General features: G+C 36.9%; 1 protein-coding gene across 2 annotated transcripts; it reads right to left on the minus strand.

Annotated features, from left to right (window-relative positions):
• Nucleotides 1-10,196: 10,196 nt before the first annotated feature.
• On the minus strand, nucleotides 10,197-40,333 carry EREG (epiregulin). 2 transcript variants are annotated; one of them, XM_072624260.1, is made up of 5 exons: nucleotides 39,582-40,333; nucleotides 21,539-21,625; nucleotides 14,178-14,301; nucleotides 12,684-12,833; nucleotides 10,197-10,981 (listed from the first exon to the last, which is right to left on the minus strand). In XM_072624260.1, exons 1-5 carry the CDS (start codon nucleotides 39,625-39,627, stop codon nucleotides 10,891-10,893), a joined length of 498 nt encoding a protein of 165 aa, XP_072480361.1. In that variant the 5' UTR covers nucleotides 39,628-40,333; the 3' UTR covers nucleotides 10,197-10,890. The 2 variants fall into 2 exon arrangements, with proteins under 2 accessions (XP_072480361.1, XP_072480362.1); XM_072624261.1 differs by having other exon boundaries at nucleotides 10,763-10,981; nucleotides 12,687-12,833; nucleotides 39,582-40,289.
• Nucleotides 40,334-60,948: the final 20,615 nt, after the last annotated feature.

Raw genomic sequence — 60,948 nt, forward strand, 5'->3', positions numbered from 1 at the left:
GGTCTGAAGGCCACGTGTGGCCTCTAAATCCTCAAGGATGGCCCTTTGACTGAATCCAAACATCAAAGGGTCACCCTTGAGGGCCTAGAGAGCCACATGTAGCCTCGAAGTCATAGGTTCCCCACCCCTGACTAGATACTACTGTGTGCTTTTCAGAGTTCTCCCAAAAATTATTAGAGAAATGGAAGACCACATCTAAGAAAGAAAAAAATAAAAATCTGAAGAGCTTGCCAAAGGTGACAAAGCTCAATATGAACTGAGGATGAAAATTTATATTCCTCCCAAAGGTGATAAAGAAGAAAAGGAATCCAAATACCCCTAAAATAATCATCACCTGCATTCTTCCTCTTTTACATTAAACATTGTCCAAATATCAAAAGTGAAAATCCAGATGGGTCTATTAGAGATACTTCCAACTGAGTCAATGATAAAGTCTAAACAGATGAACAAAGACAAGCAAAAATAACTAAACAAGAGGAAAAATATGAAAGGAATACAGCTTGCTCCTCACATCACAAGTTTCTAACCAATAATGTTGGTCCCTTCATCTACGTTACCAGTTGCATTGGTCTCAACCCATGATGTCACCTACTCATTTCTGTTGTTTATTTTATGTCCCTCAAAACCTATAAAAGGGGCACTAACCTTTTGCTTGAGGTCTTTGACTAGAACGTGAGGCAACCATTGTCCCCTTTGTTAATAAGTGTGGTGGGAAGGTAAGATTGTGTGGAAATAATGAGAAACAACCATGACAGCTAATCAGATTGAGAAGTAAAGGTAGGGACTAATGCTTTTTTAGACAAGCAATTTAAATATCAATGAGTTCACAATTATCTCTTGTGATGGATAAAATTGTTGAGGTCTGAAGATTTCTGAGAAACCATATTTACATTCCTGGGATTGAATGATGATAGCTAGCATTTACATTGCACTTCAGGTTTTACAAAGTGCTTTAAAAATATTAACTCATTTTACCTTTACAGGAATCCTTTGAGGTAGGTACTATTACTGTATCCATTTTATAGATGAGGAAACTGAGGCAGAGTTTAAGTGGCCTGCCTAGGCTCACACTACTAGTAAGCATTCAAAGCCAGATTTTTAATTCAAGTTTCTTGACTCCATGTCCAGTGCTTTCTGTTCCCTTGTACCGAGATCAAAAAGAAATCAAGAAACTCATATCTCTTAGTTTGAATAAAGATTGAGGTCATATGTCTCAAATGTTTCTGGCTAACATGTAACAAGGCAGCTGTGAACATTTTGTGATGTGTAACAACTTCTCAGAGTTTATTTGCATGGGGCTTCCTTGGTTGAAACTGACTATTCAATACTTCACACTTGTGTAAGGGTAGCAGTTGGTGAGAATTTGAGAGAAGAAAGATTCTGGTTTTATGACTTCCAACTTCAAGAAAGGAGATACATTATTACAGACTATCTTCAAGTTCCTGAAGGCAGGAAAGACTTTAGAAAGAAGTCAACATGTAGAGGAGCTGGTCTTCTCCATCTTGACACTGTCCTTCATTTAATACTTACTACTTCTCCTGTAATGTGTGTCCCCCTGCAGAAGCTATTACAGAGATGCATATGAACTATGCTCGGACTTGTCTATTATGGAGGTTTCAATTTCAAGTTGGTGTAAGTTTCTCAAGTTTCAGATTAAGGAAAGTCAAGTCAACAAATGATGAATGACAATGAAAAATCAACTGTTTGATATTTGCAAACTTCAAAGTTGTGGATTTTTAAAAAAATGTACATACTTACTTTGCAGTTATATGATGCCTGAGCCAGGAACTAGGGTGGAGAAGAGATGGCATTCTCGATACGGCTCTTGAATGACTTCTCCAGTTCAGAATTCTGTTCCCTAGTCCAATTAGTATTTTATTGAATGTCCCAGCCTACTGATAAGGCATCTATTTACATTGTCATGCCAGTTTTTCCCCACTTTAATCTCTACTTCATCTAAAACAAGCACATAATTCACATTCTCTTGAAACTCAGATTGAGAGCAAGCTCTGTTATCTGTCCTAATAAAGATGATATAGAACTACAGATTTTGGCCTAGAAGAGGATCTTTCCTCATTTGGTAGATGTGAAACTAAGGTCCAAAAAAGTTAATTGATTGTCCAAAGTTACATAGGATATGATGGGGGCAGAACTCGGGTCTTCTGACTTCAAATCAATTAATCAATCAATTAATTTATACTTGAATTTTCACTATTCACTATTATAATTTTTTAAATATTGTAATTGATTTGAAACCAATGGAAATATGTGTTAAAACTTTGAATAATGTGACCAGTTATTAGAACTAGTCTCAATTTAGTTGTATATCTCTAGATGCTGAAGGAATTGGGAGACATAACTGCTGAGCCATGGTGAGAGAAATTGGAAAAATCATGGAAAGTGGTAGAAGAGGAATTTTCTTTGTAATTAAAAACAAACAAAAACAGGAGATCAATGACAGCCATCTGTTCTGAGGATAAATGCTTCCTATCAGAGTGAGGTTGAAGCATGCATGTTCTTTAGTACATAGCATGCTTATTGGATACCTTGGTTATGAGTGTAATACATATATGATGAATAGCCATCTAAGAAGCAGTAATAGTACTTCTCTTGAAGAATGGGCATCTTGTGATGTCCATAGTTTCATGCACTATACCCTAGGAGAGGAATTTATGAATCAAAAGTTCAGTGAACTTCTAAGGATATTTGATTTCCCAGAAAGTCATAGGATGGGACCACTAGCAAGGAGGTTACTTAATGCTTCCAGAAGAGATCTCATCCTTATGAGTGTCTGTTGATTCAAGTTCTTCCTGTGTCCTCATTCTAATGAGGTTCAGAAATGGCAAATTATTTGTATAAAACCCAGACTTTCTCCCTATAAATCGAACATTCTTTCTGTTACATTGATTTGAGTACACCTAATCATTTTACATAATTATGATTGCTTAGGAAATAAAAAAAATATTTCAAGTTTTATAAGGCTTATTTTTACAACAAAATTCTATCAATTCTTTTATTATCTAAAGACATTAATAAAGGCAGGAAGTAGATTTTTATTTATTAAACCAACATGAAGTGTAGGCTTAGTGTCATTTTTAAATTTGCCAAACAGTTATCCTGGATTCAGATTTTCATTGTAACATCAGCATGAATGATTTTTGGTTGTTTGTTTTAGAATCAAGAAAAGTACTTTCTTATGGAAGTTTAGCCAGTTGTATTCATTTCAATGGTGTTAGTCTCAAACTTGTGTCCCCCCAAATCTTTTCTTCCCCATTGATTTTTGTTACTCTTCCTGGTGTTCCATATTCTCTTCCCTCCCTCCCCCACAACAAACGTGTATAGTTCTGCATGTTGTCTCACACATATCATCACACAACCAAATAAAAGACTTGGGCCCTGCAACTTCTGCTAACACTGCAGTGACAAGGGACTCATGGTCCATGGAGAATATCCCAATCATGCACTACATAGTTGGCCCCAAAACTACAAACAAGAATTAAAAAATTCAATTACATTTAACTGAATTTTGTTCTTTTTGTTTTACAATTTTGAGTTCCAAATTCTCTTTCACTCTACCTCCCCTCCCCTATTACTGAGAAGACGAGTAACTTGATAAAGAGTATACACATGTCCAGTCATGCAAAACATATCTATATTATTCACATTGTGAAAGGAAACAGACAAAAAAACCCAAGAAAAATGAAGGAAGTGAAATAACAATATGTTTTGATCTGCATTCAGATTCCATCAGTGCTTTCTCTTGAGGGGGAGAGCATATTTCATCACAGGTCCTTCAGAATTGTCTTGGATCTTTGTATTGCTGGGAATAGCTAAGTCATTCACAGTTCATCATTGTACAGTATTGCTCTTACTACGTATAATGTTCTCCTGGTTCTGTTCACTTCACTTTGCATCAGTTTGTGTAAATCTTTCCAGGCTTTTCTGAAAGTATCTTGTTCATCATTTCTTACAGCACCATAACATTCAATCACAATCACATATCACAACTTGTTCAGCTATTCCCCAATTGATGGGCATTCTAAACTTCCTTCAATTCTTTTCACCATAAAAAAAGAGCTACTATAAATATTTTTGTACATATAGGTCCTTCTTCTTTTTTAAAATCTCTTTGAGATACAGACCTATTAGTGTTATTGCTGAGTCAAAGTGCATTGGTCAAAGGAAGGGGTGGGGAACCTTCGACCTCAAGGCCACATGGGGTCTTCTAGGTCCTCAAGTGCAGCCATTTGACCAAATCCAGACTTCTGTGAAAGTTTCCTATCCCAGAAAGTTTTTATGACCCTTTGGACATAGTTCCAAATTGCTTTCCAGAATGGTTGCATTAGTTCACAATTCCACCAACGGTGTATTAGCATCCCAGTTTTTGCACACCCCCTCCAACATTTGCCGTCTTCCTTTTCTGCCATATTAGCCAATCTGACAGGTGTGAGGTGGTGCCTCAGAATTATTTTAATTTGCATTTTTCTAATTCATAGTGATTTAGAGCATTTTTCATGTAACCATAGATAGTTTTGATTACTTCATCTGAAAACTGCCTGTTCATATTCTTTGACCATTTATCAACTGGGAAATGAGTTGTATTATTATAAATTTGATTCATTTGTCTATATATTTGAGAGATGAGGCCTTTATCAGAGATATTTAATATAAATTGCACATACAGAATCCCAACTTTCTGCTTTTCTTCTAATCTTGACTGCACTCGTTTTGTTTAATTTAATTTTGTTTAAATTTAATATAATCAACTTTATCCATTTTATATCTTGAAATGTTCTCTATCTCTTGTTTAGTGATAGATTCCTCTTTTATCCATAAATCTGACAGGTAAGCTATTCATGCTGCCCTAATTTGCTTATGATATCACCCTACAAACAACAAATTGAAATGATGGCTGAAGTTCTTATGATTCCCTTCAAGTGCCCCTACCCTCTTCCCTCCGGATCTTGGACTGATCCAGCAGCCCATTTGAAAAATATTGACTTAAATGAGTAAGTTTTAATGCTCTGAGAGCAGAAGTCAAAACAACACCATCATTCCTGAAAAAGATGTGTCCATTTTCTTCTTTCTGACAAAAATACCTTTCCCTGGCCACCCATTCCGTTATATATGTTGTCTTCCTTTATGAGAATGTAGGCTCCTTGAAGTCAAAGTCTGTGTTATTTGCTTATATTTTTAACACTAGTGCTTATAGTCTTTGGCCCATATGCATTTTATTAATACTCGTTCATTCATTCATTTATTCAGTAAGTTGACTTCCATCCCTGGGTAAATTCTAGAAAGAATGATTGAAGACATGGTTAGCATACATTTAGAAAAGGAAGCAATGATTTAAAAGAACCCAGGTTGGGCTTCACCAAAATTTACCCAGTCAAAACACTTTCCTTTATTAACAAAGTTACTAAGAGAAGAGGAGAATGCTGTAGACTTGGTTTAGCAAGATTTTAGCAGAGGCTTTGACAAAATATATCATATTATTCTTGCGGAGAAAGATGGCAAAAGATGGACTAGACAATAAAGCAACCACATGCATTCAGAAGTGAAAGGATGGTTGAATTCTAAGAATAGTAATTCAAGGTTCATTGTCAACCTGGCAGGATATTTCCAGGGGAATTCCTCCAGGGATTTATGCATAACCTGTGTCCTTTACCATAACCTGGATGGCATGCACATCAGATTTGCAGGTGGCCCAAAGATAACTCATGAAATGACAGATTCAGAAGCTAAGAAGATCTTGAAACCCAAGAGTAGTGAGACAATTATAATCAGATGAAAAGCAATAAGGTTAAGCCCTACACGTGAGTTCAGAAAATGAACTCCAAAAATTCAAGATGGCAGAGGCATGGTTTATCTTAATAAATGGAGTGTGTGTGTGTGTGTGTGTGTGTGTGTGTGTGTGTGTGTGTGTGTGTGTGTGTGTACTCTACATTCAGGAAGCTGAGACATCTTGCCATCTACACCGCTAATGTCTCCCTTCATTGATTTGGAATTGAAACTTAAGAAACTGATCTCTGGAGACACTTCCTGGTTCTCTGAGGGAGTTAATTAACTCAGTTTTAGAAATCCAACCCAAGGCTGGGCTCTCTTAATTCTGAATGAATATCAGTCCAAACTCAACTAACCCACCATATCACTTTGTGTTTTTCTCCCTTTTCCCTTCTAATGTACGCATGCACATACACACACACACACACACACACATACACACACCACACACACACACACACATACATTTCTTGTCTTTATCTGTCCTGGTCAGCTTTGGCTCATTTTGACTTAACAGTTCTGACTGACCTTATCATTCTTTTGTATCTATTCTCTAGCTTCACTCTTCTCTACAAACAATTCAGTTTGATTGCTGAGTTCCATGGGTATAAACATCATTCAACTTGACACCTTCTTTTTCTCATTAGAATTGTTAGTACATATTTTTGTCTTTCTTTCTATGAAACCTCTAAAATCTATGTCCAAAACTAGAGTGCATGTCAGACTATGCTCAGTTTTTCTCTTTCACAAATTCTAAGATGAAATGGTTACTTCCCCAAGAGGTTTCCCTCCTTTCCAATTCAACAACTACTTCTTTCTTGCTGGTGAGATCAGATTCAGAATAGATATTCTCGTTATTGGTTCCTGGACCTTTTGAATTGGGAAACTATCAAGACAAGTCCAATTTTTATTAGCTGACCTTCTTTTGACCTCTTCAGAGAGAAGCAATATATATGGCAGACACACATATAATTGAAATCCACCATCACTACCATTTCATACCTTCACCATAAACTTGGGACTGATTTCCTGAACCATTTCTACTTTCTGTCTTGGTGCTCCTATCCTCCTATGAGATTGCTTCTACTGCTGCCCACATTGATTTTTATCACTATTTCCTCTATCCAGCTTTTCCCCTTCTAGTTCATGGGTTTCCTCACCTGGGGATAGTTTCTTAATACACAATACTGATTAACCTGTGTTGCCTCACACTTATTCCTCAAGATTCCACTTTAAAATATCCAAATATGCCTTTGAGCTTTCTTCCCTCTTTCTCATCTTTTTCTTCCCCCCACCACACTACAAATGTGTCATGTATCAACACAGACTCACCTGAATGAGCCTTAAATTGCAACCCCCAATGACCCACTGTCAAAGGAATATCTGATTACACTTTTGTCATCCAGGTGGTAATTTGCAACTGTAGACTCCTGTAATAACCCATCTTCCCAGTTTCTGTCTTCCCTTAAGGTTCTTCCTACCTGGGGATATATCTCAATATTTCAATGCCCCAACATCTGGAGACCCATCAAAATCAGTGGGAAAATGCATTCAATGTTCCAAACAACCAACTTATAAACACAAAGGACAAAATGATATGTAGAACAAAGACCATATATCAATATTGACTTCAGGTAATATGTTTAATTATTTTTCTCCCAAAAGATATGTTTAAAATGTGCCATAGTACGTAGTCTTCACATTCTCCTTCAATATGTTAAGGTACATTACTATCAAAGCTGATACTGTTCATAAACAACAAATTGATACAATTCAGTAGACTCTTACTGTTCAGATTCATAAGCAACAAATTGCATATAACACAATTTTATGTTTAACAAGATTTTAAATATAAACTATATCCTAGAATATTTTACAGAATTAAAAACATGCAATTTTAGTGTTTTCAAGCAAGGTGAGAAAAATATAGAATCTTATATACAACATATAACACTTGAAAGTCAGATACTACTCATGGATTTTTTTTGACGAAAACATGAAGACATGCTGCAAAGACATGATTGGCCCAAATCTTATCTTCTCCCTCAATATCACTGAAATTGAGAAAAATCAGTAGATGTTTAGGACATTTTGGTACTCTAACAAAATAAACCTTAAAATAATAGTGAAAAGGTGGGTCAAATTTAGATACCCTTCCCAAAGTGAACAGAATTCTTTGAACTAAAGAGATATTAGATATTGGCACTGTAGCCACTGCAGAAAATATGATTTAGTGACATACAGCAAACAACTGGAATGAAGTTATCATCCTTAAGACCATAAGTGGTTACTAAATGTGTCATGTGGGGAGATAACATTACTCTTTCATATCTTCTTGTATCCAAAGAATGACACTACTTAAGCATATAGTAATAGATTCTATTAAATTAGGATTTAGTGAAAAGTAAATGTTATGAATTTGCAGCAAGGACTTTTAATGCAATTCCAGACCTTTGTATGTTGGTTATTTTTAGGATTGTTTTTTCCCCTTCTTTAGTGTTAGAGTGTACAGTGGATTGCTCACTCAAAGTGAGAATGTGAGAAGACCTTAGCCTGAGAGGGCCAAGGTCTCACCTTGCATCCTGGGCCATCTCCAGTCATCCTGATGAATATCAGACCAGTAGACACAGATGGCTCAGGAGAAGAAAGCAAGCTTGTTGACCTTGCACAGCCCTCCCTCACTCAAATCAGTCAACTACTAGTCATGGCATCATCTTGATGTGTCATGGTCCTCTTTGAGAACAAAGGGCAAACATAACAGCAACAATAGTGGATTATATTACAGCTTTCTGGGAAATCTTGAGTTTAGTATCAAGCTTTATAAACTTGTCAACATTCACATACCCATGTCTTTGACATATGTACCCCCTTTTAAAGTTTTATCTCTGACACTCAGCCTTTAAAAACAACACAGGAAGCAAGGGTGAGGAAAAACAGTGAACAGTGTAACTATTGAAAGCACATAGAAGATACTTTATGGACATCTTAAATGTGGGATACTGTATGGGAAATGTGAAAACAACACTGCCCTGTGTGGCTATTGAGTGACAAGTGAGCTATGTTGATTTATTTTCTATCCTAATACCAGTTCCAGTTGGTATTTCTTTCTTTCATGTGCTTTCTCAAGGAAAGATCCAGCTGCTTATGGAGGTTAGTTAAATGAATTTTAAAGCTGGAGTGGGGGTGGGGTAGGGAAGAAGTGGGAAGTGGTAGAATCAAAACCTGATTTTTTACTTCATTCTGGATTGCCTTTCCTATAGTGAATTCAATATAGATCATGTCTATAAATTAAATGAATGGATTGTCATTGAACAATTATTTCAGTGAGATGATGGATTAGAAATAGCCAAGGTGAAAGCGTGATGACCTTGACTGAAAACATGATGCTCAGTGTTCACATAGGTGATGTTCAAATTTGTTGAATGCATGAAATGTCTAAAGAATTTAGAGCACGATTTAATTTGTGCCACCAAATACAGCTATGACACTTGGAATGTCATTGATTTTTATTACCCTACCTTTATTTAATTTCCCTTTTGTATCTTTTAAATAAATTTCTAAGATTTTTAAAAACAGAAACTTAATCAAAACTCAAGTCTTGATGCATAAGTCCACAAGAAATAGGTACTATGTCCAAGCTGTCTGCTTTTGTACAAATATGATGGTACAATTTATGACTATCAAAGGTAGAAGGTTCTGAAGTTTCTGGAGTCAAGAACTATTGTCCCTAGCGTGTGGTCCTGGAGCTTATACCTCAGAACAGAAGGCAAAAAAAATGGTACTCACTTGACGTATAATCCAGAGTAGCCCTACTCTAAATTTGAATGATTCTTGACATTTCGAGACTTGTCGAGGGGGTCATGTTGCTAAAAGTGGTTCTCAGGAACTGACTTGAGGTTCCTGTAGATTTAGTCAGATCCAAAAGAAAAGTGCTATCTATTTCTTTACATGCATCCCTTTGTGACTAGCAATCTTCATAGGAAGATGTCGTAAGAACTCATGACTTACAAACTCTAAGACTATGAAATTGCTTCAAGCAATGTTCATCTGGCAGATAAACCACTTTGAGAAAATGGATAACTTGGCTATATGTTTGCCTTATCTCACTGATGGTTTTTACCTGTGCAGCTATCAAGGTTTTTAAGCAGGAAAATGCTACATATCATCAGATGACTGATATCTAATACTCATTTGGCCTCTAGCACATTGGGTGGACCCTTTATGATAGATTGATGGGAAAAAGGACAAGAGCTACATAGGATGGGGTATGGTTTGCATCTCTGGAGGACGTCTGCAAGACGATGACATTCCAGTTCCATTAGCATCTTGGAGTATCAAAGCCTTGAAGCCTTGAAGAATCTCACGATGCTGCACAAAGCAGTAGGGCATTTTGTAGAAAAGAAAACCAAAGGTATGTATATACATTAATGATTTAATATCTCATGATTACTCTAGTTCACTGCTGGTGGGAAATAATTTTGGACTAACTTTGTTTACCTACAATTAATAAGTCTTAAATGGAATGCTGTACATAGCCACTTAAATAAACATTCAGTTCTTGCTGGGGAGTGGAGAAGAAAACTCTTTTCCCAGACCATTCCCATTGTCCATATTTGTCATTTGTGAATGTTTTCTTTGTCATAGGACTTCAAGGCAAATTATATCTTCACTTTCCAGTCCTTTCCTTTGACGTCAATTTTCACGATGTTTTCCAACAAATTGCTATGTAAGAGATGCATTGCTGTTATTTGTCAACATTTACTTGAGTATCCTGGATGCATTACAGGAGATGGCCTTGAATTGAATTCCTGTACAAGCTTGCAAGTTTTGTTGCTTTCAATAAAGCACTTAGTCCAGGACTAGGAACTTCTTATAAAATTGATTTTATGTATAAAATACTGTATGCACTTTATACACTAACAAACATTCCGTCATACAAAAAATAATAAAATAAAAAATAAAAATAAAATCTCCATGAACATCTTTTAAAAGAAAAATATATGGTTTGACCTTTTTTAACATAAATATTATTAATAAAACAAAATTATTAACACTAAGAAATTGTCACCAGGCAGATAGTAGGGCATGTGCCACTTGCTTCTTCTTTTAGACTTGTAGCAATGCTGAATTATTTTCATCATTTGAAGTCACCTTTTCATATTCCTTGTTTGAGTCTTTGCTTTTTCGGTTTTTATACCTGGAAACATGCAAAAATGAAAAAAAAAATATCCATTAATACTTCAGCAGAGTAAAGCATGTCTGCCCTGTTTAGCAAGAAAAATAATTGTATGGACTCAAAGGCTGCATGAGCCGCCATCTTATATAATCAGGGCTACCAGACCTCTATGGCAGACTTTGAACAGATGGTTTTGATCAAGTTCAAGTTAAATACATAAGACTCTGCTATTTGGTGATCATCATCAACCATGAGTACATGATAATCTTTCGTGCTCTTGCTGTTAACTTTATATGATCAAAAACAGAACTACACTAGGAAACAAAAAAAGATAAATGCCCATCAGACCTTACTTCAAGAATATGAAAATTCATAGGACATATGTCATGAATTTTTAATGACACATCATTGTTAACTATGGAATTTTTGGTCTGCAATTGGAAGGAACCTTAGAAGCCATCTAGTCCAGTCTCCTCATTTTACAGATGAGGAAACTGAGACCAAAGATATACATATATATACAGAGAGAGAGAGAAAGAGAGAGAGAGAGAGAGAGAGAGAGAGAGAGAGAGAGAGAGAGAGAGAGAGAGAGAGAGAGAGAGAGGGAGAGAGAGGGAGAGAGAGGGAGAGAGAGGGAGAGCCTAGTGTCCCATTATATCTTTTTCAGCCTTCAGTTCTATGTTCCCTTGAACAGATACACTTTGAATCTCAGAAAACATGGTCCTTTTCCAACGAAGAGCTGCAGATATGTTTATGTACAGTACTTACTCCCTCCTCACTACTAGGTATCACTCTTTTCATCTCAAACACTCATGTGTATCTGTGGTTTCAATAATTAGATGTTTCATCCAGTTACACTGATGATAACCCATTGATGTTTACCCATCTTTTCCATGAGGTTAGTTCAGGAGACCATTCAATATCCTTGGGACCTTCCTTATTTTCTCTTGGGATTGCAAGGTCACACAACCCTTAGCAAGTTATCTGATGTCTCATGGATGCCACATGACAACATGTAGGAATCTAAGTTGTAGATTGTAGAGAAAGTGCCCACCGACATTGAAAGAGGGGCTTACCTCACCTGGGAGTTCCTAATACCAATAAAATCATAAGCTCAGGACCTAATCCCCTGCCTTCATGACAACCTGTGTGAGTTGGATAATTAGAGCTAGCAGTCACAGAGCATGAATTCTTAATGAAACATGTTTTATTCTTAACAAAAACATGCTTTTCTCAATATTAAATCTGTGTACACTACTATTGCTGTTGACTTACCTAAAGTCACACAGCAGATAAGTTATACAGGAAAGATCTGAGCTTAATTCTCTGAACTCCAAGTCCCATTGTTTCTCTATCACAAATCATTTCCAGTTTATAAATGAAGAGACAAGCTCAGGGATTCACTCACATGCCTATTAGGTCTCCATGAAAGTTTTGTCTGGACTGTCACCCTACTACTACTACTACTACTACTACTACTACTACTACTACTACTACTACTACTACTACTACTATTACTACTACTGCTGCTGCTGCTACTACTACTACTCCTATTCCTACTCCTACTACTACTGTTACTACTACTGCTACTACTACTACTACTGCTACTACTATTGCTACTGCTGCTGCTGCTGCTGCTACTGCTATTACTACTACTGTTACTGTTACTCTTCCTATATGAGCAATAAGAAAAGAAAAAAAGTGTAAATAAATTGTATCTTACCACCTGAGGAAGTAATATGTGGAGCCACCAATGACAATCAGGAACAGAAGGATAAGGATGACCGTCAGTACCACGTATTCTTTGCTCAAGGGTTTTTGAACAGTTAGCAAAAAATGCTCGCATCGACTGCCAGTGTAACCCACATCACACCTAGGTAAAAAATAGAAACGATAGGCATAGTTATTTATAATACATATTCTATATTACACACACACATACATATACATATATGTGGACATATACACACATATACATATACATATGTGTGTGTGACATTACGGCAGAAGCTGTGATCTCGTAACCTTGTGGACATGCTGCTCTCCACTCTCCAGTAGAATATAAGCTTCCTGAAAGCAGGGTTTTATTTATTTATTTTGGTTTTGGTTTTGTGTTTCTAGTACTTGGTAGATAATAGTCCCTTAATCATTTTTTAAATTAAAAGAATACAAAACATTAAACAGTGGAAGAAACAAAGTCATTTCTCATGCATGTGAATGTTTATAAAAGAAGTCATTATTGGATATCAAAAATTGAGTGTTATATTTCATATAAATAGCGTCAGCGGCAACTGAGTGGCACAGAGGTTAGAGCGCTGGACCTAGATTCAAGAAGACCTGAGTTCCAATCTGCCTTCAACCACTTACTGGCTGTGTAACCTTGGGCAGGCAAATCACTTTACTGCTGTCTGCCTCAATTGTCTCATCTGTAAAATGGGCATAATAATAGCCTCGACCTCACAAGGTTGTTGTGAAGCTTAAATGAGATAATATTTGTACAAAGCTTTGCAGATATTAAAGTTCTGTGTGAATGCTGCCCATCTATAAAGGAACAAATACTGTGGGGATTTTAAAGCCTCTCAGTTGCTATTTTGATATCCGAAGTAAACTGTGATTTTATATAAGTGGCATCATCCAACAGAGAAATTAACTGAGTACTCTAGAATACGGCAGCTAAATGACAAAGTAGATAGAGTGCTGGCTCTGGAGTTATGAGAACATGAGTTCAAATCCATCTTCAGACACTTGCTACCTATGTAACCCAACTACTTCTACTTAACCTTGTTTGTCTCAGTTTCCTCATTTGTAAAATGAGCTAGAGAAGGAAATGGTAAACTCCTCCAGAATCAGAAAACCCCAAATGAGGTCATAGAAGGTCAGTCATGACTGAAATAATTTAATTACAACTCTAGAAAATATTTGCGTCCATTTTCTCTTTTTATGTTGCCTGAAATTTTCTTAAAATCCATACAAGGCACATACAAAATACATACTAATTTTATTCAACCCAATACGCATATGTTACATGCCTATTATGTGCCAGGCACTATGAGCCCTGGAGAATGCGGAGCAGGGGAGGAGCATGATCAGATTTAGGAAGCCTTGGGAAGAATACGTTGGCAGATCTTTGAAGAATGAATTGGGAAGGACAGAGTCCAGAAGCAGGTAAAATAATTAAAAGGAAATTATCCGACAAGAGGCAATGATGGTCACTTACCTACAGGAGTTTTGACTCATATCCACCACGTAAATGCATTGCCCATGTAAACAGAAGTCTTCCATGTCCTCTCCACATTTTGTAATTGCCACTTGAGCCACCCGAGGATTATTTTCTATTTGAACTGTGGAAAGAATGGAAAACAGATGAATTATTTTGCTTCAGTCTTTTAAAAACTGTGTCAACTTTTCTTATAATGATACATGTCATCAAGCTACCATTGCAAGCAGGTGACACAGTTTCCCAAGAAGCCAGCCCAGGCCTCTTGGAGTTTATTTTAATGGAATTTCTGAATTTAATAGAACTTCTGAATTTAATAGAATTTCTTAAAATAGTAGAATTCTAATAGAATTTTAGTAGGATTTTAATAGAATTTAATAGAATAAAATAATTTTAATAGAATTTTTAGAATACAATTTAATAGAATTTTTAAATAGAATTTTAATAAAATTTAATAGAATTTATGGAGGATTTCAGAAGTGAGGAAATGGAGGTGCTTAACCATGGAGTCCCAAAGGAGGGACATATACAAAGCAAGCATCAGCTGATCCAAGCATGCCATGGCCATGGGATGGGAAAGCACCATCTTATATTAGCCAATGAAGGTCTTATTCAAGGGTCTCCACTCCAACCTGTTCCTGAGCAAGGACTCTCATTGATACATTCCTCCCTGATGAGTCATCCTCCAGCCACTGACCAAAGAGCAGCATTGAGGTGGATTAAAAGGGCACCTAACAAGGTAGCATCCTCCTCCTTTGGTCCATCTCACTTTTTAGGAAGTTTTTCTTGATATTAAATGAGATAGCTAGATGGCACAGTAGACAGCCAAGTGGGTTTAGAATCAAGAAGACTCCTCTTCATGAGTTCAAATCTGGCCTCAGATACTTACTAGCTATTTGACCCTGGTCAAGTCACTTAACCCTTTTTGCTTCAGTTTCCTCATCTGTAAAATGAGCTGGAGAAGGAAATGGCAAACCACTGCACTATCTCTGCCAAGAAAACCCCAAATGGGGTCACAAAGAATTGGATAGACTGAAACAACGCAACAATAATTTGATGTTAAGCCGACTCTGTTTCTGTGCAATATCTACTCCTTACTCTTAGCTTAACAATAGTGGAATTAATAGGATGCTTGATACAACTTTTACCTATTTCTTTTAGTTCAATGATGATGATGATGGTGGAATTGAAATACTTTGTATAACTTTGACCCATTACTTCTAATTTAATAATAAGAATAAACAGCATTTCTGTATCATTCTTCTACCTATTACTCTTAGTTTAATAATAATAATAGGATACAAATCATATTATAAAATTTCTACCTATTACTCTTAGTTTAAAAATAATAATAATATTTATGTATCACTTTAAGGTTCACAAAGCCCTTAATAAAAATTATTTAATTTATACTCACAGCAGCCCTGGGAAGTAGGTGTTACTTTTATCCCCATTTTACAGATATTATCCCCATTTACAGATAAGGCAAACTGAGTTTAAGCAAAGAGTCACCAGCAGTGTCTGAGGGGGGATTTACTGCCAGATCTTCTTCACTTTGGGTCTCTCAGATACTTGAACACAACAACCATGTTTCTCTCAAGTCACCAGGTTGACCATCCCTCAGTTCTTTGAACTTATCCTCTTAAGACATCACATTCCGAGCCTGCCTCTAACAGGTACAGCCACAGGGCACAAAGCACGGGGCCCAGACTTGAGAAGATCCAAGTAAAGTCTACCCTCAGAAACTCACTACCTATATGACGCTGGGCAAGTCACTTAACTTCTATCTACCTCAGTTTCCTCAAACTGTAAAATAGAGATCATAATTGCATTGACCTCCTGGGGTTTTTGTAGGAATCAAATGAGAAAATAATACTTGTAATTCACTTAGTACAGTGCCTAATATACTGTAGGCATATAATAAATGCTTATCCCTTTCCTCTTTCCCCTTCAGACACTTTCTATCCCTGTGATCCTGGGCAAGTTAACTTAAGCTCTGTTTGCCTCAGTTTCCTAATCTGTAAAGTAGAAAAAATAATATTATCTACCTCCCAAGGTTGTGGTGAGGACTCCATTTGGGAGTATTTGCAAAGAGTTCTGAAAGTCTTCTTGCTATCATTATTATTAATTACATGAGTTGAGCTGTTGTTAAGCCTAACCTACCTGTTTGTCTTTATAATACTCCCCCCCCCACACACATCTTTTTTGTCTTTCTTTGTAACAGTGCCTAGCACGGTAAGGTTTAATGAATGCTTGACTGACTTGGGCTATTATAATTCAATATCATAGAAAATATAATAGAAATTCCAATTTTCCAAATTCTAGATTAATGTTCAATTGCTCTCTGGACATCCACTCTTCATGGGACTCTTGTGTCAAATAGTATAATGGATAAAAAGTTATCACCTCCTCCTCCTTTTAATTGGACCTGTGATTTCATCAGTGTAAAGAGCTCCCAGGGAAAAATCCCCTATACCAGTGCCAATCAACAACTGTTTTGCAACTTAGAGTCTTAGAAAATTTGCCTGGTGCACCGAGAGGTTGGGACTTGCCCAAGGTCACACAACTATCACATGTTGGATATGAGATTTGGTTCCAGGCCTTCCTGACTCAGAGGCCAGCTTCCCAATAGCACTATATTACTCTCCCTCCATAATATGCATGAAGACCCTTTGAAGAAGAAGAAAACCTGATAGAAATATGAGTTATTGGTATGACTGGTAACATCTGGATTCTGCCAAATGCCCACTCCCCATGGCCTGTGGGGAGGATACAGGAGGGATGGGCTCAAGGTACAGAATGAGAAACATTTCAGAGTAAGGCCAACCTGGAAATTAATTGTGTTCCTGGGACTTGTTTTTTCTCTTTTTTCAGTAAGAGGAAGAGAGAATCAATGCTTTTTAATTAAAGCAAAAGTTAATTTTAAAAAAGAGAATGTAGGTCCCTCCCTCTCTCCCCACACCTGTAAACCTTAACTTTGGACAGTGTGGCCATTCCTGCCACAGCACTCACCAAAGTCATCCCCAATGAAGAGATCCTACGAGCAGCTCCCATGTACTGAGCCCTGGGTGTAGCCTGGTATGAAGCAGAACAGGAATGACCTGATTCTGCAATTCAGCACCTAGGCTGTTGCAGGCTAGTACTTAGATGCTGGGGTGGGGGGAGGAGGAGGAGGAGAGGAAGGGAACATGTCCGGCTGACACTGACTTGAAGACCTTGCATGGACTTCTTTTGCCATGGTCGTTGGCATTGTGAGGTATTCCAACAAGTGTACCAGTATCCCAAATCAAGGGAACACATGTTGGAGCCCACCTGCCAACTGTCCTTAAGGTGTCAGTTTGGGATAGCACCTTGAGGATGATTGAAGGGTCCCAAGGTCTGAAGGAATTTTGGCAGATCCAAAGCAAGGGCCACAGAGATGCGGGGAAATGGGAGCTCTGAAGTCTCAATTTCCAGTACCAATTTCCTCTGATAGAGCTGTAAAAGTGTGTGGTGGGGGGAGAAAGGGGAACTGACTTTTGGACAAATCTTGTTTTCTCTATGACCTATGTGAATGTCCTCAAGTTGTTTTCCTTCTTTGAGACTCAATTTTCTCCATTGTAAAATGGGGATAGAAATATTGAAACTAACCATTTATTGAGAAGCAAGTGCTTTGTAAATTAAAAAGTATCTTTTCATAAAAGATCTTAGATCTAAAGTTGTAAGGCACCCTTGGAGATAGTGATGGTGATGATAAAAATAGCAAAAATTTATTTAAAGCTTTAAGATTTGCAAAGAAATTTACAAATGTCTGATTTAATCCTTACAACAAGCATTTATTAAATGCCTACTATATGCCAGAGGGGCAACTAGATGGATAGAGCGCTGGGTCGGGAATTAGCATTATCTTTCTGAGTTTAAATCTAGCCTAAACCACTCATTAGCTGTGTGACCCTAGGTAAGTCACTTAATCTTATTTGACTCAGTTTCCTCACATGTAAATGAACTGGAGAAGGAAATGGCAAACCACTCCACTATCTTTGCCAACAAAACCCAAAATAGGCTCACAAAGAGTCAGACACAACTGAACAACAACTATAAAACTGTCCCAAGGACTGCGCTAAGGTCTGGTGAGATAAAAAAAGGCCAAAAAAACCAGTCTGTGCTCTCAAAGATGGAGACAAACTTATTTATGAAGTTCCTACTGTGTTCCAGGAACTGAGTTAAGTATTTTACAAATTTATTTCATTCGATCCTTATAACTATACAAGCAGATAAACGTTATTATAGTCTCCACTTTACAGTTGAAGAAATTGAATCAGAGGAAAGTTAGTTGGCTTGCCCATGGTTACACAACTAGGAAATATCTGAGTTTCAATTTAATTCAAGTTTTTCTGACTCCAGGCTAGCTCTCTATGTACTATGGAACCATCAGGCTGCCTTCTTTTTCCAGGAGAACATTATCCATTGAGGTAGATCATATACAAATATGATATAAACAGGATAAATTAGAGATAATAATTGAAGATAATAACTGGGAAAGAGATGCTATTATTATCCTCATTTTACAACTGAGGCGCAGAAACGGAAACTGCAAATAAAGTGGGAAAAGTATTGGCTCTCCATTCAGGGCACATGGGCTTGAACTCTTCTCTCTCACATTTTCCCATTGTAAAATGCAGGTGTTAGACCAGAATACTTCTGAGGTCACTCCTGTTCCCATATCCTATGATCCCATGAAATTTAACGACAGGCAGGAAGACATGATTATTACTATATATCCCACTTTCTTTGTGTGAGAACCTGGCTTGCCATTCTCAGTCTCTCTTCTTGGACCTGATCCCTGGCCTTATAAAATTGGACTCCCTTCTCCTGCCTTGATTTGACTTCCCGGCTCCCGATTTGCCAAACTCCAAGCTCTTGCTACTGACAGTTAGGGTGCCCCCTGTGTCTGTAAGGATCACCTCTCCCCTCATTATCAGCTTCATGGCTCATTAATCCTTCAATTTTCTGGCACTTCAGATTATGACAAGCTTTTTGAAATTTGAGAGCCCCAAAGGTGGTAAAGGTTGAAAACAAAAATGGAATTGAGAAAGACTAATCTCTCTCTCTCTCTGTCCCTTTCCCTCTCCTTTCTCTCTCCCTTCATCTCTTTCTCTCTCTCTCTCTCTCTCTCTCTCTCTCTCTCTCTCTCTCTCTCTCTCTCTCTCTCTCTCTCTCTCTCTCTCTCTCTCTTTCACACACACACACACGCACACACAAAAGTGCCAAGTGCTTAGCATGTGCAGACTTCTCCTTACCCAGTTTCAATGATGACTTCTAGAAGAATGCTTCCTAAAAGGAGTCCCATAGCAGAGCTCTGGTATATGATATTATAGAATTGAATTCTTCTGAGGTCCTTCTAAGGTCCTATTCCCTTGCTGAGCCCGGGCAGTGCCCAATTCCTACTTTTCCACTTTCTTTCCCATCTTCCTAAATATCTTCCCCCCTCAAAAAAATGTCATTTTGTTTGGTGGAAATTGAGAATTTTACTTTTTCATTTCACACGCTCAACTCCCACTTCTGAAAAATTCTGGCTGTGTGACCTTGGATACCTAACTTGTCAGTACCCCCAAGAAGCTCTTTAGGATTCTAAGTTAAAAAGAAAATGATAATCTGCTTTAGCAGAAGGAGTTTCCTCCTTCAAGAATTCCCTACACTTGAAATCACAGGGTCAGTTCTTATCTAATCCCTACAGAACCACAAAAATGATTCTATGACCAGATTTGGGGCAGATAGGTGATGACCAGATAGAGCTCCAGCCCTGGAGTCAGAAGGACCTGAGTTCAAATCCAACCTCAGACACTTTCTAGTTGTGTGACCCTGGGCAAGTCATGTAATCTTGTTTGCCTCAGTTTACCCATCTGTAAAAATGAACTAGAGAAGAAAATGGCAAGCTATCTCCAGGATCTTTGTCAAGAAAACCCCCAATGGGGTCACAAAAAGTTGGACATGACTGCAACAATATGATCAAATTTAACATCTGTCATAGAGCACACCTTAGAGCTAGAAGGGGCTCAGAGGCCATTAAATCCAATCCCTTTATTTTACAGGTGAGAAAATGGAGACTAAGAGAATTTAGATTATTTACTCAAGCAATTTATTTATTTGGAAATTTATTAGAAATCATTTATTAGAAAATGATCAAGGTTTTGACTCCAGGTCCTATAACTGCACCCACCTTCTTCTGTCTCTACCTGTCTGTCTCTCTCCCTCTCTGTCTCTGTGTAAGTATATATGTGTATATATACATATATGTGGGTATGTGTGTATATAAAATGTGTATATGTATTAACACACATAGTCTTTTTGAGCTTTTGTTGTTATGCAAAATGTTTAATTCTTAGGGACAACATTACTGGAAATGAACACACTTATACACTTGTTGGTAAGGCTGCAATACTATTTCTTTTTTTGTTGTAATCGTTCAGTTTTTTTCAGTCACCTTCTGACTCTCCATGACCCCTTTTGGGGTTTTCTTGACAGATACTGGAGTGGTTTGTCATTTTCTTCTCCAGACCATTTTACAGATGAAAAAACTGAGGCAAATAGGGTTAATCAATTTGCCTAGGGTCACACAACTAGTAAGGGTCTGAGGCTAGATTTGACCACATGAAGATAAGTTCTTGATTTCTGATTCCAAACCCAGTGCTCTCTTTACCTGGCTATCGCACGTAGGTACACTATTGGTCAAACAGTGAATTGATCCAGCCATTTTGGAAAGCAATTTGGAACTATGCTCAAAAATGTGCTACACTGTTCTCTTTTTCCAAGTTATATTACTTGGTCTATACTCGAAAGAGACCATAGAAAGAAAACACACACACACACACACACACACACACACATTTATAGAGGTTCTTTTTTTGTAAGAAACTCATATTGAAGAATGGCTAAATAGATTATAACATGTGAACATAAATGTAATAATATTGTGCTATAAAACACAGAAGAATTTCAGAGGAAACTGAACTGATGCAGAGCTCAGTAGAACTAAGATAGCAATTTACACGGTTACCACAAAGTTGTAAAAAAAAAAGTAACTATGAGAGCATTTAGGACTCTGGTCAATGCAATGGTAAACTGTTATGCCAGAGGTCTAAAGATGGAACATGCCACTTACCTCCTGACACTTACCCCCTGAATTTAAAATGGAGAGAGATGTACATTTTCAGGGATAGACAATGTGGGAATTTACTTTGCAGGACTATTTATGCTTATGATGAGGATTTTTTTTAGAGGGAGAGGGTTGTTTTGGTTCCATAAGGGAAGGGCAGTGAGACAAAAAGATTATAAATGCATGTAGAAATATCTTTTTTTTTTTTTTTTAAAAAAGACCATACCTAATGCGGTGCAGTTGTCATCTGATTCTCCCGGGATACACGGTGGAATCTCTGTTGTATTATGAACATCTTGCAAAAGGCACACATCTATTTCCAAAGAAGAGATGATAAAAGATTTCAATTAATGCTTCAAATAAAAGTCTGAATAGTCTTTTAAATAATTACAATTTTCATAGAGACTTTTCAAGCATTTCTTGGGCATAGATATCATCTCACGATCAATAAAATAAATGAAGAGAAGCATTCAATCCATTAGTATAACCATATAATTCATTATACGTCAGTAGTTTCACATATTCTTTTGTTAACTAGCATGTCATAAGTAGCCTTTCCAAAGAGAAAGTTAAGACAGAGGAGTCAAGTTAAATAAATTTAGAACCATAAACTGAAGAAAGCATCAGTGAGGGTGGGGAGGGGGACAGAGAAAGATCGAATTCATAAACTGTAAGCTCAACTCCAGAAACTCTATTAATTCTACCCTAAGATGAATACCTGGGACAGCTCTGTGGTACAGTAATACAGTACTAGCCCTGGAGTCAGGAATGCTCATCTTTGCGAGTTCAGATCTGGCTTCAGACATTTATTATCTGTGTGACCTGGACAAGTCACTTAACCCTGTTTGCCTCAGTTTCCTCATCTGTAAAATAGGCTGGAGAAAGAAATGGTAAACCACTCCCATTATCTTTGCCAAGAAAGCCACAATGGGTTTACAGTCAGACATGAATGAAAACAACAATAATGAAATGAATGCGTATCTATTGGAGTCATATTGTAAAGCGAAGAGAGATATTAAAGAAAGACAAAAGTATATCTATAATACTATGTATGCTAGAGGAAAGGATTTAGCATTTATTTAGCACCCACTGTGTACCACACAAATATTATCTCATTTGATCCTCTCAACAACTCTGTGAGGTAGGGGCTATCATCTCTCTTTTACAGATGAGTTAATTGAGGTAAAGAGAGGTTAAGTTACTTGTCCAAGGTCACACAGTTGGTAAATGTCTGAGGTCAAATTTGAATTCAGGTCTTCCGATGACAGCTGACATAGAAACTAAATCTTAAGAAAAAACAGTATTCTTTTCTGAAGGTATCTTTTATATTAGTTTATACATAGATAATTTAATTTTTTTAAATCACATAATCCATAAATTTGAAGTGAAATTCAATATACAGATTATTACATATAGGAAATGCCTGGATAGATATCTTGGGTAGGTAAGACCTAAGCATTTGATACTCTGTCCCAGCTTTCTGATACTCTGTCCTAAATGTCTGGAAGTCTGAGAAGGCCATTAACATTTCTTTACCTGAGTCTCCATCAGAGAAACAGTTAGTTATGGTTCCCTGAACAACGGTTTCCATAAGGCATTGTTTAATCTCGGGTCTTCCAATCAGAGATATATAAAACCATTCAAGAGGGGCCAAAGCACAAGAAGTTACAGGAAAACAGGGGGTACTCATTCAGCTTCTTGTCTGTTTACTTAACAAGGCGGGTAACAGAATAGAACCATGTCTAAATTGGAGACTCAGATTTTAACCTCTGTAACTAGTTCCATTCCACAGAAATAGCCATTGAGTAATGGCCACAGAGATTGGAAAGGGGTGAAATTCACAAAACAAAGCGTTTTCTCCTCCTACCATATTTGGAGTCAGCAAATGGTGCTAAAATTATGATTTTACTGCATGTGCATCAGTCATTTAAATGTCTAAGGCTTCAGTGTCCTCATCTGGAAAATGGGGGAGTTGAATCAGAAGATCATCAAGTTTCCTTGTGAGTCTAAATCCTATGAGCTAAACCAGAGCAGGGTCAGATGATATGGTCCCCAAAATTATAACTGGCAGGAGAAAGGCCAGAGATAATCAAACTAACACGACAGATTGGAAAGCCAGCTCTACACCACAGAGATTCTCAGCTTTGTTTGTAAACGTTCCCTTCTGTTTCTCAAAGTATATGAATGTGCTCATTTTATTTGGTGTGTGTGTTTAGAACTTTTAAAAAAAGTAAATTAAAGTCATAACTGGGATTTCCTTCTCAAGGAATCTAGGTAGTTCTGCTTATTCAGTGACTTATTCACAGATTTATTTATTTAACTATCCGTGTATGTATGTATGTATGTATGTATGTATACAAATGCATATTTATTTGTGGGCAGGTGTACTGAGAGCTCCCTCTAGTGTCAGGTAGTACAATTAGCATGTTCTCATTCAAGAGGAAACAACCCCCCAACCCTGCCCACACGGTATTCTATCTGGCATTTTTAAAAGTCATGTCTGTGACTAGTAGATGGATATTCTCCCTCCTTGAAATGTCAGGTGGGTAGATTTGTTAAGCCAAATGCTCTATTTTTCACTCACCAAAACTATATGAAGCATGCCCAATCTCCTGAACCCACATGGTGTTAGGACCAATAGATCACTGGTTTATCCACTACAGTCCCATATATTTCTTGCCTTTCTAAAGAGGCAGGCACTTTTAAAGTGGCAGAAACCATATAAGCCATCTATGCCAAAATTTTCATTTTTATAAGTGAAGAAACCACTGCCCAGGCTGAAATACTTTGGTCAAAAGACAACACGGATTGTAAATGGCCAATAATTAAGTCTTTGAACTTTGAAAAACTCTTTAATTAGGAAACACAAGCATATCTTCAATCTTTTTTCACCAAAGAAATAAAAAAAATAAAGCTAATGGTTTTAAAAAGATTAAGATTGTCAATCTGGATTCCATCTTGAGCAGGCTAATATTTTGATATTTATTACTTCCTCTGAAGATAAAATATAGAGATATGATCCTTATTATTTCATCCAAATGGTCTAAAGCAAATAAGGGGAAAAATTGACTTTGATTATTGCAAAGGACAATTTGAATCTTCATCTGTTTCAATTTTTGGTCAATTTCCCAATATAAAACTCATAAGGAATTGGGTCATCTCTGTTAGCTCATATGGTTACATGTATTTAAATAGAATGTTTTAGTAAAATTATTATCTATTCTCATTCAACCTCCCCAACAAATTATGATTAGTCCAAGAGGGCCTACTACCAAGTCTTCCCACAAGAAATAACAAGTCTGCAACACACACACACACACACACACACACACACGATATCTACACTCCTTGTACTTTACAGAAAGCAAATACTAGCCTTTCTGCTGTTAATTTTTCCACTGTCAGGAACTTTGTTCCAGTTCATTCAGGCCACAGGTGAAATATTTGTCTTTGTTAATTAAAGAATGTTCAATTCAGGGTGTGCCAGCCTGAGAACTGGGCTTTCCTTACCTGCGGCCCTCCCTTGGAGTCAGTCCAGTGATCAGGAAGATTTCCGTGAGACCTGCCACTGAATTGCTAGATTACAATTACAGCAGGTTTCATTTTTTTGATCTAATTTTAAATCATGTCAAAGGCTCCTCTCATCAGCTGTATTAAGGTTGCCATCTTTCACTTACATGGCTGTAGTTATTTGGAAATGGTGACATGAGGACAGAATTTAAAAAAAAAATTATCTTTGTATCTCCCCTAGTACCTAGCATGAAACTTGTAAGATCACAGTCTTTAGAGCTAGTGGAAACATTGGAGATCATCCGGTTTAACATCCTCATTCTACAGATGAGAAAACTGAATGCTAGAAAGGTGAAATGAATTTCTGAGGTCACAGAATGATTAAGTGGCTGACCTGGAATTTAAATCTAGGTCTCTTGTAGCTCAAATCCAGCTCATCTTCCATTACCTCTAAAGTAGATGCCTAATAAACATGGAACTGAACCAGTTGTATTACATTACATAGGCACCAGAATGCCTTAAACTAAAATTCAGCTAATTAAAGGTGGCATAAATGCTTTACCCATGAATTTCCTGAATAGTTCAGTTCCTCTGGATTATGGGAACAGAGCAACCATTCTACAGCTCAACTATTTGCATCCTGGTAGAGCTTTCAATCCTTGCTTGAAATAGCTCATACTGTGATTTTTCTCCCCTAATAGTGTACACAGACTGTGATTCAACACACTGGTCCAGCCGCCACTCAATTGGGATATGCTAGGCCTGTCTGGTAGAGTCACAGAATCAGACTGACAGCTGGAAGGGACTTCAAAAGTCATTGAGTCCAACTCTACACCCCATTATATAGATGAGGAAACTGAGACATAGGGATAGCATGTGTCTTGCCACAGGTAACACAGCTTATACCTGTGCTATATACTGTGCCATGCTACCTTCCAGGGATAATTAATAAATAAAAGTATCATATGTATGTATATATACCTAGATGTGTATGTATATTTATACTTATATAGAAACAGAGTCTCTACAATATGAAAAAGAAAACTGTTAGGGATAATGTAAATAAGGGGTAAGAAACCTGTGGCCTCGAGGTCATATATGGCCCATTAGGTCCTCAAGTTTGGCCCTTTGCATACAAACTTCAACAAACAAATCCCCTTAATAAAAGGATTTGTTCTGTAAAATTTGGACTCAGTCAAAAGGCCACATCCAAGGACCTAGGAGGCTGCATGTGGTCTCGAGGTCATAGCTTCCCCATCCCTGGTGTAGACTTTTGCCCAGGCTAAGCAAAGGTGCTGTCAAAATCTAGTTCATTTCACTTCTCTTCTGTCCCCAAACCTTCTTCACACACATACACACACTCAATCTTTTTGTTTCATATAAACTTGGAAAAGATATAATAAATTTCATGAAAGCATGCTTGAGTCCTGAACTTCTCAGGTCTCAAGAATCTCATGGGTACAAGCTTTTGACTGGTTCTACTTCAGTGAAAACTCAGGTCCAGCAGCAGGAAGTGGGGTGGGTGACTCACAGCAGAGAAGCTTCCTCTTCCCTCTGAGTCAGGACTCAACCCACACCCTTGCACAGGTCTAGGGGCCTTGTTGTGTGGGAGGTGTGAGTGCCATTCTTTGGAATGGGGGCAAAGCCCTATTACTAAACACTGACTTCCCTGGAGCATTCACTATGTTAGAAGGTCATAGACCCATCCATCACAGGAATTCTGGGGTCAGACACGCCATTCTTAGTCGTATGTGGTTCGCTTTAACTTTATTCTTTGAAGACACATTATGTAGCACAATTAGTAAAGATAATACTACCAGAATGAGTTAAACTAGGCACAATTGAAAAATTGTCACTCTCAGGAATAATTGTGGCACAGATAGGAATGGGTCTTATTTTCCTAATTTAACCTAACTGAATTTCAGCAAAAGACAAACCAAAACAACGACAAAAATGCCCAGTACTACAGCGCCCCTCTGTGCTTTCTTCTGCCTTGGAGGTCACCCATGACTCAAGGGTGATGCAAACTCCAGCAGGTCCTCCCAAATTGGAAAGACTTCATCTATAGACCCAGAAATGGATTGTCATGTCAAAATCAGCAATCCAGCTTCCAATAAACTCGTCATCAGAAGACAGTCAAAGGTCAATGTATTTTGGCCACACCCATGAAACCACAGAAGGGTTTGGGTACACATCACTAGAGGGGCTACTCACCACAGATTCCTAAAGTATTCAAGTGTGTAAGAAACATTCAAAATCCAACCCAACCAAGTCACAAAATCTTCTTTCTTCATTTTTCTATAAAGAGTAACCAATTCCTGACTATTGCTAGTTAATGATAATTCTTCCATTACTTTCTATGATTTTAGCATTTGCACAAAACATCATAGTTTTTTTTTAACATGAAGGGAATAGGGCTGAATCCTCAGTCTGTTTATTAAATTTTATTAACAGGCAAGGTCATATTTTGCCTACTAAAAACAATGAAACTCCCTTTCATATTAGTTATGAATAAGCTCTGCTTTCTGCTAGCTCTTTTCAATTTGCAGCATGTTTATTTTTATAGAAGAATGCAAATGTAAGAGTTTTTGCAAGGGTTTGATTTGGTTATAAATGACTCCTATTCCTACTCTCTGCCAACAAACATATAATTATGTTTCATTAAGAGCTGGATGCAAAAAAATGCCTAAGAAAATTTAAAATGAATTTAGATCTTGATAAGAGCAAGAGGAAATTACAGATATTTACATTAAAAACTAACACCTGAAACACTTCTTATGCAACAGGGCAAGAACTCTTAATATATATTGGTCTTTCATTCGGAGGTAGGATAGGATTACCTTGCATTGGCCCTTCTGAGACATTGATTACTTGTAATAAATTTACTTGTAATTTACAAGCTACTTCTAGATATATTCAAACCTTACATTTTTATTTTCATAGTTTTATGCCATGTTAGGCTCACACATTCAAATCAAACACCAGCAATTTTTTAAAAGTGAAACTATATACTACAACTAACCATGGATTCATGGAAATATTATAATAATACAATTTTGGAAAGACAGCCTTGTTGTATAAAATGCACTGTTCAAATGCACATTTAATTGTTTTTGCTGTTGTTGAGTTGTTTCAGTTGTGTCTGACTCTTTGTGACCTCATTTGGGGTTTTCTTGACAAGGATACTGGAGTGGTTTGCCCTTTCTTCAGCTCATTTTACAGATGAGGAAACTGAGGCAAGCAGGGTTAAATGACTTGCCCTGGATCACACAGCCAGTAAGTGTCTGAGGCTGGATTTGAACTCATGAGGATGAGTTTTCCATATGCTCTATGTACTTTGCTACCTAGCTACCCTAATTAGGTTTTTTTTTTAAAGTTGTTTGATTTTATGGATCCTTCCTTATTTTTTCCTTTCATCAAACTTTTATTAAATTCTGATGATGTTCAAGGTTAAAAATAGTGTGGCATGTAGTGGATGGGGAGCCAGCTTTGGAATAGGGGTAAAATAGGTTCAAATCCTACCTTTGACATATGCTGGTTGGGTGATGGGGCAAATCTCAAGCCCTCAAAGTCCACAGACAACTCTCTAAGATGTCAAGTTATGAAACAGTGGCTGATCGACATTGGTAGGGGAATGTTTCTCACTGGGAGTTGTCTACACTAATCACACACACACACACACACACACACACACACACACACACACACTAAGTCTCTGGGCTAAGTAAAAAGTAAAAAAAAATAGAAAAATAAAACAAAGAAGACAAGAAGTAAAAGCGGTTCCCGCCCTCAATGAAAAGAGATATGGTTATGAGATGACAAAGAAATCAGGAAGACTTGACCTGAATTCAGATTTCACTTCTGACACATTAGCTTCATGATCAAGAGAAAATCCTTTAAAATCACCGAGCCTTGAACTCATCATCTATAAAACAAGGGTCAGACTCATGGTTGTGAGGTGCAAATGAGGTAAAGTATATGAAATACTCTGCAAATGCTAAAGCAATAGAGAAATTTCAGGGTTCATTGCATTCTACACTGCTGGGTGTGCAGCTTCAAGCTTTGAAAGATTAATATAGCACGGAGACTTTGGGGACATTCTATGTATAACATTCAGAGAACGATCGGGACTGGACCTCTAACTTCATGGAAAGTGGAATTTCCTCTATCAATATCAATGGAAACAGAGGTTCAGATAGAGGGAATTCCTCTATCAAGGAAGAATGACAATATTTCCTCCATTAGTACAGGTTGGTGCATCCTCTCCCATTTATCATCTTGTCTGGGGCACCAAGAAAAGTTAAGTAGGTAGCCCATGGTCATGTCTCGCATGGATCATGTCTTCTTTCCTCTAAGGATAGTTCTCTATCCACTGCCAGTAAACATAAAAATCCTACTAATTATTAGAATAAGATTTTTAGATTTGCAAAGCACTCTATAGATATTACCTCATTTGGTCCTCACAATAACCCTGGGAGGTAGGCACATTTTACTGATGAAGAAACTGAGGCTGATAACTGAAATGACTTGCCCTGGGTCACATGGCTAGTAACTGAGTCAAGATTTGATCTCAAATTTGCTTGACTCCTTCTCCAGAGCTCTATACACTGTGCTATGGTCAGATTCCTGCTTTAAGATCTTTTTTCAGCTGAGTGGAGAGTAATTTGGAGATGGTAAGTATTAGACATAGGAGAGAAATAGGAAATTATTATAGAAATCCAAATTATTATAGAAATTATAGCTAAAAGAAGGACTTAAACTAGAACAATGGCTATATGGATGATGGGAAGGGGACAGATGATAGAGATATCATAGAAAAAGGCCAGAAAATACATGGTAACATGATTGGATTTGGGAGTTGAGGCATTCAGCTCCCTCCAATTGATGAAAATCAAGAAGTCAACACACATTAAGCTTCTACTGTGTGCCAGACTACTGTGTTAAGTGCTGGGGATACAAAGAAAGATGAAAACAGTCCTTATTCTCAAGATGCTCAGAGTCCAATGGGAAAGACACCACTTAAGGAACTATGTACAAATATAGACAAGAAGAATTGGCTGGCAGTAATCAAGAGAATGAAGAAACTAGCATTGGGGGGATTCAGGCAAGCTTCCTGTAGTAGGTGGGATTTTAACTGGTATATGAAGGAAGCCAGGAAAGCCAGGGGGAGATGAGGAGAGAATTCCCAGTATGCAGGGCAGCCAGTGAAAATGCATCTAGTCAGGAGATGGAGTATCTTGAAAGAACAAGGAAGCTAGTGTCACTGAGTCACAGAATATGTGGAGATGAGTAAGGGGTAAGAAGACTGGAAAACTAGGAGGTGACCAGGAAAAGTAATAGATGACTCTTGGGCTGCAAAATTGAGTGACAGAAAGAATAGAGGTGCCCTTAACAAAACAAGGGAAGTTAGGAGGAGGAGGACAGGCTCAAAGATAAAGAAAGTGAATTGGGTATATAGACTTTGAGATGCCTATGGAATGTCCAGGTAGAACTGTCCAATAGGCAGCTGGTGATTTGAGAATGGAGCTCAGAGAGAGAGGGTAACCATAGGGCTTGACCCCCACAAAGCAGGTACATTCTATTTGATGTCCTTTCTCAGGAAGGTAGAAGGGTAGCACTTTGTCCCCTCTCCTCCCTCACCCCTAATATTTCCTGCTTCTGGGAGATTACTACAAGTGGATTATTCTGGGTTTGTGTCTCTGGGAATATTAGATCTTTATATTCTTTTCATTGTCTTCTGAATATAACTGATGTTCTACATGTCGCTGACAATGATTTTTTCCTCTCTCTTAGAAACAATGGCTAATGTCTCATTGCAGAAAAATTCAGTTTTAATCAACATTTACAAAGACAATTGACGTAGAGAAAGTAAAAATACTGAAACTCACACACACACGTACACATACACTTACACACTCACACATATGCAAAATCCTTCAAAGCCACTTATATCATCAGTAAGAGAGTGTAGTAAGGGCATTCATCTTTCAAAAACTGTGAAAGTAGCTTTTGGTATGAGATTTCAGGAGATAAGGAAATTGTACCTAAGAATTAGTGCAATGGGGTCTATATATTCCATAAACAAGGTAAGTAAAGACCAAGTGGCACAGGAAAAAAAAATATCTGAGTGGAGGGTAGAGGATTTAAATTTACAAAACACTTTACATACATTATCATCTCACAACACTATGAGGTAAGTGTTACAGATTCATAGATGGTTCAACCAAAGCTATGTAGATATTTAGGGCCTCAAAACTCAAATTTAGCTACCATGTACATACCCATCAGTAATAAACATAAGGTATCATCAAGAGATATGTGTATATTTTCACTTACTTATATATTAATCTAGATGTATAAAATAATTTTTAAAAATATTTGGATTACATTATAATAATTGATAATTTTTTAATCTTATCATACTACCAGACTACAAGTTTCCTGAGGTCAAGGACCATGACTTATCTATACTTTTTTACTCTCTTTGTATCTAATACTTGGAGATAGAAAACATGGGTTTAAATCCTTCCTCTGAGTTAAGTCAATGTCACTTAAATTCTATGTCTTGACCAGTTCCCCGGTTTTGTTTTGTTTTGTTTTTTGTCTTTGCATATACAACTTCTCTCCTCTAACTCATCTTTCAAACAACTAGCAAGTTGATATTCCTAAAGCACAGGTAGGGCCATACCATTCTTCCTATGAAGAAGCTTATTTCTCCCTATTGCCTCTTGGGAAAAATGCAAACTTCTCTCCAGTCTTTCACAAACTAGCTTCCATGTGCCTTCTAAACACATTGGTCACCTCCTCACTCCTACCCCTACACAACCCTCTTGCCAAATTGACCTCCTTTTTTCTCCCAATAGACCCCATGCCTTCTCCTGATTCCATGGATTTGGATATGTTTCTTATCCTCTGGGATAGAAATGATCATTTCTCTAGAATTCCCTCTTTAACTTTCCCTTCAAGACTCAGCTTAAATGGCATCACCTAGTCTTCTTTCCTTATTCCTTCAGTTGTTAAGCACTCCCTCTCCAAAGTTGAGAAGCAGCAGGGAAAGGAAAGTCCTAGTTCAGGTCATGGCATTCAAGCTGGAGTTGCTCAGTTCTACCCCCCTTCCATCCCACAATATGACAGTTGCCGACAAGAGTGATGCTAAAAGACAATAATGGAAAAGAGAATGATCGGACAGTTTTAAGATAAAGGCATCCAATCAAAGGAGTTGATCAACAACTACGTGGGGAGGGACAAAGAGGCTTCCATTTTTGGTAATGTAGATATGCTCCAAAAACCCCTCAAGGGCTCCTCCATGTTAGAACTGGGCATGACCAGAGAATCCTGGCTTACACTTACATCGACTTATCTATTTGGGCATTGTTTCCCCCATAGTAAAATGGAAGCTTCTCCAGGGCAGGCATTTTCATTTTTGTCTTTGCACCCTCTGTGATGGTCATGTAGTAGATGCTTACTAAACCTCTTAAGACATAGATGAGTTGATATCTGCAGTTGGGGAGGAAATTTCCATACTCCGAATTTCACACAATGGTAAAATCAGACATCCTTCCTTAGCTGACATTGAAAGTTACTTCATTTCCCAATTCAGTTACCTTCTTATCACCACATTGTTCATCTATCTCCTCCCTGTCCACACCACAAAGACCTCTTGTGAGGATGACTGCAACAGCTTCATTATTGTTTCTGCTGTACCCCTTTTCTCCTCTCTCCAGTCTATCCACAGGTGCCACACTGGTGCTTCTGAAGTTCAGAGTTGGCCATGTCACTCCTCTCTGAAAGCTTCAAGGTTGCTTATTGTGGCTAGCATAAAATACAAGAGCCTGGCACTGAAGGCCCTTTAATCTGGTTCCAACTTCTCCTTCTGGACTGACTACATATGCTCCTCTTCATACGTTCCAGATTCCCACCAGACTGATCCACTGTCTGTTCCCCAAGCATGACATTCTAGTTTTTGCTTCTATGACTTTTCAGAGGTGTTCCCTACACCTAGATTACTCATCCTCCTCATCTTTGCCTCTTGGGACCACTAGTTCCCTTCAAGGTTCAGATCTCCTTCAAGAGATCTTTTCAGATGAGGGTACTCTACTCCCCCATCACTTAGTATTTATTTCATAAATAATTTGCATTTACTTATCTGTGAATATGACATATACCCCTCTGGAATGTCAGTTCCCTGGGCACAAGGATTGTCTTACTTTTGTCTTTATATTTTTTGCTCCTACCACAATAAATGCTTGCTTTTTGTTGACTTGATTCCAGTTACTCTGAGGATGATTATTTAGCTGGTAATGATTAGACTTTGTACTTCTCCATTCTGTGACTATTCTACGAGTCATCCGTATCACACCAAGAGATCTAATCAGATTTGTTACTTTCTAGTAGCTCTTGTGAGTGGGGTGGGGTGAAGTATTGCTATAATTCTGATACTTCCATCATAGGCAAGTGACTTTGTAAAACCATTCCATTTTGGAGAATTCCATTAAAGGATAGCATGCAGAAGTGGGTTGGGATCTGAAAAATTATCTTGGTTAATACAAAATTGGAGAACAACTCCAGCTAACAATTGCTGTTGTTGTCTAGTCTTTTTCAGTTGTGTCAGACTCTTTGTGACCCCATTTGGGTTTTCTTGGAAAAGATCCTATAGTGGTTTGCTATATCCTTCTCCTACTCATTTTACAGATGAGGAAATTGAGGCAAACGGTTAAGTGACTTGCCCAGGGTTATATAGCTAGTAAGTATCTGAAGTTGGATTTAAATTCAGGAAGATGAATCTTCCTTACTCTAGACCAAGCACTCTACCCACCAAGCCATCTAGCTGCCCAGTTAGTTACCAATATGCTATCTTTATGCTCATTAATATGACAAAAGGAGAGATAGCCTTTGACTTTGGTTGTAGGATAAAAACTTTAGCTAAAGCTAGATGAGTCCACAGAATCTATCTCAGTTAACTCTCTTCTTGGTTTACAGATAGGAAAACTGAGCTCGATAGAGGATAAATGACCTTCCCAAGACTGAAGAATTCCTTTAATTTCAAGCACATTCTTAGACATCCACTTGAACTGATCCTCTGAAAATGGAAATAAAAAGAGTTTATTGATTAATTCGTTCCAGTTTTCAGAATCTGTTCCTAACCCTAGCAGCAACTACAAAAATATCAGAGGGATATAGTGGAAATAATTGGAAAACAATAATAAATAACACTCAAAATCCACACCCAAGGAAATAAATGGAAATGACCACACTGCATACCCCTTTCTCTTTTCTTTACTTCCATGGGCATCACTTTCCTTATTAACTCACTCAAGAATCCATGAGTGAAGCAACCTAAATCTAGATTTAGAAGGTTCATTCCCTGACCTCTGAAAGGGCCAGCTATTAAAGCATATTAGCTATAATCTTTTTATTATTATAAATTCAAACTGGCTTTGCATTGGAATTACCTCTTCAAATCTGTTCCCTACCACCTGATCTCTAGATTCTTTGAGGATGTATTATTTACAACTAATTTAATTATGAGGATTGAAATAGTTCCATGAGAAAAAGTGCTGATCCCTATAGCTCATATACCAATAGACCCTTGTTCTCTAAGTGATATACTTTTAGTTTGTCTCAATAACAAGTGCAATTAAAATTCAATGAGCTTCACGTTCATATTGAAATTTGCAGACAAACCATAGAATCTGAAATGGGGGAAGGAGGCAGCATGTGAAAGTGTTAATGTTAATGAAAATATGAAAAATGTTAAAATGAACTCAAGATATCAAAATTTAAATTTCAAATAAAATACAATTCCCACTAAAAAAACTTAAGGCTCATTTGCTTCCTACAAAGATATTTCTAAAGAATAACTGATTAAAATAAAGCATTTAAACATAGTAGAGGGACTTAGAAAGTGTTAATTAGAATTTTGTGGCATCCATGATCTTTTCTCCCATCTGAGAAAATTGCATACAAGCCTCTATTTAACTGTTATTTCTTGCTATAAAAAATTACACTAATGTTAGTGATAGTATTCAGAAAATCTATGAATCTAGATCAGAAATGTGAAATGAAATTTTCTTATGGAAATGTGTTCTCTTTTGTGATTCTAAGAAATTTCCTCCTAATTACTTAATTAAGTTGATACTTTAGGGAAAAGTGCTTCTTCTGGGCAAGTTGTGTTTATTTCAAATCATTTCCCTCAGTGATGTCCCAAATAACATTACTCTTACCTCATCAATGTTTCATCAATATTAAAATTGTTTGACACCCCCTAAGTAAAGATCAGCATTTGTTCTTGCTTCAATGCAAAGTCAATTTGGTTAAGAAAACATTATTAAACACCTAATACGTACTAAGCATTTCCCTATGCACTGAGGAATAAAGAAGCAAAGTTTGTGCTAGATTCAAAGTTGAGATAAGAAGTCCCTGCTCTCATGGGAACGGGAGTTGGATTACATAGAGAAATTATTATAATATATGAGAAATTCATAAGACATGTCATGGGGATCTGTTGGGAATAAGCTAACCTGAGAAGGAGTTGAAAACATTCTTAAATTTCAAATGGTTTTTAAGTCACGGAAATCATTACTCTACCATGGAATTTTATGAAATATATTTGGTCAATAACGATGCATATATGTATGTATGTATGTATGTATATGCATGCACGTACATGCATATATATAATGCATGCATATATATAATACACATACTGTGAAGTATATCTAATTATATGCCAGAGATTATATGGTATGTATTTTATATCATATTTATATGAACATACATGCATGCATATGATTTTACTAGGCAATATCCACTATGGTGCATTCTTTCATATTAAAAAAAGAAGCTACATTTCTCATAACTAATCTTTTGATCGTCATGTTCCAAGTACATCCTCAAGTACCTCTGGGATTACATTTTCAGTACAATTTTCTATGTTTTCCATTAGAATGACCTGATTAGAAGTTAGGTTTACATCAATCAAACTATAAATAAACTTATAAATAAACAAGTCCAAATTTATTGGGATCCATGGGTACAGGAATCTCTTTTTTATATAGGATTCTTTAAGAGGGATTTCTGATGGAACATTTGTGTAACTACAAATGACCATTAAACAGGAAATAGAAGTCCCTAATACGAAACAAGATTAAAAGGAATTCAGATTTTTTTTTTAATGAGACAGATGGCACAAGTGAACAGAATGCTGGAGTTGGAATCATGAAGACCTGAGTTTAAACCCTGCCTTAGAAATTGAATAGTTGTTGTGACCCTAGGCAAGTCACTTAACTACTGTCAGCCTCAGTTTCCTTGTCTGTAAAACAAGAATCATTTACAGTAGACCTATTTCATAGGATTTTTCTCAGAATTAAATAAGACAACCAATATAGAAGCCTTTGCAAACCTTAAAATACTATATGCCTACTAGCTAATATTATTATTAAGTTTTCTTAGAAAATATTTTCCCTTATGCTTTTCAGCAAGGTATTACAATATATAACGAAAAGAAAAAAAATTTCAAGGTTCTTGTTTCTTGATTTTGAGTGAAATCAAGGTCCAGGTTCATCTTGAACCAGGGCCATCCTACTCCACAAAGGCCCTTCTTTCCATAAGTGAACTAAATTCCTGGAGCATAACTATCTTCCTATGTTAATTTGACACTACATCCAGTCAAACACTCAGGTAGGTCTGTTGGGAATGCTTCAAGTTGCAGCCACACCCTTTGACTCTGGACATAATTCCAGGGTAAACCAAAGGGAACAGGGTGGGTGTATCTTAGAAACAGAATACTTTTGGGGGAAATTTCCTTTTGGAAGTTTCTAAGCACAGAAATGTCCCCAAATGTTTGTCAGTCTCCTAAATTGAAACTCTCTGCTGTAGCTATGCTGAAACTTAAGATAACAAATATCAAAACTACTCAGGTTTAGAAGAAGATTTTCTTCTACTTGATGCTGGAGTGGAATATTTTTTTTTTATTTTTTATTTCTCATGGCAAAGATTTTTAGTTTAGACTGCATTCATTATCTTTATAGCACCGGCAAGAATTGGATTTTTAAGACCGCAAATCTTCTTAAAGAACTATTGAGAAGTATTTTACCTCATATCTCTGGGACAATCACCAAAGTAGCATTTGCTCAAGCACAGCTGATTTCGCTAGTTAGGGAAACAATTTTTAATATTTGAGTTTTTCATGATCCTTGCTTATCCTTTTGCTGCTGCTCAAGGAAATGAAACTGAAGGAGTCTGCTCAATTTCCACTCATGTACTTTGTGACTGTAGGCAAATCATCGAGCTTCTCTATGAATCAATGTTCCAATTCGTACAGTGAGGAAAGCAAAGTGTATGGAATACACACACACACACACACACACACACACACACACACACTTACATTCTGCAAAAACAAATAAAACAACAAAGAAACACCAAATAGAAATCTAGACACATTGATTTAAGATGAATTTATCTTGACAATAGTCTGTGTGTCTTTTCAAAAATAACATTTGAAAGTTTTCACAAGCAACAACAAGATTGATAAGCCTAGAAAAATGTGTCCTCAAAAGAAATTCTCATAGTATTCAGCAATTTATTCATACATAAATTTTTATTTTATTAGCATAACAAGAGCCAAAGAAATGTAATCTCCTGACATTTGAGGTGAATTTTTTTTTTGTTACTGATAGACTTGGGATATATCGCTAAAGACTATGCCAACTCTTATAATTCTATGATCCTGGTCCCTTGCCCACTATCTTTCTGTGTATCCGATCACATTAAAAACAGAGATAGTATCTCTAATACTTGGGTGGCATTGGTTATTTAATTGATTTTGGCAACCAAATTACTGCAAGTGATGAGAATAAAAAAAATTAAGCTTCAAAGCAGAATTTTCCAAAAGGCACAGAAATATCTAAAGAAACTGGGAAAACAGAAACTGAAGCAGCTTGTTTGGAAACAGGCTTGGGGAGCTGATGAAACAGGTCAGTTATGATTAATTAAGTAGTGCAATAAAGTGGTTAAGCACTTTCATGACAACAACAAAAACATATTACCTAGGTATTAAATAGTTTATTTAAAGTCCTTAGAGTTTCAAATTTGAATATTCAATTTTTAGTTGTTGAACATGCATTGTTAGATGATGTTACATGAGGGACAAAAGTAGGACCAAGAGATTTTGCTGTCTGTAAGTCCATAAAATCATCACAACAAAAAAATCTTGACAATTGAAAATGTTTGTGTTTTTTTTGTCCCCACAAATAGTTGCCAATATGTTATTGTTGAGTTGATTCCAACTCTTCATGACCTCATTTGGGGTTTTCTTGCATAGATCCTGGAGTGGTCTGCCATTTCCCTCTCCAGCTCATTTTACCGCTAAGGAAACTGAGGCAAATGGGATTGAGTGACTTCCTTAGGATCATAGTTAGTAAGTATCTGAGGCCAGATTTGAGGACTCTATCCACTGTGTCACCTAGTTGCAAGTATACATGGGGACAAACTATTTGATTTTATTTTGTTTCTTTTTTTATGACTTAGGATGTGGAAACAAAATGTCGGAGTGATTACCACATCTTGTTTCCTTCAGGAAGAATTTCCCAAACCTAGTTCATTCCTCAAAGATCTAGACCTAGTATCTGCCCTTGTAATGTAAATTGGAAATATGCATAGCATGTTTTTCAACTGGTCTACCTAGTTCTGAGGCCAAGGTGGCCAAAAGATGATTTAACAGCAGTATGTGGGCTCAGAACATCAGAGGAATTCCCCCTGAACCTCAGACAGAAGACGAGAGCCATTGTTCTTGTTAGCACGTCTGTTGGGAAACACTTCAGTCTTCTGCTAAAGCTGAACCCGAACCAGCCTGATTTTTCTCTAGAGGAGCTCTGTCAGGAACTGGCTTATCGCCCTAACTCCCTAAACCTGAGGATTAACCCATAAATCCATTCAAGAAAAACCCAACTCTAAGTTGACTGACCACACAGCACAGGAAGCAAGAAGCCCTTCGCTGAGAGTAGAATGAGACTCCGCAGTCACCTAAAGAGGCAGCCAGAGTGAGCCTCAAGAAAGGAAAACGTAGGGGGGAGGGGAGGAGAACCCACACACTTCCCTTCTCGCTCTCCAGTGCCTGGGAATGTCATCCAAAATTTTACTGTCATCCCTTCTGGTAATCAGGCAAAGTAGAAACGTGACCATTAACTGGGTAATGAGGTTTTTTTGTTGTTGTTTTTTGTTGGGTTTTTTTTTTCCCCTCTAGGTATTAGAAGGGACAGCAAAGATCTCATTTTCCCTTAGTCCTATTTTCATCCCCCCAAAACTTCTTCAGATGTAGGCAATGGGCAGAAGGTGAAGGATTGCTGTATCTGGGAGACCTGCGTTCAAATAGCGATTCTGCCACTTGATCGACTTTCCACAAGTTCTTTTAATTCTCTAAACTTCACTTTCTCCCGCTTTAAAAAGATGGGGTCAGACTAGATCAGTGGATTTTTCAAAGAGAGGTCGAAAAACCCCTGGGAGTCCTCGAGGTTAAAATTGTATTCACAATAACGCTAAGACATTTTGGTTCCCAATATAGTAAATAATGATAGCCATAACTCATAATCGGAAGCTCTTTGTAGGGGCCTCAATACGAGGGCAAAGGAGTACAGAGAACCCCTGGATAAGATTCTCTCTACCCTTCCTTCCAAGCCTAAATCCAGGATTTTATAATTTGACTCCATTCGAAAGAAAGAAAGCCCCGAAGGGGCAGAGCAGAAGGGAGGCGACCTTACCAAGGGTGAGCAGCACGGCAAAAATCTTCCATAGATAGCTGTCCATCCTGGGGGAGTGTGTCCACGCCTTTGCTTCCTGACTCAGAATGAATGGAGGAAATGGAAAGTCTCGTCTGGGCTAGCTGACCCGAGCAGAGTGAGGTGCCTGCGAGTGGCCCTCTGGACGAACTGGAAATCCCAGGAACTGGCCTTTGAGGGGCAGCCAGATAAGGTCGATCCTGTGCAGCGATGGGGAGGACTGGCTAGTTGAGGGCCGGATGCGACGGACAGTCGGGCTCAGGTGTGCCTTCCTCGGACGACGTGTGGGACAATGCAGCCGGTCCTGTCCGACCAGTGAGGTGGACCCGACTGGTGCCTTGTTTTTATAAGTCCAGTGGGAGGGGCATCGGTCCAGGAGACCTGGGCATAGACTTCCCAAAATGTCGAAATAGTTTGGGGGAACAGTCGCTGTGCCAAATGGGGGTCTGGAGGGTGCGGGGAGGGGAGTGGCCCAGGACATTGCCCTGGACACTGCCATGGAGAGGATACAAGGCGTTGTGCTCCTCCCTCTCCCTCGCCCACCTAAGGGCGAAAACAATCTGCTTCTCCCCTGGGGTGTGTGACCGCGTGGCTAATTCCGCCAGCATTACCAGGTCCTTTTCTCTGGTTTAGGAATGAAGGGCAGGGACTTGGAAAAGTCCGGAATTCCGCCGCTAGTGAAGCTGAAAAAGTCTGAGTTCCTTAGCGAAACAGTGTGGCTTTGTGGGAGGAGCAAAGGAAACGGGGTGTGCCCGCTGAATATCCGAGGCTTTTGGACCAGCTGCTTTATTCGAGGGGTGGAAGGGGGGGTCTCACTTAACAGAAACCTGGAAAAAGTAAAGGGCACTACGACTGTGCAACAAGGGAACGAAGTAAAGTTCCCGAGAAAGAACGTCTTTCCCTATAAAAGATGCGCTTTGCGTGGTTATAGGGGATATGGGTGTTTAGATGTGAGTCTCACCAAAAAGAAATGCTCCATCTTGCTTGGTCTCAGTGGGGATTTGATCAGCAAATCAGTCGGTCAAGTATAGTCCCTTGGAATTCTTTTTTATCCTTTCCTATCATTTCGTCCCTCCCCTTCAATCTTCTCCTAACTGCTTCTTGCGTCCAGTTTTTCTCCCACCCCAATCTATCCTGCATAGTGTTGCTAAATTAGCCTTCTGAAAAGTCTAGTTTTGCCGTCTTATTTCTGTGTTCAAAAACCTAGGTGGCAAAAACCTAGTAAAGCCCCGGGATTAGGAGGACCTGAGCTCATATCTATCCTCCGTCACTACCTGGGCGACGCTAAGCGAGTCACTAGAAATCTGTATGCCTCAGTTTCCTCAACTGTAAAATGGGGATAATAAGAACCTCCATCTCAAAGGATATTTGTGCGAATCAAATGACATAAAATTAATAACGTGCTTGGCACAGAGGAGGCACTGAACAAGTTCTCCCTCCTCAGCTTGACCTTTTATTTAGGACCACTCTCGTTAAATTCTCCAGCATAAACGGACTCATTCATTCATTATACCTGGACATTTTGCTTTGCTCATTCTCACCTGTGTCTTTAAGTGCATTTCCCCGTTTGACATTTGATTTGGCAAGGTCTAGTTTTAGCTTCACAATGCATTCCTAGACTATCGTAGGTGACAATGATCTGTTCCTTCACTAAAATCATCTCAAATTAATCTATCTATCTATCTGTCTATCTATCTATATCTCATTTGGCATCCAATCATATGTGGTTGTTCAATAATATTTAACTTTTCACTTGTGTATGTGTTGTTTTCCCATATAAATGGTAAGTTCATGAGGGCCAATATTCAAACTTCTCAAAGGTTTCCATAAGTATGTATTGAATAAACACACTTTGATTGGTATTGATGATGCCTATTTCTTACTTCCCTCTTTTCTCATCTCTTTCCCTTCCCAGAAATTTCCTTTCATCTTCAACATTCTTACATTAAACAAATTGCATTCTAAAGCTTAAGTCCGGAAACCACCATCTGGAACCTTCACAAACTGTATTCATCATCAAATCCCTAGGTTACACTATATTCTTTTGTGATATGAAACCCAAGAATTACAAATCTATATAATGGGTCAGAATATCATATAGGCAAAGGAGAACTGTTTAATGAATCAATATTTCTCTCTCTCTCTCTCTCTTTCTCTCTCTCTCTTTCTCTCTCTTTCTGTCTCTCTTTCTCTGTGCATGTGTGTGTGCGTCTCTGTCTTTGTGTGGGTCTTTCTGTCTCTGCCTCAGTTTGAGAGACAGGGAGACAGAAAGAGAATGACACACATACAGAGAAAGACAGACAGACAGACAGACACACACACACACACACATACAGATAGAAACACCCTCAGAGTCCTATAGAACTTAGTTCAAGTCCTTCCCCTGATATGTCTTGACTGTGTGACTCCAGGCAGGGTTGCTTACCCTCTAGGTCTCCCACCACCACGAGGCAGCTCTCCAAAACAATAAATTGCAGAGAAGGAGCCTACTTGCACTGGTACAGGAACTCCCTAAACACCAATAAAATCACATATCTAGGGTTTTATTTTGTTTTTTTAAAAGAAAGATAGGTCTCTACTCTTTCTAGTTTGTGAAATTAGATGTAAAATTCTGCTTCTGCCCCATGATGGTCTTGGTACTATATTTCAAAAAGCACGATAAATAGCCATGAACAAAAATGTTTTGGAAAAAAAAGGATACAGACTATAAAAAGCATGGTGCATCCAAGCTGTGAGTAGGTCCTTAGATTTCAATGTGAAGTCTGTCAAGTCTTTACAAGCAGTGACAGGAAGGAAAAATGCATTCGATTTGAATATATTTTAGTTAAGCTAACCCAGTGCTGGGCTGTATGTTTAAGAGAAAGATGACATAGAGGGGGAAATTAGGAGAATGGATTCAACGCCCAACTAGTCAGCATCATGGTATTGATTTGGAGAGAAGAATTATTTCATCCTTGATTAAGCCTATAAACATAGATCTTATCATCTGTTTGAAAAAAAAAATTCCAACCTTGATTCCAAAATTTTCCACAGTATAGTCTGATTTTGTGTGGTGTGGAGAAACATTTCTTTTTAAGGCTTTATGTTTACTCAATATTTTAGCCATATCCTTTTACAAATGACTTCTTCATGACACATTTAGAAGCTCACTAGCCCCTGACTGTACTAGCAGTACTTACTGTTTATTCCTGTCAAACCAAGAACTATAAATCATGGATTTGTATCCAAGTACATGTATAGAACATATCATGTTGGCCGACACAGAAAGCACGTTAAAAGAAACGGTTGTATCAGAACTTGGGAGATTCAAATTATAAGGAAGGCGGAATTAGGGAGGGACCTCAAAAATCATCTCAGGAATTCTCACCTTTTTGTGTCATGGACCCCTTTGGCAATCTGGCAAATCCCATGGAGCTCTTCTTTAAAAAAAAAAAAAAGAAAGAAAAAGAAAGTCTTCACTCTCTCTAGTATGTGAAATTTAGCATAAAATTCTGCTGCTATCTCATCATGGTTTGGTACTATATTTCAAAAAACACAATAAATAGCAGCAAGCAAAAATGTTTTGAAAAAAAGATACAGATTGTAAAAAGAATGCTCTCTGGGCTGTGAGTATGCCCTTGGATTTCAGTGTGAAGTTTTCTTACCTCTTCTTAGAATAATGTTTTTAAATGCACAGTGTAAATTAAAATATATAGGACTACAAAGCAGAGCAGTTATATCAAAATAAAGATGTAAGATTGTTTTGTTTTGTTTTTTCATGCATGTTCACAGACCCTCTGAAATCTATTCATGGACTCCCTGAAGGCCTGTGGACCCCAGGTTAAGAACTCCTGATCTAGTTCAACCTTGTCATTTGACAAATGAAACTAAAGTCGAGAGAGTTTACTTGACTTGCTCAAGGTCACCTAGGGCTAAGACTGAGGTAATAGATAACAGGAATACAAGTAATCACATTTCCTATTCAAAGAATCATAAACCCAAACAAACAAAAGAGATTACTTTATCAAATCTTAGAATTCTACTTTCTAAGAACCATTTAAACTTTTGGTGGTCCATCAACGTAGGGTCAGTAATATCTAGAATTTTGAATGCCAAAAATTATTTTTCAGTAAGAAATAAGTGTATTTTACAAGGACTCCTGGACTTAACCATGCTTATGAATTTGAATTTAAGTCATGAGATGATTGTGAAGGGTTTTTAGTTGCTTCTTAAGATGAAATGAGATAATATATGTAAAGCAGTTGGAAATCTTAAAGTGCTTCATAAAGGCAAGTTATAATAATATGCATAATTATTATGAGTTCATTTATTATTGTTATTGTTGAAACTCTAAAATAATAGATTAACACTGGATTTCATTGTTCTAACTTGAGTTTTGAAAGTTTTAGTATCTTGTCCAAGATCAAGATAACCATCTGGAATTTAAGATCAGAAGTCCAGTTCCATCAAATTCTAAGGAACATGGCAGTGGGGGAGAGAGTCACTGGAAAGATTGTCGTTGGTTTCAAGTCCACCTCCAGCACATTCTAGCTGTGTGACTACTAGTAGGCAAGGCACTTCATCTCTCAATGCTCTAAGTAGCTCCCTAAGCCTTTAAGTTGCAGAGCAGGTACTGTTCTTCATTGGAAGAAAGAGTTTCTTCACCTGGGGAGTTCCCTACAGCAATAGTCGCAGGTCCAGTACCTCTTCCATCCTTGTGCTCTGACTATCTCGAGGTGTTAAACACTACCTAGTATCATCAATCACCTTTTGCCTGTAACCTTTCCTTTAAAAAAGCAACAAAACAGAATAACTGAAGAGGCTTTGATGAACTCTAGGGGGAAAATATATGTTTGATTTCTATGTTTAGCAACACTTGAAAATAACTGAATAAACTGTGGTAAATGAATGTGAGGAAATTGGTCATTTAAGCAAGAAACAGAAGGATATGAACTGGTGCATGGTGAAGTCCATAGAGCCAGGGCATTGCATATGATGACATCAAGATTATAAAAGGAACAATTTTGAAGGTTTTTTATAAAATGATGAAGAACTGATAGATTTAGGATACAGAATGAATCATATATACTTTAGTATAATTTGGTTTTCTTGACTACATGTTTGTTACAAGTCATTTTCTTTTCTTTCCTATTTCTTTTTCCAATGGGATAGGAGATGGCAGAGGTAAAAATAGATTTGTTATTTTTTTTTAATAGAACAGGGGAATGCAACACATGTGAACTGTTGTATACACTTTCAGATGAGGTCACTGCATTACAGCTTTTACTCAACTGTTTTATTTTGTTACAAAAGACCTCTGACAAAGTGGGAGTAATGTGTAAATGTTTGTGATGTAAAAAATAAAACACATCAATAAACCTTGGAAAAAAACAACAAGATTTCTTATCAGAGAAAGAACTTCTACAGTTTCCTTTTAACTTGTAGGTAGAAGATCATTTTTATATTCCTGGCCCTCCTCTCCATAGAATATATTAAAAGGTATTTAAATATTTTCCCCAAGTTTTTAGCCTTTTTATTTAAAATTTGAGCTCTAAATTCTATTCCTCTCATTCTTCCTCTCCTCCTCTCTCCTTGAGACTGTAAGCAATCAGATATAGGTTCTCCATGTGCAGCTATGTAAAACATTACTATATTAGTCATTTGATACAAGAAGACTTGAATAAAAGAAAAAAATGCAAAAAGAAACTGAAAAAATAACATGCTTCAGTCTGTGTCCAATCAATATTCTTTGTCTAGAGATAGATGGTATGCTTTGACATTCATTAGTCCTTTGGGATTGCCTTGGATCATTGTATTGCTGAATTAGCTAAGTCATCATAGTTCTTCCCTGAACAGTACTGCTGTTACTGTGCACAATGTTCTCCTGGTTCTTTTCACTTTACTATGTTTCAGTTCATGTAAGTCTTTTCAGATTTTTCTGATATTATCCTGCTTGTTATTTCTTATAGCACAATAACATTCCAATATATTCATACATCTTAAAAGGCAATTTGGCACATAAGTATACATCTTCCATCTGTGAAGTTATACTTGAATTCAGGTCTATGAAAGGAAGGAAATCTGAGGGTTACTGAACGTATATCTAAAAAGAGAAATACAATGAAATGACCTTCTACTAGTGCACATATGAAATACAATCAAGTATTTTAAAAGCACAAACAATATAGTCCATCTCTGTTAGCATGGCAAGTCATCTCTTGAAAACATGATTTTGTTTATTTGAAAATAGTAATAACAAGAAGTAGCACATTCAAAGAGCTAGCCTCTTGAGCTTCATCATACGTACACAATTTCAGTAATCTTTAAGTTACTAGAGAGATTGGCTTATTACATGATGTGTTCATTTTGATGCTTCTTAGAAGCTCTTATTCAACATAGCACTATTGGTGAATTGTAACTTTATAACACTCTCTATCTGCAAGCTGAGTTATGAATACTTATAGAATATTCATTATAAAGATGATTGGGATATTCAGATATCTCTTGAAAATGATACAGAAAGCATGTCACTGTCTCTATTCAAAACACCTTTGCTGCATATTCTAGTCATGTCAATGAAGCATCATCTTCCATATCACCTACCGATTCTTGCTAATTCTTCTGCAACCTCCTAAACTAAAGAAGCTATTTTGACCAAAGACTTTACACCAAGAATTAGCAGTATTAAAGAATTCATCTTATGACACTGAATGCATCGTTAATATGAATATTAATATGATTCAGTATTTGGAATTTGTTTCAGCAACCTAATTTTGAGTTGGTGGACAAAGAATAAAAAGGGAATTTTTTTCTAGAAATTTGACCACAAATGCAGTGTAGGGGAAGGAGTCCTAAATTTGGAGCCATGTGATCTGGGCTTAAGTTTCTTCATTTATAAGATGAAACCCACAGACTAGATGACATCTAAATTCTTTCATACTGAGAAGTCTTAACGTTTATTTTTGAACCTTTGTCTCTTTGGCAATCTAATGAAGCCTATGGACCCCTTCTCAGAGAGTTTTAAAAAGCATAAATTAAATATTTTGATTACAAAGCTGATTTATATTGAAATAAGTACACTTTTTTTCATCCAAGTTCACAGACCTTTTGAAATCTTTCTGAGGGTCCCAAGTTAAAAATCCATGCCTGATAGATTTTTGACCTTTTGAATGATCTTGAAAAAAAGAGCTACAAGAGTTCCTGAAGGTTCCTAGACCACATCGAATCCTCTTACTTCCTCTGGATTAATCCAATTTAACAAAAATCAAAGTCTTTCCACATGCAAGCTTTTCCTCTAGGCATGGACCCCAGAGTAAAATGAATAATGCCCCTGTCTACAAGAAACTTCCTTTCTACTGACTTTCATGCACTAGGCATGGAATCCAAGGTAAAATGTATACTGTTCCTGTCTGCAAGAGACTTCCTTTCTAGTGGGAGATACAACATGTAAAGAGACAAATACATGAATATTTGAGAGAGGGATCACCAGAATCTAGGGAGTTAAGGAAAAGCTTCCTGTAGGAGGCAGTACCTGGAATGATCTTTGAAGGAAGCCAGAGATTGGAAGAGGTGAAGAAAAGAAAGGAGTCCTTTCCAAGCCTGTACGATATCCAGGAGGCAAGAGACAAAATGTTGAGATTAATTGTTGGTAAGTAGGCCAGGTTAGATTATCTGGAATGTAGATGGAATGAAAGTCAGTGACGTGAAATAAGTCTGGTAGGTGATTATTACACACCAAGTTGAGAAATTTTTGTTTTACCCTTCAGAAAAAAGAGACACACTGAAGGTTTTTGACAGGATCAGACCTGTGCTTTAGCAGTAACTCCAGTCATATACTATATATATGAAATATTGTCGTGAATTAAAATGAAAACTTTTCATTTTCTTGTAAATTAAAATATCCAGCCTCAGGTGTTACAAGTGGCAGCGTTAAAGAATTTATTTCATTTAAATATTGATTTAGGAGAATGATATATCAGAATGTATTATTTCATTCCTTTAGTTTCTGTGGACTTTGACCTTATCTGTAAAGACAGAGAGAGGAGAAATAGAAGATTTGGACCTGTTAGAAAAAGGCCTAAGTTAGGCTTATGTTCCTACTTAGCCATTTTTAAGCTGTGTAACTTTGTTAACCCACTTTAAACTTTGATTTCCTGGGACAGAGTCAAGATAGTGGAGTAGAAGCAGGGACCTATTCGAGCTCTCCCCCACATATCCCTCAAAATACTTGTTAAAATGATTCTAAGCCAATTCTAGAGCAGCAGAAGCCACAAAATGACAGAGTGAAACAAATTTCCAGCCCAAGACAACCTGGAAGGCCCACAGGAGGGGTCTATTGCACCATGTTCAGAGTAGAGCACAGCCCAGTGTGGGCCACGCCAGCACAGACAGGACTGGAGCAGGCTTCAGGGCACTGAATCATGGATATCTGCTGTAGTTTCCAGATTTCTCAACCCACACACAACAAAGGCAGCTTCAAAACTCAGTGAGAAAGCTCTCTCACTTGGGTGAGAGGGGAGTGTGGTCAGACCACAGTCCTAGCCTCAGCCCCATGATGAGGGCAGTGCTGCAGCAGAGGTTGCTTCTGCAGCTCACAGCGTACAGGTGGTGGGGGAATTGAGCAGTTGATCTGGGTCTCAGTGCTGAGTGGCAGGCCTGGGGTGAGAAGGAGAGCTGGCATGGTGGAGCTGGTGGTAGCTGTGGAGAGGGAATCTTACTAGCAGTTCCAGGGCAGAAAAAAGTGCTTGTGGTTGCTCACAGACCAGAGTACAGGTCAGGAGAGGAGAAAACACCTCTCCCTTGATTATACCATTTTGGAGGAACTGAGAACTTATAGTTCGCTAGAGATATCTTAGAAAACAGATGCACAAAATCTCTGAAACTTGAAATAATATACCTTCCATTTAATAAAGAACTCAAAAGTCAAGCAATTGACTGGGAAAATGTCCAAAAAGGGGAAAAATAAGACTAGAGAAGTTTACTGTCTTGAAGAAAAGGTATTTTCTTCCATCCTTTTGGATGAGGAAGATCAAAGTATGCAACCAGAGGAAGACAGCAAGGTGAAGGTTCTTACATCTAAAGCCTCGAAAAAAAATGAAATGGTCTCAGGCCATGGAAGAGCTCAAAAAGGATTTTGAAGAGCAAATAATAGAAGTAGAGGAAAAATTAGGAAGAGAAATGAGAGTGATACAAGAAATTTATGAAAAATAAGTCAAGAGTTTGCTAAAGGACACTCTCCAAAAAAGCTGAAGAAAATAACACCTTTAAAAACAGACTACACCAAGGTCCAAAAAATCAATGAGGAGAAGAATGCCTTTAAAGGAGAACAAATGGAAAAGGAGGCCCAAAAGCTCACTGAAGAAAATAATTCCTTCAAAATTAGAATGGAGTGCTAATGACTTTATGAGAAATCAAGAAATTATAAAACAAAACCAAAAGAATGAAAAAAAAGAAGACAATGTGAAATATATTGTTGGAAAAACAACTGACCTGGAAAAAAGATTCAGGAGAGATAATTTTTAAAAATTATTGGTCTACCTGAAAACCATGATTATAAAAAGAACCTAGATATCATCTTCCAAAAATTATCAAGGAAAACTGTCCTGATATTCTAGAACCAGAGGGTAAAATAGAAATGGAAAGAATCCACCAATCACCTCCTAAAAAAGACCCCAAAATGAAACTCCTAGGAATACTGTTGCCAAATTACAGAGTTCCCAGGTCAAGGAGAAAATATTACAAGCAGCCAGAAAGAAAAACATATTGTGGAAACACAATAAGGAAACACAAACAGGATTTAGCAGCTTCTACCCTAAGGACTCAGAAAGAATTATAATATTATATTCCAGAGGTCAAAGGAGCTAGGATTAAAACCAAGAATCACTCACTCAGCAAAACTGAGTATAATACTTCAGGGAAAAAAATGGAATTTTAATGGAATACAAGCCGTCTAAGCATTCTTGTTGAAAAAACTAGAACTAAATAGAAAATTTGACTTTTAAATACAAGATTCAAGGAAACATGAAAAGGTACACAGGAAAGAGAAGCCTTAAGGAACTCATTAAAGTTGAACTATCTGTATTCCTACATCGAAAGATACTCATGAGACCTTTTACAGTATTAGGTTAGTTAGAGGGAATAGATATATGCAGGTGTGTATGGGTATGTATGCATGTGCATATTATATATGTGTATGTATATGTACATGGGTACATGTCTGTATGTCTGTATGCATGTATATATACATGCATGTATGTGTATGTGTGTATGTATATATATACATATATATACATAAACAGTGGGCACAAAGTGAGCTGAATATGAAGGCAGAATACCTAAAAAAATAAAATTTACTGTTGAATGGAATGTACTAGGAGTAAGACAAAAGGAGAGGTAGGATGCAGCAAATCATCTCACATAAAAGAGGGGAGAAAGAAATTTTACAATGAAGGGGAAGAGGGGGGAGATGAAAGGAAATAATTGAGCTTTGCTCTCATGGGATTTGGCTTAAGGAGGGAATTACACACACTCAATTGGATATGGAAATCTATTTTACATTGCAGGGAGGCAAAGGGGAAGGGTATAAGAGAGGGAAAATAATAGTAGGGACAGTAAATTGGAGAAAGGGCAATCAGAAGCAAACACTATTGTGGGAGAACAGGTCAAGGGAGAGAATGGAATAAATGAAGGGCAGGATAGGACAGAGGGAAATGTGGTTAGTCTTTCAAAACATGACTGTTATGGAAGTGTTTTGCATTGCTACACATGTATGACTTAAATCGATGCTTGCTTTCTCAAAGAGGGTGAGTGGGGAGGGAGGAAGAGAGAGAATTTAGGATTAAAATTTTAAAATGTATGTTAAAAATCATGCAACTGAGAAATAAGATATACAGCAAAGGGGTATACAAATCTATCTTGCCTAGGAAAATAGAGGGGAGGAGGATTGTAGAAGGGGAGTGGTGATAGAAGAGAGGACAGATTGAGGTAAAGGTGGATAGGGTACATGCTGTCCCATGGTGGGGGGTGGGGATGAATGGGGAGAAAATTTGGAATTCAAAATCATGTGGAAGTGAATGTTGTAAACTGAAAATAAATAAATTATATATTAAAAAAAACTTTGATTTCCTGTAAAAAAAAATGTGAATAATAGCACTTTAATTATTTGGAGGGAGTCTGTGGAAAAGTATTTCAGAAATGTTGATACATTAAATCTCTTTAAAATCATTAAAATATTCTACCATATGTATATATATGTATATGGACAATATATCTATTCATAGAGCCAAACCCATGAAAAAGATTTGAAGATGGAGATGACAGATTGGGAAGTCCTGGGAGATGTTTGCCCCCATGGGTTCTTTGTTTTTCCACTCTTGTCATTTTGTGTTTCTATTCAGTTATGCCACGTTCCCCTCATCTGAGCCATGTACCATTTGACAATGAAAAATTGCTAGCAAAAGCATAACACAATGAGTCAGTAGGACTAATGCATATCTACCTGTGTTTGTTGTCTTGTAGCATGTCAACAACATTAATTTCAATTAGGAATACGTTTATGCATATGTACACACATAGGATATGTATATGTCCTAGTAGTATGTATTAGGATACTACTTAGACGAGATTAGAATATGTTTGTATACTGGTATATGCATATATATGTACACATGCGTACACTCTGTTCTAAGTAGTACTAGCATAGTACTTGGAATAGATGAGAGTGTGCCTATGTGTGGGTGTATACACAAACATTTCTTTACAAATACACACATTGTTTATATATTCACCATATATCATGTTAGTCATAAGTAGCATTAGCAATTAGTAGCTAGTAATAAACTTAGCAATGAGCATTATTAGTATTAATGTCATAGCACTATTTATAAAAGATTAGAGTACATATATATGAGAGTATATGTATATACATATCTATGTATACACATATGTATAGACATATCTATATGTACACATATGTATATATGTTATATATACACACATACAATTCTTATACATTCTTAATTCTAAATAGATTAGGATACTACTAAAGTTTCCTTTATACGCTATTAGAGAGGATATGTATCTCACATACATGATTTGTAATCTAGTCTAAGTAATATATACCATGCATATATGTGTGTATATATATGTGGTATATGCTACTTAGAATTTTATATGTATATATATACGTATATGTGTGTATTATATATACACATATATAATGCACACATACACACATATATAATACACATACATACTTATAACTCTAATCCATTCTAAGTAATAGCCTAATTGACTCTAAAAGAAATTATTCCTACTTATCCTTAGTAATTATTTGCATAGAAGTTCCATTTTGATGCCTCACTGAGGCATGGAAGGTCTTTGAAGGTTATTTCTGGGACTGTGACAAGTTCTACTTGGTAGGAAAATTATAAAGCATAGTCCTAGTGACAGACATATTGTGTAAGGACCATTTTAACTAAGGAAAAAGTCAAAGCTCACCATAGGAGATGAGTATTTTGGCCATGACATCACCTGAAATAGATAAAAATACAAAAGGTCTTTTAGTGCCATGCAGTCTCTTCTATAGCAAAGAAATGATGGCAGAAATGGAAGAGTGAATAAAAGCTACTGGAAATCAACTTTTTTCAGATCATCTGCTCACACTAGTTTAACTTGGGATGCTTTAAATGGGAGATATTTTTTCAGTGACTGCAGTCTAATAACAGGAGTACATGAACCACATTCAAATGAACCACATACTGTCTTGATCAAAGTAAAATCAGAAGTAACGAAAATCTCATGGTTAACTGGAAGGATGCCTTGTGAGTTCTTATTGGCAAGATTTCCTGGGACACATGAATATTTTGAATTTCAGTGGCCATGATTGAGTGCAGGCAAGGGGACCACTTTAAAGATAGTTGTATCTTATGTACTATAATTACTTCTGGAGGATAAAGAAATTGAAAAATTATATGAAAAACTTCATAAGATACTACAAGTGCCAACATATACATTGATACTCTGACAGAAATGGGAAAGTGAGAATGGAAGAAGATGGTGAAAAGAAAATTGTTGTCATCATGAATCCTTTCGAATTGTTTTAGGTCCTTGCATTGCTGAGAAGGACTTAGGTCTATAGACTTAGGTCTATCAAAATCAGTCCTCACACACTATGGCTGTTTCTGTAACCACTCCTGGTTCTGCTCACTTCACTAAGTATCAGTTCATATAAATCTTTCCAGGATGTTCTGAAGTCCACCTGTTCATCATTTGTTATAACACAATAATATTCCATTACATTTATATATCACAACTTTTTCAGTCATTCCCCAATCGATCAGCATACCCTCAATTTCCAGTTCTTCACCACTACAAAAGGAGAAAATTTAAAACTTATGGAAGTGAAGGTTGAAAACTAAAAATAAATTGCGGGAAAAAGAAAGAAAATGTTTGCAAACATATTCAGGGCTAAGAAGTAGAAGAGGTTTGTTGATTATTCAGAAGCCTCACACCTATAAGTTGATCAACTTGCAGGCATTATTATATACTTAACGTGTGCCAAGCAATGTGCTAGGTATGGAGGACACAAATATAATTATTCAGGAAAATAGTGGCAAATGTAGTGAACATCGAATAACATCACTAAATAAAGAAATACATATATCTTAACAGACAGGAAGCAGACTGATTTGTGGGAATTATTTCCACATAAGCTGTACATGGGCAGTCAGATCAGTGATGAATAAGGATAAAGGTGAAATTTAACACCAAATCAGAGGAAGGATGAAGGTGAGATGACTGACACTGCAAAACTCCCATCTGTCCAATTCAAACAAGCTACTGACCCGAAAAAGTGAAGACTCATTATCACCATATTTTACAGACATCAGCCTACATTAATACTTAAGATTTCATTCAAGCAGGAGATCTGTATAGCATGCAGTTCCTTCATGATTGAGTAGTTCTTTAAGAGTTGCTATATTTTACAAGTTAGTCACCCTGAAGCAATGCAATGATAAGTATCTCTGAATTGAACTAGGCTGGTCCTTGGATGAGAGATATCCATTTCATCACTGTGTCTATACTCATACCCTTTCAGCTTCATAAAACCTGCTCTCATAGCCTTCAAAGGTATGAGGTCAACTACACACCATGGAAAAACATCAGTTAACCTTTAGAGGAGTTTAACACATTTAAAAGACCTAGATACCAAGAAGGCCAGAGGGGTACAAAAATTAGTCTGTATTTTAAAATGAAAATAGAAGGTAGAAAACAGACATGTGAAATGGAATTGATTCAATGGCATCTCTTTAGCAATATAGAATATTTTTGAATGTAATGGCATCATCACAGTTGAAATTCCAGTGAGAAAGTAGAAATGGCCCTCAAGAAATTGAAGTCAAGAAGAATGACCAGAACAAGCACAGTCAGAAGAAATTTGTACTAGAGGTCACATGATTTTAAGAATTCTCAAGAAATCGATTTTCAATTTATATCAGAGAAGAGTTCAAAATAGTGTGTGTGTGTGTGTGTGTGTGTGTGTGTGTGTGTGTGTGTGTGTGTGTGTGTGTGGTGGTGGTGGTGGTGGGGATTATATTCTTACCAAGGAAAAATAACTGAGAAGATATAACTAATTGCAAATCAGTCAGTCAGTCAACAAACATCCATTAAATACATGCAATGGACAAGGCACTGTGCTAGCCATAGGGATACTGAGACAAACCTGATAGTCTCTGTCTTCAAAGAACTTGCATTCTATTCACAAGTCACATTTACATAGTGTGACCTACACCTTGATGGCTCAGGAGAAGAATGTGAGGTTGGTGACCTTGAACAGTCTTCTCTCACTCAATTCAAAATCAACTGCAAGTCATGTCATCATCTTGATATCATGGTCCTCTTTGAGAATGAAGGACAAACACAAACCATGAGTGAGTAGCAGCTCCTCTCCTCTCCTCTCCTTTCCTCTCTTCTCCTGTCTCTGTTCTGCTCAGGAGAAGGTAAACTCCATAGTCAAAAGCTACCTTTGTTCCTCTGAGTTTACTGGCTACATTGCTTGCTCAAAGATCAAACCTTAAACCCAATTCCCTCTGGAGCTCATAGACTGGACAACAAAGACAACAAATCCCCACCCACCTAGTATAGGTGGATATAATTACAAAACAGTAATTGTTTCTCTTTTACCCAGAAACCCTGAGGGTCTTCTCCTCCCCATTTGATTTTTTTTTATTACAGGGACCATCCCTTGAATAACTTAAAGAAGCCTATTCATTTAATGGGTGTATCTAACTCAAAGTAAGGTTGTGATAAGACCTAAGCCTGAAAAGGCCAGGGTCTCATATTGCATCCTGGACCATCTCCAGTCGTCCTGATGAATATCAGGCCACTGGACCCAGATGGCTCAGGAGAAAAAGGTGAGATTGGTGACTTTACATAGGCCTCCCTCACTCAAATCAAAGTCAGCTGAAAGTCATGTCATCATTTTGATGTCATGGTCCTCTTCGAGAAGGAAAGATAAGCATCTTATACTAGGATAAGAAGCCTGCAAAACTGAGAGCAGGAGAATAGTAATCAGACCCCTAGCTGTAGCTCACTGGCCTGTACTTCTCCTGGAATACTTGAAGATCACAACCCTCAATACCCAGAAAAGGTAGCAGTAAGAATTCAAATAATATAGTTTAAATTAATTAACTTGGTAGTCAGTCACTAGCATTCCCTCTAGAAATATGCAGAGCCTGGCACTGACACAAAATCTCAATTTGAGGAATAAGGTTAGAAAAATTAGTAAATAGAAAATGAGACCAATAATAGAGAAATATGGTGGAATTTAATGCCCAAGACATATACCCAGAAGAAGAAAATAACATAAATTAACTTCAAGCAAAGCCTTACACACAAACACGGTTTGGACATAAGCTCAACTAGAATTTTTAGAAAATATTAACCATGAATTAAAGGGAAGTTAGGTGGAACAGTGGATAAATCATGGGGCTTGGAGGCAGGAAGATCTTAGTGTGAATTCAACCTCAGACACTTACTCTTGTGTGACCTTGAACAAGACACGCAACTTCTATTTGCCTCAGTTTCCTCAAATGCAAAATAGGAATAAAAATAGCGTCTACCTCCCAGGGTTGTTGTAAAGATCAAATAAGGTAATATTTGTTAAGTGCTTTGTTTGGTACCTGGCACATAGTCAATACAATATAAATGTTATTATTATTGTTATTAATTATTATTGTTATTAATATTAATAATATTATTGTTATTCAATTACATTGTAAATGAAATGAGAGCTCTAGGATAAAAAATGGAAATGAAATGAGAGTTCCAGGGGAAAGACTTGGAAGAAGGATTAATAAATTTTTATAATAGGTGCAAAACTTTGCTAATGTAACAGACTCCATGAAAAATAAAATGAACTGAAGATAACTAAATAATTCCATGAGAAAATAATATTTTTAAAAGTTAGAATATTGAAAAACTAGAAGACATAAACTTTCATATTACAAAAAACTAGAAAACAAGTTGAGGACAGAAAAAAATCTAGGAATCACTGGACAACTTGAAAGGCATAAATAAACCATATTTAAGAAAGGGATAAATTTCAACTCCTCAGATATATTAGGACCAGAGGGCAAAGTAAAAATGGAAAGGATGCACTAGTCAACTGTCAAAAGAAATACTAAACTGAAAACTTCCAGTGACATTATAGCCAAAATCTAGAGTCCTTAGGTTCAAATATTCCAAGCAATCAGAAAAAGTTAAAATACAGAAGGTATACAGTCATTATCACACAAGACTTAACAGCTGCTATTAAGGAATAAGAAAATTTAGAACATAACATTCCAGAAAGGAAAACAAAAAGTTTCACAACCAAGAATCACTTGCCTAGAAAAACTGAATATAAATGTAGAGGGGAAAATGGACCTTTTATACAATGGAAACCTTTCAAATATTCTTTTTTTTTTAATTAGTTAATTTATTTGTTTTCAGTTTTCTACAATCACTTCTTTATATCTTAGATATCTCCCCTCCCCCACCTTTTAAAAATATATAGTTTATTTATTTTTCAGTTGTTAACATTCACTTCCACAAAGAATTTGAATTCAAAATTTTTTCCCCATCTCTCTCCACCCCCATCCCAGGACAGAATGCACCCCATCCACCTCTTCCTCCAGTCTGTCCTCCCTTCTATTAACCACCCTTCTTCCATCCCCCTTCCCTTCTATTTTCCTGTAGGGCAAAATAGATTTCTAGACTCCATTACCTGTATAGCTTAATTTCCAGTTGCATGCTAAAACGTTTTTTAACATTCATTTTTAAAGCTTTAAGTTTCATATTCTCTCCTTCCCTCTCCCCTCACCCTCATTGAGAAAACAAGCAATTCAATATAAGTTATACATGTGTAACAAGGCAAAGCACTTTCATAATAGTTATGCTGTAAAAGTCCAACCACATTTCCCTCTGTCCTATCCTGCCCTTCATTCATTCCATTCTCTCCCTTGACTTGTCCTCCCACAACAATGTTTGCTTCTGATTTCCCTTTCCCCAATTTGCTGTCCCTTCTCTTATTTTCCCTCTCCTATATACCTTTCCTCCTTGCTTTCTTGCAAGGTAAAATAGATTTCCATATCCAACTGAATGTGTGTAATTCCCTCCTTAAGCCAAATTCCATGAGAGCAAGACTCAATTATTTCCTTTCATCTCCCCTCTCTTCCCCTTCATTGTAAAAGTTCTTTCTCCCCTCTTTTACGTGAGATGATTTGCTACATCCTACCTCTCCCTTTTTCTTACTTCTAGTACATTCTATTCAACAGTAAATTTTATTTTTTTAGGTATTCTGCCTTCATATTCAGCTCACTTTGTGTCCTCTGTCTATGTATGCATGTGTATATATATATACACATGCATACATACATATATACATACATGCATACATACATACACACATGTACCCATGTGCATATACATACACGTGTATAATATACACATGAATACATACCCATACACACCTACATATATCTAATCCCTCTAACTACCTTAATACTGAAAAAGGTCTCATGAGTTACAAATAATATCTTTTAATGTAAGAATGCAAACAGTTCAACTTTAATGAGTTCCTTAAGACTTCTCTTTCCTGTTTACCTTTTCATGTTTCTCTTGATTCTTGTATTTGAAAGTCAAATTTTCTATTCAGTGCTGGTCTATTCAACAAGTATGCTTGGAAGTCCCCTATTTCATTGAAATTCCATTTTCCCCCCTGAACTATTATACTCATTTTTGCTGCATAGGTAATTCTTGATTTTAATCCTAGCTCCTTTGACCTCTGGAACATCATATTCCAAGCCCTTTGATCCTTTAGGGTAGAAGCTGCTAAATCCTGTGTTATTCTGATTGTATTTCCACCATACTTGAAGTGTTTCTTTCTGGTTGCTTGTAATATTTTCTCCTTGACCTAATAACTCTGTAATTTGGCTACAATATTCCTAGGATTTTTCTTTTTGGGATCTTTTTCAGGAGGTGATGGGGGAATTCATTCCATTTCCATTTTACCTTCTGGTTGTAGAATATCAGGGCAGTTTTCCTTGATAATTTCTTCGATGATGATGTCTTTGCTCTTTTTTTTAATCATGATTTTAATTTCAGTCATTTCATTTCATGGATGTCATTTTGGTCCTCTTCAAAGATGAAGGACAACAATCACCATGAACCAATCATGGTTTTCAAGTAGACCAATAATTTTAAATTGTCTCTCCTGGATCTATTTTCCAGGTCAGTTGTTTTTCCAATGAGATATTTCACATTGTCTTCTTTTTTCATTCTTTTGGTTTTGTTTTATAATTTCTTGATTTCTCATAAAGTCATTAGCTTCCATCTACTCCATTCTAATTTTTAAACAACTTTTTTATTCAGTGAACTTTTGAGCCTACTTTTCCATTTGGCTAATTCTGCTTTTAAAAGCGTTCTTCTCCTCATTGGCTTTTTGGACCTCTTTTGCCATTTGGGTTAGTCTATTTTTAAAAGTGTTATTGTCTTCAGACAAGAGTCATAGAAAGACTCAAATAACACCAAAGACCTTCAAGTGGTTTTGTTATGTTATTATTGCCTTAAAAGAAGGGAACCCAAGAAAGAATGAGCTAGAGAATAGAAGGAGAGGAAAGGAGAACTTGCTAACATATTAAGGGTATACAAGAAATAAATTGCAAAATCTAGTGGAAAGGCTAGTGAGAGTGGATGTCCCTTGAACATTACTTTCTTCTGAACTGTTTAAAAGAAGGTAGAAAACAAGCACACACAAACACACAAATAACTTGGTGTAAAAATGTATTCAACTCAATAGAGTAACAGAGGAGATCTGAGAAAAGAGAAAGGGGAGATTAGGAGGTGGGTATATTTAGGGAGGGATTTAACATAAGTGAAACAAATTTCAACTTTAGAGAATGGATTTAAAGAGGAAGGCTTAAAAGGAAAACAGAAAAAGATAAGTATATATGATTTGAGATGCATGTGATGGAGAAAGAAAAGGAATAAGGGAATTGAAACTAGACTGCATCAGGAATAGATCACTAATGCTAAAATTACTTTCCTCTTTCATTGTCCTCTTATTCTTTGTAATAATGAGGGCAGGGGAAAATAAAAGGAAGAGTACATAGGATATAAAGAAGCTGAACGCTAATGAAAGAGCTGGATGTTAATGGAATCAATTCACCCCCCAAAAGAAAAAGGATGGCAGAATATTTTAGAAAATGGAACCGAATAATATGTTGTTCGTAAGAAACATGTATGAAGCATGAATATTAACATAAAAATTAAATAAGGGACTGGAGAATTTTTTTTTTGTATTTTAGCTAAATTGAATATCAGGATAATAATCACAGTTTCAGACAAGGTGATAAGAAAAGTAGATTTAATTAATAGAGATAAACTGGGAATATTTATGTGTCAGACAATGAATTAATATCAAAACATAATATATGTTAGTCAAATGCTATTGTATTTGGATGCTTAAAGAGAAATTGAAACAAGCTGTAAGGTGAATGGACAGTACAACTATAAGAATTAGGCATATCAATGTACCCCTTTTAGACTTAGACAAATCTAACAAAACACATTCACATATGCATACATATGAAAGACATATGAAAGGCATTAGGATAGGAACCTGAATAGAATTTTAGAAAAGTTAGATGTGATTAGTCTCTGGTAATTAAAAATGACAATAAAATAAGCACACATATTTCTCAGCAGTACATGATGCATTTACAAAAATTAACCATTAGGACATAAAAACATCATTAAAAAAATCAGAAAAGCAGAAACACTGAGTTCATTCTTTACTGACCACAACATAGTCTTGCTGTTGTGGTTTGCTCTTCATTCTTGAAAAATACTTTGACATCAGGGATAAAAATCCTATCAATAAAGAACTATTGAAGATCAGAATAAAAATTTGGTGGAGATTAAGTAATTTAATCTTAAAGAATTGGTGAATAACACAACTAATCAGAGAAGCAGAAGATAATTTTATTAAGGAAAATAAAAGCAATTAGGCAACATAACAGAATACTTTTATCAACAAAACAGAAAAAACCATCAATTAATAGACCATACTCCATGCTAGAGAAGACAAAAGGATGAAAAAATTCTTATCCACACAGTAGGTTGTGAGATAGAATGAAGAATTCCTAAAGGAAGAGGATGCTAGGCTTCAAGGAAAACAAAATGATGTACATGTTGAGGGGGAGGTGTTAAAGTGGAGAATAAGAGATTTGACTTTTGTCAGAATGATGGAGACTGGAAGACTCTTAGATAGAGAAGGAAAAATGCAATGGTACAATTAGGGTGTTAAAAATGAAGATTTTTCCTGAAAAAGAGAGAGCTGAATTCACTAAGGATGAATAAGTTAATTTAAACTCTCAAGAATGTTAAAACAGATTCACAGAAGCTATCAGAGATGATCCAATAAGGGGCTAATAGAGAGAAAAGGGCAGTATTCATTGATAATTCTTTGAGCAAGGGTACTGAGAAAACTATTTCTTAACCTTAGAACAATACTTGGCATGTAGTAACCACTTCATAAAATCTTGTTGACTGGCTAATCTTATAAATTGTAGATGACAGAACAAAATTGACTATAAGGAAATTAATTCCCAAGATAAATGAGGAAATGGTAAGAGAGCCCTTCGCTGCCCCTGATGAATTCAGATCATATGGCCCAGATAAACTATATCCTCAGATCCTGAAAGATGTAGAAGATGTAATTACAGAGCCATTGTTGATATCTGAAATGTCATGAAAAATATGAGGTACTTCAAGATTTAAAAAGGTAAATTTTGGCCCAATTTATTTAAAAAAAAGAATAATTAAACTC

This window comes from Notamacropus eugenii, chromosome 7, assembly GCF_028372415.1.
Source record: "Notamacropus eugenii isolate mMacEug1 chromosome 7, mMacEug1.pri_v2, whole genome shotgun sequence".
NCBI lineage: Eukaryota > Metazoa > Chordata > Mammalia > Diprotodontia > Macropodidae > Notamacropus > Notamacropus eugenii.

What these genes read in the sequence shown, in the direction of transcription:
- EREG (XM_072624260.1), bottom strand. Translation starts at nt 39,627, where the DNA reads ATGGACAGCTATCTATGGAAGATTTTTGCCGTGCTGCTCACCCTTG. An exon ending in ATGAGTCAAAACTCCTGTAG is followed by an intron (nt 12,834 to 14,177) that starts GTAAGTGACCAT and finishes TTTTTTACCTAG; the next exon opens with GTGTGATGTGGGTTACACTG. An exon ending in ACATATTACTTCCTCAGGTG is followed by an intron (nt 10,982 to 12,683) that starts GTAAGATACAAT and finishes GCATGTTTCCAG; the next exon opens with GTATAAAAACCGAAAAAGCA.